At 46.5% G+C, this 69,829-nt stretch overlaps 1 protein-coding gene across 1 annotated transcript; it reads right to left on the bottom strand.

The window, feature by feature from the left end:
* Positions 1 to 9,964: 9,964 nt before the first annotated feature.
* Positions 9,965 to 60,712, bottom strand: LOC135570697 (rho guanine nucleotide exchange factor 40-like). Its single transcript, XM_065016652.1, has 9 exons — positions 60,677 to 60,712; positions 53,935 to 54,132; positions 40,771 to 40,893; positions 35,287 to 35,480; positions 26,762 to 26,874; positions 24,033 to 25,435; positions 22,794 to 23,037; positions 11,566 to 11,689; positions 9,965 to 10,097 (listed from the first exon to the last, which is right to left on the bottom strand). Exons 1-9 carry the CDS (start codon positions 60,710 to 60,712, stop codon positions 9,965 to 9,967), a joined length of 2,568 nt encoding a protein of 855 aa, XP_064872724.1.
* Between the last annotated feature and the right edge of the window lie 9,117 nt (positions 60,713 to 69,829).

Raw genomic sequence — 69,829 nt, 5'->3', positions numbered from 1 at the left:
GTTACTGTTGTTATCTATTACTGACCAGTCAACATAACTAACACTGATCTGGATACTGTTGTTATCTATTACTGACCTGTCAACATAACTAACACTGATCTGGATACTGTTGTTATCTATTACTGACCTGTCAACATAACTAACACTGATCTGGATACTGTTGTTATCTATTACTGACCTGTCAACATAACTAACACTGATCTGGATACTGTTGTTATCTATTACTGACCTGTCAACATAACTAACACTGATCTGGATACTGTTGTTATCTATTACCAACCAGTCAACATAACTAACACTGATCTGGATACTGTTGTTATCTATTACTGACCTGTCAACATAACTAACACTGATCTACTGACCTGTCAACATAACTAACACTGATCTGGATACTGTTGTTATCTATTACTGACCTGTCAACATAACTAACACTGATCTGGATACTGTTGTTATCTATTACTGACCTGTCAACATAACTAACACTGATCTGGATACTGTTGTTATCTATTACCGACCTGTCAACATAACTAACACTGATCTACCGACCTGTCAACATAACTAACACTGATCTGGATACTGTTGTTATCTAGACAGTATTAATAACAAAGACTGACCTAGAATCAGACAAAACAGTGAACTACAGTAGCAGGTCTGGTGTACAATGCTCTTCAGGAGAAAACTGCGTGTGTGTGTGTGTGTGTTTTCTCATGTGACTCATGGGGCTCAGTAAAATATGAGTCAGATTTGATTTATTTATTTAACTAGGCAAGTCAGTTAAGAACAAATTCTTACAATGGCAGCCTACCCCGGCCAAACCCGGCCTACCCCGGCCAAACCCGGACGACACTAAAGGTTAATATATATGTGAAATATACTCTTCTAAAATATAGATGCAACAATTTCAAGTTTTTACTGAGTTACAGTTCATATAAAGAAATAAGTCTAACCTGACCATAATACCCTGTATATAGTCTCCACACTGACTCTGTACCGTAACACCCTGTATATAGCCTCCACACTGACTCTGTACCGTAATACCCTGTATATAGCCTCCACATTGACTCTGTACCGGTACCCCCTGTATATAGCCTCCACATTGACTCTGTACCGTAATACCCTGTATATAGTCTCCACACTGACTCTGTACCGTAATACCCTGTATATAGTCTCCACACTGACTCTGTACCGGTACCCCCTGTATATAGCCTCCACACTGACTCTGTACCGTAATACCCTGTATATAGTCTCCACATTGACTCTGTACCGTAATACCCTGTATATAGCCTCCACATTGACTCTGTACCGTAATACCCTGTATATAGTCTCCACACTGACTCTGTACCGTAACACCCTGTATATAGCCTCCACATTGACTCTGTACCGGTACCCCCTGTATATAGCCTCCACATTGACTCTGTACCGTAATACCCTGTATATAGCCTCCACACTGACTCTGTACCGTAATACCCTGTATATAGCCTCCACATTGACTCTGTACCGTAATACCCTGTATATAGTCTCCACACTGACTCTGTACCGTAACACCCTGTATATAGCCTCCACATTGACTCTGTACCGGTACCCCCTGTATATAGCCTCCACATTGACTCTGTACCGTAATACCCTGTATATAGCCTCCACACTGACTCTGTACCGTAATACCCTGTATATAGCCTCCACATTGACTCTGTACCGTAATACCCTGTATATAGCCTCCACATTGACTCTGTACTGGTACCCCCTGTATATAGCCTCCACATTGACTCTGTACCGTAATACCCTGTATATAGTCTCCACACTGACTCTGTACCGTAATACCCTGTATATAGTCTCCACACTGACTCTGTACCGGTACCCCCTGTATATAGCCTCCACACTGACTCTGTACCGTAATACCCTGTATATAGTCTCCACATTGACTCTGTACCGTAATACCCTGTATATAGCCTCCACATTGACTCTGTACCGTAATACCCTGTATATAGTCTCCACATTGACTCTGTACCGGTACCCCCTGTATATAGCCTCCACATTGACTCTGTACCGTAATACCCTGTATATAGCCTCCACACTGACTCTGTACCGTAATACCCTGTATATAGCCTCCACATTGACTCTGTACCGTAATACCCTGTATATAGCCTCCACATTGACTCTGTACTGGTACCCCCTGTATATAGCCTCCACATTGACTCTGTACTGTAATACCCTGTATATAGTCTCCACATTGACTCTGTACCGTAATACCCTGTATATAGCCTCCACATTGACCCTGTACCGTAATACCCTGTATATAGCCTCCACATTGACTCTGTACCGTAACACCCTGTATATAGCCTCCACATTGACTCTGTACCGTAATACCCTGTATATAGCCTCCACATTGACTCTGTACCGTAACACCCTGTATATAGCCTCCACATTGACTCTGTACCGTAATACCCTGTATATAGCCTCCACATTGACTCTGTACCGTAATACCCTGTATATAGTCTCCACATTGACTCTGTACCGTAATACCTCTGTACCGTAATACCCTGTATATAGCCTCCACATTGACTCTGTACCGTAATACCCTGTATATAGCCTCCACATTGACTCTGTACCGTAACACCCTGTATATAGCCTCCACATTGACTCTGTACCGGTACCCCCTGTATATAGCCTCCACATTGACTCTGTACCGTAACACCCTGTATATAGCCTCCACACTGACTCTGTACCGTAATACCCTGTATATAGTCTCCACATTGACTCTGTACCGTAATACCCTGTATATAGTCTCCACATTGACTCTGTACCGTAATACCCTGTATATAGTCTCCACATTGACTCTGTACTGTAATACCCTGTATATAGTCTCCACATTGACTCTGTACCGGTACCCCCTGTATATAGCCTCCACATTGACTCTGTACCGTAATACCCTGTATATAGCCTCCACTTTGACTCTGTACAGTAATACACTGTATATAGTCTCCACATTGACTCTGTACCGTAATACCCTGTATATAGTCTCCACATTGACTCTGTACCGTAATACCCTGTATATAGTCTCCACATTAACTCTGTACTGTAATACCCTGTATATAGTCTCCACATTGACTCTGTACCGGTACCCCCTGTATATAGCCTCCACATTGACTCTGTACCGTAATACCCTGTATATAGCCTCCACATTGACTCTGTACCGTAATACCCTGTATATAGTCTCCACATTGACTCTGTACCGGTACCCCCTGTATATAGCCTCCACATTGACTCTGTACCGGTACCCCCTGTATATAGCCTCCACATTGACTCTGTACCGTAATACCCTGTATATAGTCTCCACATTGACTCTGTACCGTAATACCCTGTATATAGCCTCCACATTGACTATGTACCGGTACCCCCTGTATATAGCCTCCACATTGACTCTGTACTGTAACACCCTGTATATAGCCTCCACATTGACTCTGTACCGGTACCCCCTGTATATAGCCTCCACATTGACTCTGTACCGTAATACCCTGTATATAGTCTCCACATTGACTCTGTACCGTAATACCCTGTATATAGCCTCCACATTGACTCTGTACCGGTACCCCCTGTATATAGCCTCCACATTGACTCTGTACTGTAACACCCTGTATATAGCCTCCACATTGACTCTGTACCGGTACCCCCTGTATATAGCCTCCACATTGACTCTGTACCGTAATACCCTGTATATAGCCTCCACATTGACTCTGTACCGTAATACCCTGTATATAGCCTCCACATTGACTCTGTACCGTCCGTAACACCCTGTATATAGCCTCCACATTGACTCTGTACCGTCCGTAATACCCTGTATATAGCCTCCACACTGACTCTGTACCGTAATACCCTGTATATAGCCTCCACATTGACTCTGTACCAGGTACCCCCTGTATATAGCCTCCACATTGACTCTGTACCGTAACACCCTGTATATAGCCTCCACATTGACTCTGTACCGTAATACCCTGTATATAGTCTCCACATTGACTCTGTACCGTAATACCCTGTATATAGCCTCCACATTGACTCTGTACCGGTACCCCCTGTATATAGCCTCCACATTGACTCTGTACTGTAACACCCTGTATATAGCCTCCACATTGACTCTGTACCGGTACCCCCTGTATATAGCCTCCACATTGACTCTGTACCGTAATACCCTGTATATAGCCTCCACATTGACTCTGTACCGTAATACCCTGTACATAGCCTCCACATTGACTCTGTACCGTCCGTAACACCCTGTATATAGCCTCCACATTGACTCTGTACCGTCCGTAATACCCTGTATATAGCCTCCACACTGACTCTGTACCGTAATACCCTGTATATAGCCTCCACATTGACTCTGTACCAGGTACCCCCTGTATATAGCCTCCACATTGACTCTGTACCGTAACACCCTGTATATAGCCTCCACATTGACTCTGTACCGGTACCCCCTGTATATAGCCTCCACATTGACTCTGTACCGGTACCCCCTGAATATAGCCTCCACATTGACTCTGTACCGGTACCCCCTGTATATAGCCTCCACAATGACTCTGTACTGGTACCCCCTGTATCTCACTGGGGAGCCAGGGTCCACCCACTGGGGGAGCCAGGGTCCACTCACTGGGGATCCAGGGTCCACCCACTGGGGAGCCAGGGTCCACTCACTGGGGAGCCAGGGCCCACTCACTGGGGAGCCAGGGTCCACCCACTGGGGGAGCCAGGGTTCACTCACTGGGGGAGCCAGGGTCCACCCACTGGGGAGCCAGGGTCCACTCACTGGGGAGCCAGGGCCCACCCACTGGGGAGCCAGGGTCCACTCACTGGGGAGCCAGGGTCCACTCACTGGGGAGCCAGGGTCCACTCACTGGGGAGCCAGGGCCCAACCACTGGGGAGCCAGGGTCCACCCACTGGGGAGCCAGGGCCCAACCACTGGAGAGCCAGTGCCCACTCACTGGGGAGCCAGGGCCCACCCACTGGGGAGCCAGGGTCCACCCACTGGGGGAGCCAGGGTTCACTCACTGGGGAGCCAGGGCCCACTCACTGGGGAGCCAGTGCCCACTCACTGGGGAGCCAGGGCCCACCCACTGGGGAGCCAGGGTCCACCCACTGGGGGAGCCAGGGTTCACTCACTGGGGAGCCAGGGCCCACTCACTGGGGAGCCAGGGCCCACCCACTGGGGAGCCAGGGCCCACTCACTGGGGAGCCAGGGCCCACTCACTGGGGAGCCAGGGCCCACTCACTGGGGAGCCAGGGCCCACTCACTGGGGAGCCAGTGCCCACTCACTGGGGAGCCAGGGCCCACCCACTGGGGAGCCAGGGTCCACCCACTGGGGGAGCCAGGGTTCACCCACTGGGGAGCCAGGGTTCACTCAATGGGGGAGCCAGGGTCCACCCACTGGGGAGCCAGGGTCCACCCACTGGGGGAGCCAGGGTCCACCCACTGGGGGAGCCAGGGCCCACTCACTGGGGAGCCAGGGTCCACTCACTGGGGATCCAGGGTCCACTCACTGGGGAGCCAGGGTCCACTCACTTGGGATCCAGGGTCCACTCACTGGGGAGCCAGGGTCCACTCACTGGGGAGCCAGGGTCCACTCACTGGGGAGCCAGGGTCCACTCACTGGGGAGCCAGGGTCCACCCACTGGGGAGCCAGGGTCCACTCACTGGGGAGCCAGGGCCCACTCACTGGGGAGCCAGGGTCCACTCACTGGGGAGCCAGGGCCCACTCACTGGGGAGCCAGGGTCCACCCACTGGGGATCCAGGGTCCACCCACTGGGGATCCAGGGTCCACTCACTGGGGAGCCAGTGTCCACTCACTGGGGAGCCAGGGTCCACCCACTGGGGAGCCAGGGTCCACCTACTGGGGGAGCCAGGGCCCACTCACTGGGGAGCCAGGGCCCACTCACTGGGGGAGCCAGGGCCCACTCACTGGGGAGCCAGGGTCCACTCACTGGGGAGCCAGGGCCCACTCACTGGGGAGCCAGGGCCCACTCACTGGGGAGCCAGGGCCCACTCACTGGGGAGCCAGGGTCGACTCACTGGGGAGCCAGGGTCCACCCACTGGGGAGCCAGGGTCCACCCACTGGGGAGCCAGGGCCCACTCACTGGGGAGCCAGGGCCCACTCACTGGGGAGCCAGGGCCCACTCACTGGGGAGCCAGTGCCCACTCACCGGGGAGCCAGTGTCCACCCACTGGGGGAGCCAGGGTTCACTCACTAGGGAGCCAGGGCCCACTCACTGGGGAGCCAGGGTCCACCTACTGGGGGAGCCAGGCTCAGCCAATCAGAATGAGTTTTCCCCACAAAAGGGCTTTACTTCAGACAGAAATCCAAATTGACAGGAGACCAAATCATGTCCGCCATCGAACAAACAGGAGAAAACAGGAATCAAATTGTCCACAGTGACCATCAAAGCAGCCATTGTGGTCAAATCAATTAGTGAGCAATGTATCAGAGCCAGAGACTGTGGCCAGGCCAGGATAGGGACAGTACTGGTCTAAAGTAGAGCACTATGAAGGGACACAGTCGAGGTGTCAGGCCCTTAGACCCAGTAATAAGATGATGCTATGTGGAGACATTGTGTGTTGGGGGGGGGCTATTCCCTGTGGGACCAGGAGGTCTGGTGAGGGGCTACATTAAGGGATGGACCTCTGTGGCTGAGGGTGATAACCCTGCTCAACTGTCATTGTTAGCAGTGACCTGGAATGGAGGGAAGGACACATGTGTTCTAGAACCCTCACAACATCAGACAGACGGAGCACTCACCATGTTCTAGAACCCTCACAACATCAGACAGACAGAGCACTCACCATGTTCTAGAACCCTCACAACACCAGACAGACAGACGGAGCACTCACCATGTTCTAGAACCCTCACAACACCAGACAGACAGACGGAGCACTCACCATGTTCTAGAACCCTCCCAACATCATACAGACAGAGCACTCAGTTCTAGAACCCTCACAACACCAAACAGACAGACGGAGCACTCACCATGTTCTAGAACCCTCCCAACATCATACAGACAGAGCACTCAGTTCTAGAACCCTCACAACATCAGACAGACGGAGCACTCAGAGGTTCTCTAAATGACATTGTAGAGAGAATGACTGAAGCTAACGGCGTTGTTGTGTCCCGGTGTCTGACACCACCGTAGCTTCAAGAGACAACTTGAACAGAGCAGAGTGATTATACACAGAACTGCATGGCAGTAATGAAGTCCTCTCACAGTCTATTCCTACTTAAATTGGAGACGGAGTGGAGGCTGCAGAGTGGCCACTAGACAACCACCAAGTGGAACGGTTGGAGGACAAAGGCATCCTGATTACAAACAGACTCCATGACCACAACGAGCTGTTTCTACATTTAACAGACTCTCTGATCCAGAGAGATTTACAGTAGAGAGTCATTTAACAGACTCTCTTATCCAGAGATACTTACAGTAGAGTCATTTAACAGACTCTCTTATCCAGAGACTTACAGTAGAGAGTCATTTAACAGACTCTCTGATCCAGAGAGATTTACAGTAGTGAGTCATTTAACAGACTCTCTTATCCAGAGAGACTTACAGTAGTGAGTCATTTACCAGACTCTCTTATCCAGAGACTTACAGTAGAGAGTCATTTAACAGACTCTCTGATCCAGAGAGATTTACAGTAGTGAGTCATTTAACAGACTCTCTTATCCAGAGAGACTTACAGTAGTGAGTCATTTACCAGACTCTCTGATCCAGAGACTTACAGTAGTGAGTCATTTAACAGACTCTCTGATCCAGAGATACTTACAGTAGAGTCATTTAACAGACTCTCTTATCCAGAGACTTACAGTAGTGAGTCATTTAACAGACTCTCTGATCCAGAGACTTACAGTAGTGAGTCATTTAACAGACTCTCTTATCCAGAGAGACTTACAGTAGTGAGTCATTTACCAGACTCTCTGATCCAGAGAGACTTACAGTAGAGAGTCATTTAACAGACTCTCTGATCCAGAGATTTACAGTAGAGAGTAATTTAACAGACTCTCTTATCCAGAGATACTTACAGTAGAGTAATTTAACAGACTCTCTGATCCAGAGAGATTTACAGTAGTGAGTCTTTTAACAGACTCTCTGATCCAGAGAGATTTACAGTAGTGAGTCATTTAACAGACTCTTATCCAGAGAGATTTACAGTAGTGAGTCATTTAACAGACTCTCTGATCCAGAGAGACTTACAGTAGAGAGTCATTTAACAGACTCTCTGATCCAGAGACACTTACAGTAGAGAGTCATTTAACAGACTCTCTGATCCAGAGACACTTACAGTAGAGAGTCATTTAACAGACTCTCTGATCCAGAGAGACTTACAGTAGAGAGTCATTTAACAGACTCTCTGATCCATAGAGACTTACAGTAGAGAGTCATTTAATAGACTCTCTGGTCCAGAGACACAGTAGTGAGTCATTTAACAGACTCTCTGATCCAGACACTTACAGTAGAGAGTCATTTAATAGACTCTCTGATCCAGACACTTACAGTAGAGAGTCATTTAGAGACACTTACAGTAGTGAGTACATACATGTTTATACTGGTCTCCTGTGGGAATCAAACCCACAACCCTGACGGTGAAAGAGCCATGCTGCACCAACAGAACCACACAGGACCTGAGTTTTTCCTTTCACCAGAACCTGTTCCCTGGTTTCCTGTTTGACCGTGTCAGTAAACACTGTTTCCTGTTTGACCGTGTCAGTAAACACTGTTTCCTGTTTGACCGTGTCAGTAAACACTGATCCCTGGTTTCCTGTTTGACCGTGTCAGTAAACACTCTGGTTTCCTGTTTGACCGTGTCTCTAAACACTGTTTCCTGTTTGACCGTGTCTATAAACACTGTCCCCTGGTTTCCTGTTTGACCGTGTCAGTAAACACTGTTTCCTGTTTGACCGTGTCAGTAAACACTGTTCCCTGGTTTCCTGTTTGACCGTGTCAGTAAACACTGTTCCCTGGTTTCATGTTTGACCGTGTCAGTAAACACTGTCCTCTGGTTTCCTGTTTGACCGTGTCAGTAAACACTGTTCCCTGGTTTCCTGTTTGACCGTGTCAGTAAACACTGTTCCCTGGTTGACCGTGTCAGTAAACACTGTTCCCTGGTTTCCTGTTTGACCGTGTCTGTAAATACTGTTCCCTGGTTTCCTGTTTGACCGTGTCAGTAAACACTGTTCCCTGGTTTCCTGTTTGACCGTGTCTGTAAATACTGTTCCCTGGTTTCCTGTTTGACCGTGTCAGTAAACACTGTTCCCTGGTTTCCTGTTTGACCGTGTCTGTAAATACTGTTCCCTGGTTTCCTGTTTGACTGTGTCTGTAAATACTGTTCCCTGGTTTCCTGTTTGACCGTGTCTGTAAACACTGTCCTCTGGTTTCCTGTTTGACTGTGTCAGTAAACACTGTTCCCTGGTTTCCTGTTTGACCGTGTCAGTAAACACTGTTCCCTGGTTTCCTGTTTGACCGTGTCTGTAAACACTGTTCCCTGGTTTCCTGTTTGACCGTGTCAGTAAACACTGTTCCCTGGTTTCCTGTTTGACCGTGTCTGTAAATACTGTTCCCTGGTTTCCTGTTTGACTGTGTCTGTAAACACTGTTCCCTGGTTTCCTGTTTGACCGTGTCAGTAAACACTGTTCCCTGGTTTCCTGTTTGACCGTGTCTGTAAACACTGTTCCCTGGTTTCCTGTTTGACCGTGTCAGTAAACACTGTTCCCTGGTTTCCTGTTTGACCGTGTCTGTAAACACTGTTCCCTGGTTTCCTGTTTGACCGTGTCTCTAAACACTGTTTCCTGTTTGACCGTGTCTGTAAATACTGTCCCCTGGTTTCCTGTTTGACCGTGTCTGTAAATACTGTTCCCTGGTTTCCTGTTTCCCTGGTTTCCTGTTTGACCGTGTCAGTAAACACTGTTCCCTGGTTTCCTGTTTGCCCGTGTCAGTAAACACTCTGGTTTCCTGTTCGACCGTGTCTTACCTGAAGTATGTTGAAGGCGCTGAACAGAGCAGGGACAGGGGAGCACCGCCGAGAGTCTACTAGGACTGTCAACCCTAGGGAACGCACCTCCTTCCTGTAACACACAGGATATGACATCAGAGACAGAGACTCAGGCCACAACAGTAAGCTCTTCAGCACTGTTCAAGCTATCAGAACCGTAGTGTCAGGAGCTATCAGAACCGTAGTAGTGTCAGAACCGTAGTAGTGTCAGGAGATATCAGAACCGTAGTGTCAGGAGATATCAGAACCGTAGTAGTGTCAGGAGCTATCAGAACCATAGTAGTGTCAGAACCGTAGTGTCAGGAGATATCAGAACCGTAGTAGTGTCAGAACCGTAGTAGTGTCAGGAGCTATCAGAACCATAGTATCAGGAGCTATCAGAACCGTAGTGTCAGGAGATATCAGAACCGTAGTAGTGTCAGGAGATATCAGAACCGTAGTAGTGTCAGGAGCTATCAGAACCGTAGTAGTGTCAGAACCGTAGTAGTGTCAGGAGATATCAGAACCGTAGTAGTGTCAGGAGCTATCAGAACCGTAGTGTCAGAACCGTAGTAGTGTCAGGAGCTATCAGAACCGTAGTGTCAGGAGCTATCAGAACCGTAGTGTCAGGAGCTATCAGAACCGTAGTGTTAGAAGCTATCAGAACCGTAGTGTCAGAACCGTAGTGTCAGAACCGTAGTGTCAGGAGCTATCAGAACCGTAGTGTCAGAACCGTAGTGTCAGGAGCTATCAGAACCGTAGTGTCAGGAGCTATCAGAACCGTAGTGTCAGGAGTTATCAGAACCGTAGTAGTGTCAGGAGCTATCAGAACCGTAGTGTCAGAACCGTAGTGTCAGGAGATATCAGAACCGTAGTGTCAGGAGATATCAGAACTGTAGTGTCAGAACCGTAGTGTCAGAACCGTAGTAGTGTCAGGAGCTATCAGAACCGTAGTGTCAGGAGCTATCAGAACCGTAGTATCAGGAGCTATCAGAACCGTAGTGTCAGAACCGTAGTGTCAGGAGATATCAGAACCGTAGTAGTGTCAGGAGCTATCAGAACCGCAGTGTCAGGAGCTATCAGAACCGTAGTGTCAGGAGCTATCAGAACCGTAGTGTCAGGAGATATCAGAACCGTAGTGTCAGGAGATATCAGAACCGTAGTGTCAGGAGATATCAGAACCGTAGTAGTGTCAGGATATATCAGAACCGTAGTGTCAGAACCGTAGTGTCAGGAGCTATCAGAACCGTAATGTCAGAACCGTAGTATCAGGAGCTATCAGAACCGTAGTATCAGGAGATATCAGAACCGTAGTGTCAGGAGATATCAGAACCGTAGTGTCAGGAGATATCAGAACCGTAGTATCAGGAGATATCAGAACCGTAGTGTCAGGAGATATCAGAACCGTAGTGTCAGGAGCTATCAGAACCGTAGTGTCAGGAGCTATCAGAACCGTAGTGTCAGGAGATATCAGAACCGTAGTGTCAGGTGTGTGTGTGTGTCTGTGTGTGTGTGTGTGTGTGTGTGTGTGTGTGTGTGTGTGTGTGTGTGTGTAACAGTACCTGAGCATTGTGTAGTAGTAGACCAGGATTCTGACCAGTTCTCCACAGTCACAGCTGGGGTTCAACCAGCCGGTGTTCCTCGTGGTCACGGTCACCAGGGCTCGACCTCCCCTATCTCTTGTTCCTGAGACAAACACACAAACAGGATGTCTAGCGCTGAGCACTTCCGGGTTGGAGCGAGCGGTCGCATCTGCACTCGGTCCGCAGGTAGTATTACATTTCATTACATTTCATTATAGTACAACGGTTTGATTTGTCTAATCTTAGCAATTTCTTCTTAGCTAGCTACACAGCCGTCTTTGTATCATAGATAATTGCGTAATTATCGTATTTCGTCGTCCTAACGCAGTCTACACTGCCCTGCAGCTAGCCAGCTAGCTAACGTCCACCGTTAGCTAGTCCACCGTCTACCGATTAGCAGCACAACTATTACACTCAACTGAACGACTTGATTAGTGTAGTGTTAGCTAGCTACATAGTTGTCTTTGCTGTCTTCGTACCCAAGATAATTGTGTAGTTTAGAGTGTGTAGTTTTATGTCGTCCTTAACATAGGAGACTCTGCTAGCTAGCCAACAGCTAGCCAACGCCTACCGAACAGAACTTCTGCACTCAACAATCCGGTCGCATTTCGCTCGCTCCACAGGTAGTATCACATTTTTCATTTCATTTCATTACAGTACAACGGCTTGATTTGTTTGATCGTAGCTAGCTACATAGCTAGCTACATAGCCGTCTTTGTATCAAAGATAATTGTGTAGTCTAGAGCGATTTCCTAGGTTAGCCAGCCAGCTATTGTCGTTCTTTTAACGCAACGTAACGTAATCAACACTGCTAGCTAGCCAGCTAGCCCCGAATAGCAGCACAGTAGAAACTATTACACTCAACGGAACGACTTGATTAGTGTAGTGTCAACAACCCAGCCAATGCCAACTAGCCTACTTAGTCAACAACGCAGCCTCTGCCAGCTAGCCTACTTCAGCAGTACTGTATCATTTTAATCATTTTAGTCAATAAGATTCTTGCTACGTAAGCTTAACTCTCTGAACACTCGTGACGTGTAGTCCACTTGTCATTCCAATCTCCTTTGCATTAGCGTAGCCTCTTGTGTAGCCTGTCAACTATGTGTCTGTCTATCCCTGTTCTCTCCTCTCTGCACAGACCATACAAACGCTCCACACCGCGTGGCCGCGGCCACCCTAATCTGGTGGTCCCAGCGCGCACGACCCACGTGGAGTTCCAGGTCTCCGGTAGCCTCTGGAACTGCCGATCTGCGGCCAACAAGGCAGAGTTCATCTCCGCCTATGTCTCCCTCCAGTCCCTCGACTTCTTGGCACTGACGGAAACATGGATCACCACAGACAACACTGCTACTCCTACTGCTCTCTCTTCGTCTGCCCACGTGTTCTCGCACACCCCGAGAGCTTCTGGTCAGCGGGGTGGTGGCACCACGGGATCCTCATCTCTCCCAAGTGGTCATTCTCTCTTTCTCCCCTTACCCATCTGTCTATCGCCTCCTTTGAATTCCATGCTGTCACAGTTACCAGCCCTTTCAAGCTTAACATCCTTATCATTTATCGCCCTCCAGGTTCCCTCGGAGAGTTCATCAATGAGCTTGATGCCTTGATAAGCTCCTTTCCTGAGGACGGCTCACCTCTCACAGTTCTGGGCGACTTTAACCTCCCCACGCCTACCTTTGACTCATTCCTCTCTGCCTCCTTCTTTCCACTCCTCTCCTCTTTTGACCTCACCCTCTCACCTTCCCCCTACTCACAAGGCAGGAAATACGCTCGACCTCATCTTTACTAGATGCTGTTCTTCCACTAACCTCGTTGCAACTCCCCTCCAAGTCTCCGACCACTACCTTGTATCCTTTTCCCTCTCGCTCTCATCCAACACTTCCCACACTGCCCCTACTCGGATGGTATCGCGCCGTCCCAACCTTCGCTCTCTCTCCCCCGCTACTCTCTCCTCTTCCATCCTATCATCTCTTCCCTCTGCTCAAACCTTCTCCAACCTATCTCCTGATTCTGCCTCCTCAACCCTCCTCTCCTCCCTTTCTGCATCCTTTGACTCTCTATGTCCCCTATCCTCCAGGCCGGCTCGGTCCTCCCCTCCCGCTCCGTGGCTCGACGACTCATTGCGAGCTCACAGAACAGGGCTCCGGGCAGCCGAGCGGAAATGGAGGAAAACTCGCCTCCCTGCGGACCTGACATCCTTTCACTCCCTCCTCTCTACATTTTCCTCTTCTCTCTCTGCTGCTAAAGCCACTTTCTACCACTCTAAATTCCAAGCATCTGCCTCTAACCCTAGGAAGCTCTTTGCAACCTTCTCCTCCCTCCTGAATCCTCCTCCCCCCCCCCCTCCTCCCTCTCTGCAGATGACTTCGTCAACCATTTTGAAAAGAAGGTCGACGACATCCGATCCTCGTTTGCTAAGTCAAACGACACCGCTGGTTCTGCTCACACTGCCCTACCCTGTGCTCTGACCTCTTTCTCCCCTCTCTCTCCAGATGAAATCTCGCGTCTTGTGACGGCCGGCCGCCCTACAACCTGCCCGCTTGACCCTATCCCCTCCTCTCTTCTCCAGACCATTTCCGGAGACCTCCTCCCTTACCTCACCTCGCTCATCAACTCATCCCTGACCGCTGGCTACGTCCCTTCCGTCTTCAAGAGAGCGAGAGTTGCACCCCTTCTGAAAAACCTACACTCGATCCCTCCGATGTCAACAACTACAGACCAGTATCCCTTCTTTCTTTTCTCTCCAAAACTCTTGAACGTGCCGTCCTTGGCCAGCTCTCCCGCTATCTCTCTCAGAATGACCTTCTTGATCCAAATCAGTCAGGTTTCAAGACTAGTCATTCAACTGAGACTGCTCTTCTCTGTATCACGGAGGCGCTCCGCACTGCTAAAGCTAACTCTCTCTCCTCTGCTCTCATCCTTCTAGACCTATCGGCTGCCTTCGATACTGTGAACCATCAGATCCTCCTCTCCACCCTCTCCGAGTTGGGCATCTCCGGCGCGGCCCACGCTTGGATTGCGTCCTACCTGACAGGTCGCTCCTACCAGGTGGCGTGGCGAGAATCCGTCTCCACACCACGTGCTCTCACCACTGGTGTCCCCAGGGCTCTGTTCTAGGCCCTCTCCTATTCTCGCTATACACCAAGTCACTTGGCTCTGTCATAACCTCACATGGTCTCTCCTATCATTGCTATGCAGACGACACACAATTAATCTTCTCCTTTCCCCCTTCTGATGACCAGGTGGCGAATCGCATCTCTGCATGTCTGGCAGACATATCCGTGTGGATGACGGATCACCACCTCAAGCTGAACCTCGGCAAGACGGAGCTGCTCTTCCTCCCGGGAAGGACTGCCCGTTCCATGATCTCGCCATCACGGTTGACAACTCCATTGTGTCCTCCTCCCAGAGCGCTAAGAACCTTGGCGTGATCCTGGACAACACCCTGTCGTTCTCAACTAACATCAAGGCGGTGGCCCGTTCCTGTAGGTTCATGCTCTACAACATCCGCAGAGTACGACCCTGCCTCACACAGGAAGCGGCGCAGGTCCTAATCCAGGCACTTGTCATCTCCCGTCTGGATTACTGCAACTCGCTGTTGGCTGGGCTCCCTGCCTGTGCCATTAAACCCTACAACTCATCCAGAACGCCGCAGCCCGTCTGGTGTTCAACCTTCCCAAGTTCTCTCACGTCACCCCGCTCCTCCGCTCCCTCCACTGGCTTCCAGTTGAAGCTCGCATCCGCTACAAGACCATGGTGCTTGCCTACGGAGCTGTGAGGGGAACGGCACCTCAGTACCTCCAGGCTCTGATCAGGCCCTACACCCAAACAAGGGCACTGCGTTCATCCACCTCTGGCCTGCTCGCCTCCCTACCACTGAGGAAGTACAGTTCCCGCTCAGCCCAGTCAAAACTGTTCGCTGCTCTGGCCCCCCAATGGTGGAACAAACTCCCTCACGACGCCAGGACAGCGGAGTCAATCACCACCTTCCGGAGACACCTGAAACCCCACCTCTTTAAGGAATACCTAGGATAGGATAAAGTAATCCCTCTCACCCCCTCCCCTGAAAAGATTTAGATGCACTACTGTTCCACTGGAGGTCATAAGGTGAATGCACCAATTTGTAAGTCGCTCTGGATAAGAGCGTCTGCTAAATGACTTAAATGTAAATGTAAATGTAGCGCGTGGTAGAAACTGGTCTCAGATCAGATCGTGTTTTTACCAGCTAGTCACATCAAGACAGAATCACCGTGGTAGTAACTGGTCTCAGATCAGATCAGACAGAATCACCGTGGTAGTAACTGGTCTCAGATCCGATCAGACAGAATCACCGTGGTAGTAACTGGTCTCAGATCAGATCAGACAGAATCACCGTGGTAGTAACTGGTCTCAGATCAGACAGAATCACCGTGGTAGTAACTGGTCTCAGATCAGATCAGACAGAATCACCGTGGTAGTAACTGGTCTCAGATCAGACAGAATCACCGTGGTAGTAACTGGTCTCAGATCAGATCAGACAGAATCACCGTGGTAGTAACTGGTCTCAGATCAGATCAGACAGAATCACCGTGGTAGTAACTGGTCTCAGATCAGATCAGACAGAATCACCGTGGTAGTAACTGGTCTCAGATCAGATCAGACAGAATCACTGTGGTAGTAACTGGTCTCAGATCAGATCAGACAGAATCACCGTTACCTCCTCAAACCAGCCTGGTTGGACATGACATATATATATATATATATAACATCTTGTGTGTTTCCAGAGGGCTGTTCTACTCACCAGGCAGACAGAGCACCCCAGAACTCAGGACAGCAGCATTGATGTTGTGGGCCTCTGTCAGTGTCTGGGACTTAGGAAAGACTGAAGACTGGGAGCACTGGCTGGACTGGGAGTAGGACCTGGTTAACTGGGCTGGGGACTGGGTTAACTGGCTGGACTGGGAGTAGGACCTGGTTAACTGGGCTGGGGACTGGGTTAACTGGGCTGGGGACTGGGTTAACTGGCTGGACTGGGTTAACTGGGCTGGGGACTGGGTTAACTGGGCTGGGGACTGGTTTAACTGGCTGGACTGGGAGTAGGACCTGGTTAACTGGGCTGGGGACTGGGTTAACTGAGCTGGGGACTGGGTTAACTGGCTGGACTGGGAGAAGGACCTGGTTAACTGGGCTGGGGACTGGGTTAACTGGGCTGGGGACTGGGTTAACTGGGCTGGGGACTGGGTTAGCTGGGCTGGAAACATCACTGCTGGGGTCTGTTGTAGTTCTGGGTCTCTGTGGTTAGTTTCAGTGGATGGCTTGTCCACGGAACAGGATTTTAACACAGGTTCCTCTGGCTGAATGGGGCCTGGATGGAGAAAGAGACAGATAGTCACTGACTGACAACTAGTCACTGACTGACTGGCATGGAACACAACCTTGATACAAGTCATACACACTTTATAAACATTTCTTAACATATATACATCACTAAAACAGTTCTTCTAAACCTTTATAAATATATATAAATCCTTTCTTACATCCAGGCATCAACACACTAAACCTCTATCGTCTCCTACAGTGAGATCAGATCAGTCTCTCCATTACAACACACTAAACCTCTATCGTCTCCTACAGTGAGATCAGATCAGTCTCTCCATTACAACACACTAAACCTCTATCGTCTCCTACAGTGAGATCAGATCAGTCTCTCCATTACAACACACTAAACCTCTATCGTCTCCTACAGTGAGATCAGATCAGTCTCTCCATTACAACACACTAAACCTCTATCGTCTCCTACAGTCAGATCAGATCAGTCTCTCCATTACAACACACTAAACCTCTATCGTCTCCTACAGTGAGATCAGATCAGTCTCTCCATTACAACACACTAAACCTCTATCGTCTCCTACAGTGAGATCAGATCAGTCTCTCCATTACAACACACTAAACCTCTATCGTCTCCTACAGTGAGATCAGATCAGATCAGTCTCTCCATTACACCACACTAAACCTCTATCGTCTCCTACAGTGAGATCAGATCAGTCTCTCCATTACAACACACTAAACCTCTATCGTCTCCTACAGTCAGATCAGATCAGTCTCTCCATTACAACACACTAAACCTCTATCGTCTCCTACAGTGAGATCAGATCAGATCAGTCTCTCCATTACAACACACTAAACCTCTATCGTCTCCTACAGTCAGATCAGATCAGATCAGTCTCTCCATTACACCACACTAAACCTCTATCGTCTCCTACAGTGAGATCAGATCAGATCAGTCTCTCCATTACACCACACTAAACCTCTATCGTCTCCTACAGTGAGATCAGATCAGTCTCTCCATTACAACACACTAAACCTCTATCGTCTCCTACAGTGAGATCAGATCAGTCTCTCCATTACACCACACTAAACCTCTATCGTCTCCTACAGTGAGATCAGATCAGTCTCTCCATTACAACACACTAAACCTCTATCGTCTCCTACAGTCAGATCAGATCAGTCTCTCCATTACAACACACTAAACCTCTATCGTCTCCTACAGTCAGATCAGATCAGTCTCTCCATTACACCACACTAAACCTCTATCGTCTCCTACAGTGAGATCAGATCAGTCTCTCCATTACAACACACTAAACCTCTATCGTCTCCTACAGTGAGATCAGATCAGTCTCTCCATTACAACACACTAAACCTCTATCGTCTCCTACAGTGAGATCAGATCAGATCAGTCTCTCCATTACAACACACTAAACCTCTATCGTCTCCTACAGTGAGATCAGATCAGATCAGTCTCTCCATTACAACACACTAAACCTCTATCGTCTCCTACAGTCAGATCAGATCAGTCTCTCCATTACAACACACTAAACCTCTATCGTCTCCTACAGTGAGATCAGATCAGACCAGTCTCTCCATTACAACACACTAAACCTCTATCGTCTCCTACAGTGAGATCAGATCAGATCAGTCTCTCCATTACAACACACTAAACCTCTATCGTCTCCTACAGTGAGATCAGATCAGATCAGTGTCTCCATTACAACACACTAAACCTCTATCGTCTCCTACAGTGAGATCAGATCAGTCTCTCCATTACAACACACTAAACCTCTATCGTCTCCTACAGTGAGATCAGATCAGACCAGTCTCTCCATTACAACACACTAAACCTCTATCGTCTCCTACAGTCAGATCAGATCAGACTCTCCATTACAACACACTAAACCTCTATCGTCTCCTACAGTGAGATCAGATCAGATCAGTCTCTCCATTACACCACACTAAACCTCTATCGTCTCCTACAGTGAGATCAGATCAGATCAGTCTCTCCATTACAACACACTAAACCTCTATCGTCTCCTACAGTGAGATCAGATCAGATCAGTCTCTCCATTACAACACACTAAACCTCTATCGTCTCCTACAGTGAGATCAGATCAGATCAGTCTCTCCATTACAACACACTAAACCTCTATCGTCTCCTACAGTGAGATCAGATCAGTCTCTCCATTACAACACACTAAACCTCTATCGTCTCCTACAGTGAGATCAGATCAGTCTCTCCATTACAACACACTAAACCTCTATCGTCTCCTACAGTCAGATCAGATCAGTCTCTCCATTACAACACACTAAACCTCTATCGTCTCCTACAGTGAGATCAGATCAGTCTCTCCATTACAACACACTAAACCTCTATCGTCTCCTACAGTGAGATCAGATCAGATCAGTCTCTCCATTACACCACACTAAACCTCTATCGTCTCCTACAGTGAGATCAGATCAGTCTCTCCATTACAACACACTAAACCTCTATCGTCTCCTACAGTGAGATCAGATCAGTCTCTCCATTACAACACACTAAACCTCTATCGTCTCCTACAGTCAGATCAGATCAGACTCTCCATTACAACACACTAAACCTCTATCGTCTCCTACAGTGAGATCAGATCAGATCAGTCTCTCCATTACAACACACTAAACCTCTATCGTCTCCTACAGTCAGATCAGATCAGTCTCTCCATTACAACACACTAAACCTCTATCGTCTCCTACAGTGAGATCAGATCAGACCAGTCTCTCCATTACAACACACTAAACCTCTATCGTCTCCTACAGTGAGATCAGATCAGACCAGTCTCTCCATTACAACACACTAAACCTCTATCGTCTCCTACAGTCAGATCAGATCAGACTCTCCATTACAACACACTAAACCTCTATCGTCTCCTACAGTGAGATCAGATCAGATCAGTCTCTCCATTACACCACACTAAACCTCTATCGTCTCCTACAGTGAGATCAGATCAGTCTCTCCATTACAACACACTAAACCTCTATCGTCTCCTACAGTCAGATCAGATCAGTCTCTCCATTACAACACACTAAACCTCTATCGTCTCCTACAGTCAGATCAGATCAGTCTCTCCATTACAACACACTAAACCTCTATCGTCTCCTACAGTGAGATCAGATCAGACCAGTCTCTCCATTACAACTCTCTTTCTCTCTCTCTCTCTCTCTCTCTCTCTCTCTCTCTCCCCCCCTCTCTCTCTCTCTCTCCCCCTTTCTCTCTCCTCTCCCTCCTCTCTCTCTCTCTCTCTCTCTCTCTGTCTCCCCCCCTTTCTCTCTCCCCCTCTCCTCTCTCTCTCCCCCCTCCCCCCCTCTCTTTCTCTCTAAGAGGCGAGGCTTATAGAGGAGGGCTAGAACCACTACAAGAAGGACAACAGGTGGAAGGTGGAGATGGAGGAGTTGGAGGAGGAGGTGGAGAGGAGTCACTCAGGCCAACATGTCATTGGTGACTGCTAAACAGGGGTGACTGCTAAACAGGGGTGACTGCTAAACAGGGGTGACTGCTAAACAGGAGTGACTGCTAAACAGGAGTGACTGCTATGCTAAACAGGAGTGACTGCTAAACAGGAGTGACTGCTAAACAGGAGTGACTGCTAAACAGGGGTGACTGCTAAACAGGAGTGACTGCTAAACAGGAGTGACTGCTATGCTAAACAGGAGTGACTGCTAAACAGGAGTGACTGCTATGCTAAACAGGGGTGACTGCTAAACAGGAGTGACTGCTATGCTAAACAGGAGTGACTGCTAAACAGGAGTGACTGCTAAACAGGAGTGACTGCTAAACAGGAGTGACTGCTAAACAGGGGTGACTGCTATGCTAAACAGGGGTGACTGCTAAACAGGAGTGACTGCTATGCTAAACAGGAGTGACTGCTAAACAGGAGTGACTGCTAAACAGGAGTGACTGCTAAACAGGAGTGACTGCTAAACAGGAGTGACTGCTAAACAGGTGTGACTGCTATGCTAAACAGGGGTGACTGCTAAACAGGAGTGACTGCTAAAACAGGAGTGACTGCTATGCTAAACAGGAGTGACTGCTAAACAGGAGTGACTGCTATGCTAAACAGGGGTGACTGCTAAACAGGAGTGACTGCTATGCTAAACAGGAGTGACTGCTATGCTAAACAGGAGTGACTGCTAAACAGGAGTGACTGCTAAACAGGGGTGACTGCTAAAACAGGAGTGATTGCTATGCTAAACAGGAGTGACTGCTATGCTAAACAGGGGTGACTGCTAAACAGGAGTGACTGCTAAACAGGAGTGACTGCTAAACAGGAGTGACTGCTAAACAGGAGTGACTGCTATGCTAAACAGGAGTGACTGCTAAACAGGAGTGACTGCTATGCTAAACAGGAGTGACTGCTAAACAGGAGTGACTGCTAAACAGGAGTGACTGCTATGCTAAACAGGAGTGACTGCTAAACAGGAGTGACTGCTAAACAGGAGTGACTGCTAAACAGGAGTGACTGCTATGCTAAACAGGGGTGACTGCTAAAACAGGAGTGACTGCTATGCTAAACAGGAGTGACTGCTAAACAGGAGTGACTGCTAAACAGGAGTGACTGCTAAACAGGGGTGACTGCTAAAACAGGAGTGATTGCTATGCTAAACAGGAGTGACTGCTATGCTAAACAGGGGTGACTGCTAAAACAGGAGTGACTGCTATGCTAAACAGGAGTGACTGCTAAAACAGGAGTGACTGCTATGCTAAACAGGAGTGACTGCTAAACAGGGGTGACTGCTAAACAGGAGTGACTGCTAAACAGGTGTGACTGCTATGCTAAACAGGGGTGACTGCTAAACAGGAGTGACTGCAAAACAGGAGTGACTGCTAAACAGGAGTGACTGCTAAACAGGAGTGACTGCTAAACAGGAGTGACTGCTAAAACAGGAGTGACTGCTATGCTAAACAGGGGTGACTGCTAAACAGGAGTGACTGCAAAACAGGAGTGACTGCTAAACAGGAGTGACTGCTATGCTAAACAGGGGTGACTGCTAAACAGGAGTGACTGCTAAACAGGAGTGACTGCTATGCTAAACAGGGGTGACTGCTAAACAGGAGTGACTGCTAAAACAGGAGTGACTGCTAAACAGGAGTGACTGCTAAACAGGAGTGACTGCTAAACAGGAGTGACTGCTATGCTAAACAGGAGTGACTGCTAAACAGGAGTGACTGCTATGCTAAACAGGGGTGACTGCTAAACAGGAGTGACTGCTATGCTAAACAGGGGTGACTGCTAAACAGGAGTGACTGCTAAACAGGAGTGACTGCTAAACAGGAGTGACTGCTAAACAGGAGTGACTGCTAAACAGGAGTGACTGCTATGCTAAACAGGAGTGACTGCTAAACAGGGGTGACTGCTAAACAGGAGTGACTGCTAAAACAGGAGTGACTGCTAAACAGGAGTGACTGCTAAACAGGAGTGACTGCTAAACAGGAGTGACTGCTAAACAGGGGTGACTGCTATGCTAAACAGGAGTGACTGCTATGCTAAACAGGAGTGACTGCTATGCTAAACAGGAGTGACTGCTATGCTAAACAGGAGTGACTGCTAAACAGGGGAAGTATTTGCAGGGGGGGTAAGCAGCAGTGCAGAACGGGAGGATGGTGGATGATTTAGGGAGGATGGTGGATGATTTAGGGATGAACGAGGGATGGAGGGAGGATGGTGGATGATTTAGGGATGAACGAGGGATGGAGGGAGGATGGTGGATGATTTAGGGATGAACGAGGGATGGAGGGAGGATGGTGGATGATTTAGGGATGAACGAGGGATGAAGGTGGATGATTTAGGGATGAACGAGGGATGAAGGGAGGATGGTGGATGATTTAGGGATGAACGAGGGATGAAGGAGGGAGAGATATGTACCTGTCTCTTCTTTCTCTTGGGGCTCAGTATCTGAGTGGTTCTCTTCCTCTTCCTCTTGCTCCATCTCCTCCTCCTCCTCCTTGTCCTCCGGTCTCTCAGTCTCTGATTCAGTGGAAGGTGTGTAGTGCGTTGGTGTTTGGTGGTCAGTGGGAGTGGGAGTGGGGGCTAAGTGTATGAGAGTCTCGGTCAGAGTGTTCAGTGTCTGGTCCTCTCCTTGGGGAGTGTCTGATTGGCCGGTGGAGACCTCAGGGTCATCATGGTGAGAGTCTGTCTCACCGGTGTCAACCACCTGTAAGATGCCAACATGGCTACTCCTCTCCTCTGTCTCTGTCTCACTGATGCCAACATGGCTACTCCTCTCCTCTGTCTCTGTCTCACTGATGCCAACATGGCTACTCCTCTCCTCTGTCCTGGTTTCTGATCCCTTATCCCTCCTCTCCTCTGTCTCTGTCCTGGTTTCTGATCCCTTATCCCTCCTCTCCTCTGTCTCTGTCCTGGTTTCTGAACCCCTATCCCTCCTCTCCTCTGTCTCTGTCCTGGTTTCTGAACCACTATCCCTCCTCTCCTCTGTCTCTGTCCTGGTTTCTGAACCCTTATCCCTCCTCTCCTCTGTCTCTGTCCTGGTTTCTGAACCACTATCCCTCCTCTCCTCTGTCCTGGTTTCTGAACCACTATCCCTCCTCTCCTCTGTCTCTGTCCTGGTTTCAGAACCACTATCCCTCCTCTCCTCTGTCTCTGCCCTGGTTTCTGAACCACTATCCCTCCTCTCCTCTGTCTCTGCCCTGGTTTCTGAACCCTTATCCCTCCTCTCCTCTGTCTCTGCCCTGGTTTCTGAACCCTTATCCCTCCTCTCCTCTGTCCTGGTTTCTGAACCCTTATCCCTCCTCTCCTCTGTCCTGGTTTCTGAACCCCTATCCCTCCTCTCCTCTGTCTCTGTCCTGGTTTCTGAACCCCTATCCCTCCTCTCCTCTGTCTCTGTCCTGGTTTCTGAACCCCTATCCCTCCTCTCCTCCACCTCCTCCCCTGTTCCTGTCTCTTCTGGGACTCTGTCTGTCTCCTCACTGTGAACAATGCTGTCAGTCTGAGGGTGACTGAGAGACTCTTCCCTCTCCACTATACTGTGTGACTGGGTTAACACCTCCTCCACTGATAGGGCTGTGCCGTCACACACTGACCAGTGAGACTCAGACACACGCTCAGAGACACGTTGTGTTAGCCTCTGGAGACGAGCAGCGTTACCTTCTGTACGGTCCGACGCTGTCCCCTCACCGCTGACCCCCTCTCTGGTCGTAGGGGAGGTGGGGACCGTAGGGGAGGTGGGGGCCATGGGGGCCGTAGGGGAGGTGGGGGCCATGGGGCCCGTGGGGGCCGTAGGGGAGGTGGGGGCCGTTGGGGAGGTGGGGCCCGTGGGGCCGTAGGGGAGGTGGGGCCATGGGGCCCGTGGGGGCCGTTGGGGAGGTGGGGGCCGTAGGGGAGGTGGGGGCCGTAGGGAGGTGGGGGCCGTGGGGAGGTGGGGGCCGTGGGGCCCGTGGGGGCCATAGGGGAGGTGGGGGCCGTGGGGAGGTGGGGGCCATGGGGCCCGAGGGGGCCGTAAGGGAGGTGGGGGCCGTTGGGGAGGTGGGGGCCATGGGGAGGTGGGGGCCGTTGGGGAGGTGGGGGCCATGGGGGAGGTGGGGGCCGTGGGGGAGGTGGGGGCCGTGGGGGGAGGTGGGGGCCGAGGGGAGGTGGGGGCCGTAGGGAGGTGGGGGCCATGGGGCCCGTGGGGGCCATGGGGCCCGTGGGGGCCGTTGGGGAGGTGGGGGCCGTTGGGGAGGTGGGGGCCGTTGGGGAGGTGGGGGCCGTTGGGGTGAGGATGACAGGGGAAAACACGTCGTTGTTCAGGTATTCCTCGATGAGTCTGGAACACACCATGGACTGGGAGAAAGTGCTGCTTTTCACCGGGGCATGAACGGGCTGGGAGGGGGTTGCTTTGGGGGGGTGTCGGGCTGTAGTCCAGGGTTTATGCAGGTTCCTGTAGTTCAGACTAACAGACTGTGTTAAGGATCCTTTCTGAGGAGAGAAGCGCGGTAGAGAGATCTCTTCCAGTTCAACATACTCTCCCTCAGCGTCTTCTCCTGCTGCTTTCCCATCGTCCCTGGTCTCGATAGGCTGTCTCAACCGTGGGAGGAGCTTCACCTCCGTACTCTCTCCACATTGGGCCTTGGATGTGTCAATCAAAATGCGTCTGGCCCTATCCGAAGGCTTGAAGACGTCCTGTTCCCTCCCCCCGTCCCCTTCTCCCTTGGTAGGGACTCTGATAGGTGCAGCCACCATGGCCGTGGGTCTGTTAATGAACTGAGGGTGTACTACATCCTCCCAGGGTACTCTGAAGATGTCGTTCTCTGCAGAAAGGAGGCAGTAGGACAGTGTCCTCCCCGACCCTGTCCCCGACCCTGTCCCCAACCCTGACCCTGTCCCAGACCCTGTCCCAGACCCTGTCTCAGACCCTGTCCCCGACCCTGTCTCAGACCCTGTCCCAGACCCTGTCCCAGGCCCTGTCCCAGACCCTGTCCCTGACCCTGTCCCTGACCCTGTCCCAGACCCTGTCCCAGACCCTGTCCCAGACCTTGTCTCCGTTCCTGCTCCACTCCGTTCCCTGTTGACTGAGAATAACAATAATGTATTAATCCACACCAGACAGAAACTGACAGCCCCCCAAGTGTTCTGTTGGACATGAAATACTGTAAAAACACCAGCCAATCAACTCCTAGGGATTTTAATGTTGGAAATGTGTTCCAAAGTAATCCCAGGCAGAGAGATACAGGGCCTTCAGAAAGTATTCAGACCCCTAGACTTTTTCCACATTTTACAGATCAATTTAGAGTCTCACAGCAAAGGGTCTGAATACTTATGTAAAAAAAGTATTTTTGTTTTTTTATGGGGTATTGTGATGCATTATGGGGTATTGTGACGTTATTATGGGGTATTGTGACCTCATTATGGGGTATTGCGATGTCATTATGGGGTATTGTGATGTCATTATGGGGTATTGTGATGTCATTATGGGGTATTGTGATGTCATTATGGGTATTGTGATGTCATTATGGGGTATTGTGATGTCATTATAGGGAATTGTGTGTAGATTGCTGAGGATTTCTTTTTTATTTAACCCATTTTAGAATAAGGCTGTAAAGTAACAAAATGTGGAAAAAGTCAAGGGGTCTGAATACTTTCAGAATGTATTGTATATGTGATCCTATACAAAAGTCAAGGGGTCTGAATACTTTCAGAATGTATTGTAGATGTGATCCTATACAAAAGTCAAGGGGTCTGAATACTTTCAGAATGTATTGTAGATGTGATCCTATACAAAAGTCAAGGGGTCTGAATACTTTCTGAATGTATTGTAGATGTGATCCTATACAAAAGTCAAGGGGTCTGAATACTTTCTGAGTGTATTGGTGAAAGCACCAATTTGTAAGTCGCTCTGGATAAGAGCGTCTGCTAAATGACTTAAATGTAATGTAAATGTAGATGTGATCCTATACAAATGTAAGCAATGTTTGAAAATTAAAATGTTTTAGTCAAAAATTATATCTGTTTGAGATTCTTGCGGTCAATTTGCAGTCTACAAATTACTAGTAGTTATGTTCCAGCCCCTCGGCCAGCCGCTCCAGAACAAAATCGTCCCGCGGCTGAAACTAGTTGATGATCCCTGCATTAACCCCGCCCGAATAACCACACACACACACACACACACACACAGACACAGACACACACACAGACACAGACACACACACAGACACAGACACAGACACACACACACACACACACACACAGACACACACAGACACAGACACACACAGACAGACACAGACACACACAGACACACACACACACACACACACACACACACACACACAGACACACACACGCACACACGTTGGAGGAACTGAAGCAGAGGGCAGTGTCCAATCAGAGCAGTTTACCTGAGTGGAGCCAGGCCATGGTGAACAGGGAGGTGTAGGCTAGCTCTGGTAACTTTACCTCCTCTACATGCTGCCCACTGGGGGCCAGACAGCGCAGGATGAGACAGGGTGGGCTGGAGGGGGGGAGAGAGAGAGAGAGAGGTTACCCGGTTACCTTACATTGCTGCCCACTGGGGGCCAGACAACGCAGGATGAGACAGGGTGGGCTGGAGGGGGGGAGAGAGAGAGAGGTTACCCGGTTACCTTACATTGCTGCCCACTGAGGGCCAGACAACGCAGGATGAGACAGGGTGGGCTGGAGGGGGAGAGAGAGACGCAGGATGAGACAGGGTGGGCTGGAGGAGAGAGAGAGAGGTTACCCGGTTACCTTACATTGCTGCCCACTGGGGGCCAGACAACGCAGGATGAGACAGGGTGGGCTGGAGGGAGAGAGAGAGAGAGGTTACCCGGTTACCTTACATTGCTGCCCACTGGGGGCCAGACAACGCAGGATGAGACAGGGTGGGCTGGAGGGGGGGAGAGAGAGAGAGGTTACCCGGTTACCTTACATTGCTGCCCACTGAGGGCCAGACAACGCAGGATGAGACAGGGTGGGCTGGAGGGGGGGAGAGAGAGACGCAGGATGAGACAGGGTGGGCTGGAGGGGGAGAGAGAGAGAGAGGTTACCCGGTTACCTTACATTGCTGCCCACTGAGGGCCAGACAACGCAGGATGAGACAGGGTGGCCTGGAGAGAGAGACACCATGCCCAAACTGCCAAACTGGACACGTGTGTGCGTCTGCCATCGTGCGCAAATTGATGTTGTCCCCCCCACACCAAACGTCATCACGACACGCAGGTTGAAATATCAAAACAAACTGAACCAATTATATTAATTTGGGGACAGGTCGAAAAGCGTTAAACATTTATGGCAATTTAGCTAGCTAGCTTGCTGTTGATAGCTAATGTGTCCTATTTAGTTAGCTAGCTTGCTGTTGATAGCTAATGTGTCCTATTTAGCTAGCTTGCTGTTGCTAGCTAACTTATCCTATTTAGCTAGCTAGCTTGCTGTTGCTAGCTAATTTGTCCTATTTAGCTAGCTAGCTTGCTGTTGATAGCTAATGTGTCCTATTTAGTTAGCTAGCTTGCTGTTGATAGCTAATGTGTCCTATTTAGCTAGCTAGCTTGCTGTTGATAGCTAATGTGTCCTATTTAGCTAGCTAGCTTGCTGTTGCTAGCTAATGTGTCCTATTTAGCTAGCTTGCTGTTGCTAGCTAACTTATCCTATTTAGCTAGCTAGCTTGCTGTTGCTAGCTAATTTGTCCTATTTAGCTAGCTAGCTTGCAGTCGCTAGCTAACTTATCCTATTTAGCTAGCTAGCTTGCTGTTGCTAGCTAATTTGTCCTATTTAGCTAGCTAGCTTGCTGTTGCTAGCTAATTTGTCCTATTAAGCTAGTTAGCTTGCAGTTGATAGCTAATTTGTCCTATTTAGCTAGCTAGCTTGCAGTTGCTAGCTAACTTATCCTATTTAGCTATCTAGCTTGCTGTTGCTAGCTAATTTGTCCTATTTAGCTAGTTAGCTTGCAGTCGCTAGCTAATGTGTCCTATTTAGCTAGCTAGCTTGCAGTCGCTAGCTAACTTATCCTATTTAGCTAGCTAGCTTGCTGTCGCTAGCTAATGTGTCCTATTTAGCTAGCTAGCTTGCTGTTGCTAGCTAATTTGTCCTATTTAGCTAGCTAGCTTGCTGTTGCTAGCTAATTTGTCCTATTTAGCTAGTTAGCTTGCAGTTGATAGCTAATTTGTCCTATTTAGCTAGCTAGCTTGCAGTTGCTAGCTAACATATCCTATTTAGCTAGCTAGCTTGCTGTTGCTAGCTAATTTGTCCTATTTAGCTAGTTAGCTTGCTGTTGCTAGCTAATTTGTCCTATTTAGCTAGTTAGCTTGCAGTTGCTAGCTAATTTGTCCTAGGATATAAATACTGAGTTGTTATTTTACCTGAAAATGCACAAGGTCCTCTACTCCGACAATTAATCCACACATAAAACGGTCAACCGAATCGTTTCTAGTCATCTCTCCTCCTTCCAGGATTATTTTTCTTCTTTGGATTTTATATGACAATTGGCAACAAACCTTCATAATAAGGTGCATCACCGACCTCCGTTCATCTTTCAATCACCCACGTGGGTTCAGTATATGCTTCTAAAAGCCAATGAGGAGACGGGAGAGGCGGGACTTGCATCGCGTCCGGCGTCACAAATAGAAGCAACTTCTATTTTTAGCTGCCTGGCAACACAGACTGTTCGTTGGCGATGCGCGAGCGACGTGGGTGCAATGATTGAAGAACATGTATGTGGACATTTATTTTGCAACGCGGTTACCACGTCCGGTTTGGGTAGTGAGAGAAAGAGGTTACCTGGTTACCTTACTAGGGCTGAGCGGTGTACCGTATTTTACAATATACCGGTAATTGATGCAAGGACCGGTTTGGGTTTTTACTTTACCTTCTATAACGGTATGTTTGGTTTGTAAAATGTGATACGTCATTTCGTTTGTATGGTTTACTCGCTACTTGAGTCGACTCTCTCGTCAAGCCCCGCCCCCTTGTCACACAAGGAGCGCCATTGGTCAATGCAGCAGATGCAACAATATGTTGATGACAACAATGGGTGCTTTCCACTTTGCCTCTTAATATCAATCCACAAGCGTTCTATAATTATTTAGTTTGTGTATCTTATTGTCTGTGTATCTGGTATATGGACATTCCTGCAGTCAACATGCCAATTGTACGCTCCCTCAAAACTTCAGACATCTGTGGCATTGTGTGACAAAACTGCACATTTTAATAAAGTGGCCTTTTAATTGTACAAAGCACAAGGTGCACCTGTGGAATAATCATGCTGTTTAATCAGCTTCTTGATATACCACACCTGTCAGGTGGATGGATTATCTTGGCCAAGTAGAAATGTTCACTAAACAGGGATGGAAACAAAATTGTGCACAAAATTGAAGAGAAATAAGCTTTTTGTGCCGTATGGAACATTTCTGGGATCTTTTATTTCAGCTCATGAAACACGGGACAAAAACTTTATATGTCGCGTTTATATTTTAGTTCTGTCACGCCCTGATCTGTTTCACCTGTCCCTGTGATTGTCTCCACCCCCTCCAGGTGTTGCTTATTTTCCCTGGTGTATTTATCCCTGTGTTTCCTGTCTCTTTACCAGTGTATTTATCCCTGTGTTTCCTGTCTCTCTGTACCAGTGTATTTATCCCTGTGTTTCCTGTCTCTTTACCAGTGTATTTATCCCTGTGTTTCCTGTCTCTCTGTACCAGTGTATTTATTCCTGCGTTTCCTGTCTCTCTGTACCAGTGTATTTATCCCTGTGTTTCCTGTCTCTCTGTACCAGTGTATTTATCCCTGTGTTTCCTGTCTCTCTGTGCCAGTGTATTTATCCCTGTGTTTCCTGTCTCTCTGTGTATTTATCCCTGTGTTTCCTGTCTCTCTGTCCCAGTGTATTTATCGCTGTGTTTCCCGTCTCTCTGTACCAGTGTATTTATCCCTGTGTTTCCTGTCTCTCTGTTCCAGTGTATTTATCCCTGTGTTTCCTGTCTCTCTGTACCAGTGTATTTATCCCTGTGTTTCCTGTCTCTCTGTACCAGTGTATTTATCCCTGTGTTTCCTGTCTCTCTGTACCAGTGTATTTATCCCTGTGTTTCCTGTCTCTCTGTACCAGTGTATTTATCCCTGTGTTTCCTGTCTCTCTGTACCAGTGTATTTATCCCTGTGTTTCCTGTCTCTCTGTCCCAGTGTATTAATCCCTGTGTTTCCTGTCTCTCTGTACCAGTGTATTTATCCCTGTGTTTCCTGTCTCTCTGTACCAGTGTATTTATTCCTGTCTCTCTGTGCCAGTGTATTTATCCCTGTGTTTCCTGTCTCTCTGTACCAGTGTATTTATCCCTGTGTTTCCTGTCTCTCTGTGCCAGTGTATTTATCCCTGTGTTTCCTGTCTCTCTGTGCCAGTGTATTTATCCCTGTGTTTCCTGTCTCTCTGTACCAGTGTATTTATCCCTGTGTTTCCTGTCTCTCTGTACCAGTGTATTTATCCCTGAATTCCTGTCTCTCTGTACCAGTGTATTTATCCCAGTGTTTCCTGTCTCTCTGCCCCAGTGTATTTATCCCTGTGTTTCCTGTCTCTCTGTACCAGTGTATTTATCCCTGTGTTTCCTGTCTCTCTGTACCAGTGTATTTATCCCTGTGTTTCCTGTCTCTCTGTACCAGTGTATTTATCCCTGTGTTTCCTGTCTCTCTGTGCCAGTGTATTTATCCCTGTGTTTCCTGTCTCTCTGTGCCAGTGTATTTATCCCTGTGTTTCCTGTCTCTCTGTACCAGTGTATTTATCCCTGAATTCCTGTCTCTCTGTACCAATGTATTTATCCCAGTGTTTCCTGTCTCTCTGTACCAGTGTATTTATCCCTGTGTTTCCTGTCTCTCTGCCCCAGTGTATTTATCCCTGTGTTTCCTGTCTCTCTGTACCAGTGTATGTCTCCCTGTGTTTCCTGTCTCTCTGTACCAGTGTATTTATCCCTGTGTTTCCTGTCTCTCTGTACCAGTGTATTTATCCCTGTGTTTCCTGTCTCTCTGTCCCAGTGTATTTATCCCTGTGTTTCCTGTCTCTCTGTACCAGTGTATTTATCCCTGTGTTTCCTGTCTCTCTGTGCCAGTGTATTTATCCCTGTGTTTCCTGTCTCTCTGTACCAGTGTATTTATCCCTGTGTTTCCTGTCTCTCTGTACCAGTGTATTTATCCCTGTGTTTCCTGTCTCTCTGTACCAGTGTATTTATCCCTGTGTTTCCTGTCTCTCTGTACCAGTGTATTTATCCCTGTGTTTCCTGTCTCTCTGTACCAGTGTATGAATCCCTGTGTTTCCTGTCTCTCTGTACCAGTGTATTTATCCCTGTGTTTCCTGTCTCTCTGCCCCAGTGTATTTATCACTGTGTTTCCTGTCTCTCTGTCCCAGTGTATTTATCCCTGTGTTTCCTGTCTCTCTGTACCAGTGTATTTATCCCTGTGTTTCCTGTCTCTCTGTACCAGTGTATTTATCCCTGTGTTTCCTGTCTCTCTGTCCCATTGTATTTATCCCTGTGTTTCCTGTCTCTCTGTACCAGTGTATTTATCCCTGTGTTTCCTGTCTCTCTGTGCCAGTGTATTTATCCCTGTGTTTCCTGTCTCTCTGTGCCAGTGTATTTATCCCTGTGTTTCCTGTCTCTCTGTACCAGTGTATTTATCCCTGTGTTTCCTGTCTCTCTGTACCAGTGTATTTATCCCTGTGTTTCCTGTCTCTCTGTGCCAGTGTATTTATCCCTGTGTTTCCTGTCTCTCTGTACCAGTGTATTTATCCCTGTGTTTCCTGTCTCTCTGTACCAGTGTATTTATCCCTGTGTTTCCTGTCTCTCTGTACCAGTGTATTTATCCCTGTGTTTCCTGTCTCTCTGTACCAGTGTATTTATCCCTGTGTTTCCTGTCTCTCTGTACCAGTGTATTTATCCCTGTGTTTCCTGTCTCTCTGTGCCAGTGTATTTATCCCTGTGTTTCCTGTCTCTCTGTGCCAGTGTATTTATCCCTGTGTTTCCTGTCTCTCTGTACCAGTGTATTTATCCCTGTGTTTCCTGTCTCTCTGTACCAGTGTATTTATCTCTGTGTTTCCTGTCTCTCTGCCCCAGTGTATTTATCCCTGTGTTTCCTGTCTCTCTGTACCAGTGTATTTATCCCTGTGTTTCCTGTCTCTGTACCAGTGTATTTATCCCTGTGTTTCCTGTCTCTCTGTGCCAGTGTATTTATCCCTGTGTTTCCTGTCTCTCTGTACCAGTGTATTTATCCCTGTGTTTCCAGTCTCTCTGTACCAGTGTATTTATCCCTGTGTTTCCAGTCTCTCTGTACCAGTGTATTTATCCCTGTGTTTCCTGTCTCTCTGTACCAGTGTATTTATCCCTGTGTTTCCAGTCTCTCTGTACCAGTGTATTTATCCCTGTGTTTCCTGTCTCTCTGTACCAGTGTATTTATCCCTGTGTTTCCTGTCTCTCTGTCCCAGTGTATTAATCCCTGTGTTTCCAGTCTCTCTGTACCAGTGTATTTATCCCTGTGTTTCCTGTCTCTCTGTACCAGTGTATTTATCCCTGTTTCCTGTCTCTCTGTACCAGTGTATTTATCCCTGTTTCCTGTCTCTCTGTACCAGTGTATTTATCCCTGTGTTTCCTGTCTCTCTGTACCAGTGTATTTATCCCTGTGTTTCCTGTCTCTCTGCCCCAGTGTATTTATCCCTGTTTCCTGTCTCTCTGTTCCAGTGTATTTATCCCTGTGTTTCCTGTCTCTCTGTACCAGTGTATTTATCCCTGTGTTTCCTGTCTCTCTGTACCAGTGTATTTATCCCTGTGTTTCCTGTCTCTCTGTACCAGTGTATTCATCCCTGTGTTTCCTGTCTCTCTGTACCAGTGTATTTATCCCTGTGTTTCCTGTCTCTCTGTGCCAGTGTATTTATCCCTGTGTTTCCTGTCTCTCTGTACCAGTGTATTTATCCCTGTGTTTCCTGTCTCTCTGTACCAGTGTATTTATCCCTGTGTTTCCTGTCTCTCTGTGCCAGTGTATTTATCCCTGTGTTTCCTGTCTCTCTGTGCCAGTGTATTTATCCCTGTGTTTCCTGTCTCTCTGTACCAGTGTATTTATCCCTGTGTTTCCTGTCTCTCTGTACCAGTGTATTTATCCCTGTGTTTCCTGTCTCTCTGTGCCAGTGTATTTATCCCTGTGTTTCCTGTCTCTCTGTACCAGTGTATTTATCCCTGTGTTTCCTGTCTCTCTGTACCAGTGTATTTATCCCTGTGTTTCCTGTCTCTCTGTACCAGTGTATTTATCCCTGTGTTTCCTGTCTCTCTGTACCAGTGTATTTATCCCTGTGTTTCCTGTCTCTCTGTACCAGTGTATTTATCCCTGTGTTTCCTGTCTCTCTGTGCCAGTGTATTTATCCCTGTGTTTCCTGTCTCTCTGTGCCAGTGTATTTATCCCTGTGTTTCCTGTCTCTCTGTACCAGTGTATTTATCCCTGTGTTTCCTGTCTCTCTGTACCAGTGTATTTATCTCTGTGTTTCCTGTCTCTCTGCCCCAGTGTATTTATCCCTGTGTTTCCTGTCTCTCTGTACCAGTGTATTTATCCCTGTGTTTCCTGTCTCTGTACCAGTGTATTTATCCCTGTGTTTCCTGTCTCTCTGTGCCAGTGTATTTATCCCTGTGTTTCCTGTCTCTCTGTACCAGTGTATTTATCCCTGTGTTTCCAGTCTCTCTGTACCAGTGTATTTATCCCTGTGTTTCCAGTCTCTCTGTACCAGTGTATTTATCCCTGTGTTTCCTGTCTCTCTGTACCAGTGTATTTATCCCTGTGTTTCCAGTCTCTCTGTACCAGTGTATTTATCCCTGTGTTTCCTGTCTCTCTGTACCAGTGTATTTATCCCTGTGTTTCCTGTCTCTCTGTACCAGTGTATTTATCCCTGTGTTTCCTGTCTCTCTGTACCAGTGTATTTATCCCTGTGTTTCCTGTCTCTCTGTACCAGTGTATTTATCCCTGTTTCCTGTCTCTCTGTACCAGTGTATTTATCCCTGTTTCCTGTCTCTCTGTACCAGTGTATTTATCCCTGTGTTTCCTGTCTCTCTGTACCAGTGTATTTATCCCTGTGTTTCCTGTCTCTCTGCCCCAGTGTATTTATCCCTGTGTTTCCTGTCTCTCTGTTCCAGTGTATTTATCCCTGTGTTTCCTGTCTCTCTGTACCAGTGTATTTATCCCTGTGTTTCCTGTCTCTCTGTACCAGTGTATTTATCCCTGTGTTTCCTGTCTCTCTGTACCAGTGTATTCATCCCTGTGTTTCCTGTCTCTCTGTACCAGTGTATTTATCCCTGTGTTTCCTGTCTCTCTGTGCCAGTGTATTTATCCCTGTGTTTCCTGTCTCTCTGTACCAGTGTATTTATCCCTGTGTTTCCTGTCTCTCTGTACCAGTGTATTTATCCCTGTGTTTCCTGTCTCTCTGTTCCAGTGTATTTATCCCTGTGTTTCCTGTCTCTCTGTACCAGTGTATTTATCCCTGTGTTTCCTGTCTCTCTGTACCAGTGTATTTATCCCTGTGTTTCCTGTCTCTCTGTGCCAGTGTATGTATCCCTGTGTTTCCTGTCTCTCTGTACCAGTTCGTCTTGTACGTTTAGTCAAGTCAACCAGTGTGTTTTTCCCCATTACTCCTTTTGCTAGTCTTCCCGGTTTTGACCACTGCCCTGATCTTGAATCTGCCTGCCCTGAACTTGAGTCTGCCTGCCCTTCGGTACCTATAGGACTCTGAACTGGTTGTGACCTTTTGCCTGTCCACACCCATTCTCTTGATGAAATAAACATTGTAAGACTCCAACCATCTGCCTCCTGTGTCTCCAGCTGGGTCTCGCCTTGTGCCTTGATAAGTTCAGTGTAGAAAGAGAGAGCTGAGAGACGGAGAGCCAAAGAATGAGAGGGGATGTCTCACCTGGGGGTGTTGGTGGAGGAGGAGCCGGGGGTGTTGGTGGAGGAGGAGCTGGGGGTGTTGGTGGAGGAGGAGCTGGGGGTGTTGGTGGAGGAGGAGCTGGGGGTGTTGGTGGAGGAGGAGCCGGGGGTGTTGGTGGAGGAGGAGTTGGGGGTGTTGGTGGAGGAAGAGCTGGGGGAGACAGAGGGCGATGCCACCTGAATGAAAACATGGATTTTAGTAGACTTATTCTACATACAATATAAAAGGAGCCATTTGAAAACAACAACAGACACATTAAAAAACGACTGAGGATTTAACATGAAATAAAAATCTACAGGTTTATTTCTCATGTTGGTCTGCTGTGGTTATAATCAGGAGGGGATGAACAGCTCAGACAAGACTGGCTGTGGTTATAATCAGGAGGGAATGAACAGCTCAGACAAGACTGGCTGTGGTTATAATCAGGAGGGAATGAACAGCTCAGACAAGACTGGCTGTGGTTATAATCAGGAGGGGATGAACAGCTCAGACAAGACTGGCTGTGGTTATAATCAGGAGGGGAATGAACAGCTCAGACAAGACTGGCTGTGGTTATAATCAGGAGGGGATGAACAGCTCAGACAAGACTGGCTGTGGTTATAATCAGGAGGGGATGAACAGCTCAGACAAGACTGGCTGTGGTTATAATCAGGAGGGGAATGAACAGCTCAGACAAGACTGGCTGTGGTTATAATCAGGAGGGGATGAACAGCTCAGACAAGACTGGCTGTGGTTATAATCAGGAGGGGATGAACAGCTCAGACAAGACTGGCTGTGGTTATAATCAGGAGGGGATGAACAGCTCAGACAAGACTGGCTGTGGTTATAATCAGGGGGAGGGGATGAACAGCTCAGACAAGACTGGCTGTGGTTATAATCAGGAGGGGATGAACAGCTCAGACAAGACTGGCTGTGGTTATAATCAGGAGGGGATGAACAGCTCAGACAAGACTGGCTGTGGTTATAATCAGGAGGGAATGAACAGCTCAGACAAGACTGGCTGTGGTTATAATCAGGAGGGAATGAACAGCTCAGACAAGACTGGCTGTGGTTATAATCAGGGGAGGGGATGAACAGCTCAGACAAGACTGGCTGTGGTTATAATCAGGGGAGGGGATGAACAGCTCAGACAAGACTGGCTGTGGTTATAATCAGGAGGGAATGAACAGCTCAGACAAGACTGGCTGTGGTTATTATGAAATCAAGAGGTTATAATCAGGGAATGAACAGCTCAGACAAGACTGGCTGTGGTTATAATCAGGAGGGAATGAACAGCTCAGACAAGACTGGCTGTGGTTATAATCAGGAGGGAATGAACAGCTCAGACAAGACTGGCTGTGTTATAATCAGGAGGGGATAATCAGACAAGACTGGCTGTGGAGGGGGGATGAACAGCTCAGACAAGACTGGCTGTGGTTATAATCAGGAGGGGATGAACAGCTCAGACAAGACTGGCTGTGGTTATAATCAGGGGGAGGGGATGAACAGCTCAGACAAGACTGGCTGTGGTTATAATCAGGAGGGGATGAACAGCTCAGACAAGACTGGCTGTGGTTATAATCAGGAGGAGGGAATGAACAGCTCAGACAAGACTGGCTGTGGTTATAATCAGGGGGAGGGGATGAACAGCTCAGACAAGACTGGCTGTGGTTATAATCAGGAGGGAATGAACAGCTCAGACAAGACTGGCTGTGGTTATAATCAGGAGGGGATGAACAGCTCAGACAAGACTGGCTGTGGTTATAATCAGGGGGAGGGGATGAACAGCTCAGACAAGACTGGCTGTGGTTATAATCAGGAGGGAATGAACAGCTCAGACAAGACTGGCTGTGGTTATAATCAGGAGGGAATGAACAGCTCAGACAAGACTGGCTGTGGTTATAATCAGGAGGGGATGAACAGCTCAGACAAGACTGGCTGTGGTTATAATCAGGGGAGGGGATGAACAGCTCAGACAAGACTGGCTGTGGTTATAATCAGGAGGAATGAACAGCTCAGACAAGACTGGCTGTGGTTATAATCAGGAGGGAATGAACAGCTCAGACAAGACTGGCTGTGGTTATAATCAGGAGGGGGATGAACAGCTCAGACAAGACTGGCTGTGGTTATAATCAGGAGGGGAATGAACAGCTCAGACAAGACTGGCTGTGGTTATAATCAGGAGGGGATGAACAGCTCAGACAAGACTGGCTGTGGTTATAATCAGGAGGGGATGAACAGCTCAGACAAGACTGGCTGTGGTTATAATCAGGAGGGGAATGAACAGCTCAGACAAGACTGGCTGTGGTTATAATCAGGAGGGGATGAACAGCTCAGACAAGACTGGCTGTGGTTATAATCAGGAGGGGATGAACAGCTCAGACAAGACTGGCTGTGGTTATAATCAGGAGGGGATGAACAGCTCAGACAAGACTGGCTGTGGTTATAATCAGGGGGAGGGGATGAACAGCTCAGACAAGACTGGCTGTGGTTATAATCAGGAGGGGATGAACAGCTCAGACAAGACTGGCTGTGGTTATAATCAGGAGGGGATGAACAGCTCAGACAAGACTGGCTGTGGTTATAATCAGGAGGGAATGAACAGCTCAGACAAGACTGGCTGTGGTTATAATCAGGAGGGAATGAACAGCTCAGACAAGACTGGCTGTGGTTATAATCAGGGGGAGGGGATGAACAGCTCAGACAAGACTGGCTGTGGTTATAATCAGGGGGAGGGGATGAACAGCTCAGACAAGACTGGCTGTGGTTATAATCAGGAGGGAATGAACAGCTCAGACAAGACTGGCTGTGGTTATAATCAGGAGGGAATGAACAGCTCAGACAAGACTGGCTGTGGTTATAATCAGGAGGGAATGAACAGCTCAGACAAGACTGGCTGTGGTTATAATCAGGAGGGAATGAACAGCTCAGACAAGACTGGCTGTGGTTATAATCAGGAGGGGATGAACAGCTCAGACAAGACTGGCTGTGGTTATAATCAGGGGGAGGGGATGAACAGCTCAGACAAGACTGGCTGTGGTTATAATCAGGAGGGGATGAACAGCTCAGACAAGACTGGCTGTGGTTATAATCAGGGGAGGGGATGAACAGCTCAGACAAGACTGGCTGTGGTTATAATCAGGAGGGATGAACAGCTCAGACAAGACTGGCTGTGGTTATAATCAGGAGGGAATGAACAGCTCAGACAAGACTGGCTGTGGTTATAATCAGGAGGGGATGAACAGCTCAGACAAGACTGGCTGTGGTTATAATCAGGGGGAGGGGATGAACAGCTCAGACAAGACTGGCTGTGGTTATAATCAGGAGGGGATGAACAGCTCAGACAAGACTGGCTGTGGTTATAATCAGGGGGAGGGGATGAACAGCTCAGACAAGACTGGCTGTGGTTATAATCAGGAGGGAATGAACAGCTCAGACAAGACTGGCTGTGGTTATAATCAGGAGGAATGAACAGCTCAGACAAGACTGGCTGTGGTTATAATCAGGAGGGGATGAACAGCTCAGACAAGACTGGCTGTGGTTATAATCAGGGGAGGGGGATGAACAGCTCAGACAAGACTGGCTGTGGTTATAATCAGGAGGGGAATGAACAGCTCAGACAAGACTGGCTGTGGTTATAATCAGGAGGGAATGAACAGCTCAGACAAGACTGGCTGTGGTTATAATCAGGAGGGAATGAACAGCTCAGACAAGACTGGCTGTGGTTATAATCAGGAGGGAATGAACAGCTCAGACAAGACTGGCTGTGGTTATAATCAGGAGGGGAATGAACAGCTCAGACAAGACTGGCTGTGGTTATAATCAGGAGGGGGATGAACAGCTCAGACAAGACTGGCTGTGGTTATAATCAGGGGGAGGGGATGAACAGCTCAGACAAGACTGGCTGTGGTTATAATCAGGAGGGGATGAACAGCTCAGACAAGACTGGCTGTGGTTATAATCAGGGGGAGGGGATGAACAGCTCAGACAAGACTGGCTGTGGTTATAATCAGGAGGGGATGAACAGCTCAGACAAGACTGGCTGTGGTTATAATCAGGGGGGGGATGAACAGCTCAGACAAGACTGGCTGTGGTTATAATCAGGAGGGGATGAACAGCTCAGACAAGACTGGCTGTGGTTATAATCAGGAGGAGGGAATGAACAGCTCAGACAAGACTGGCTGTGGTTATAATCAGGAGGGGATGAACAGCTCAGACAAGACTGGCTGTGGTTATAATCAGGAGGGGATGAACAGCTCAGACAAGACTGGCTGTGGTTATAATCAGGAGGGAATGAACAGCTCAGACAAGACTGGCTGTGGTTATAATCAGGAGGAGGGGATGAACAGCTCAGACAAGACTGGCTGTGGTTATAATCAGGAGGGGATGAACAGCTCAGACAAGACTGGCTGTGGTTATAATCAGGAGGAGGGGAATGAACAGCTCAGACAAGACTGGCTGTGGTTATAATCAGGAGGGGATGAACAGCTCAGACAAGACTGGCTGTGGTTATAATCAGGAGGGGATGAACAGCTCAGACAAGACTGGCTGTGGTTATAATCAGGAGGGAATGAACAGCTCAGACAAGACTGGCTGTGGTTATAATCAGGAGGGAATGAACAGCTCAGACAAGACTGGCTGTGGTTATAATCAGGAGGGGATGAACAGCTCAGACAAGACTGGCTGTGGTTATAATCAGGGGAGGGGATGAACAGCTCAGACAAGACTGGCTGTGGTTATAATCAGGAGGGAATGAACAGCTCAGACAAGACTGGCTGTGGTTATAATCAGGAGGGAATGAACAGCTCAGACAAGACTGGCTGTGGTTATAATCAGGAGGGGATGAACAGCTCAGACAAGACTGGCTGTGGTTATAATCAGGGGGAGGGGATGAACAGCTCAGACAAGACTGGCTGTGGTTATAATCAGGAGGGGATGAACAGCTCAGCTCCTCTCTCTCTGTTCAATAAAGTCAGAACAGATCCCCACTGTCTTCCTCTCTCTCTGTTCAATAAAGTCAGAACAGATCCCCACTGCCATCCTCCCGCTCTCTGTTCAATAAAGTCAGAACAGATCCCCACTGTCTTCCTCTCTCTCTGTTCAATAAAGTCAGAACAGATCCCCACTGTCTTCCTCTCTCTCTGTTCAATAAAGTCAGAACAGATCCCCACTGTCTTCCTCTCTCTGTTCAATAAAGTCAGAACAGATCCCCACTGTCTTCCTCTCTCTGTTCAATAAAGTCAGAACAGATCCCCACTGTCTTCCTCTCTCTGTTCAATAAAGTCAGAACAGATCCCCACTGTCTTCCTCTCTCTGTTCAGTAATGAAAACAGGTATGTTTGATACCTGTAGGTAGAATAAAGTCAGACCATGAAAACAGGTATGTTTGATACCTGTAGGTAGAATAAAGTCAGACCATGAAAACAGGTATGTTTGATACCTGTAGGTAGAATAAAGTCAGACCATGAAAACAGGTATGTTTGATACCTGTAGGTAGAAGTCCCCGGGGCGGAGGACACGTGGGTCCAGAGGAGAGAGCTGGATGATCACCTTGTCCTGGAGACACAGAGGCCAGCCCTGGTGCCGGAATAACAGGCCGCAGTACGGGAACTACAGGAGAGATGGAGATGGAGAGGGAGACTGAGTAAATAAATCAACTACAGGAGAGATGGAGAAGGAGAAGGAGACTGAGTAAATAAATCAACTACAGGAGAGATGGAGAAGGAGAAGGAGACTGAGTAAATAAATCAACTACAGGAGAGATGGAGAAGGAGAAGGAGACTGAGTAAATAAATCAACTACAGGAGAGATGGAGAAGGAGACTGAGTAAATAAATCAACTACAGGAGAGATGGAGAAGGAGAGGGAGACTGAGTAAATAAATCAACTACAGGAGAGAAGGAGAAGGAGAAGGAGACTGAGTAAATAAATCAACTACAGGAGAGATGGAGAAGGAGACTGAGTAAATAAATCAACTACAGGAGAGATGGAGAAGGAGAGGGAGACTGAGTAAATAAATCAACTACAGGAGGGAAGGAGAAGGAGAGGGAGACTGAGTAAATAAATCAACTACAGGAGAGATGGAGAAGGAGAGGGAGACTGAGTAAATAAATCAACTACAGGAGAGATGGAGAAGGAGACTGAGTAAATAAATCAACTACAGGAGAGATGGAGAAGGAGAGGGAGACTGAGTAAATAAATCAACTACAGGAGAGATGGAGAAGGAGAAGGAGAAGGAGACTGAGTAAATAAATCAACTACAGGAGAGATGGAGAAGGAGAAGGAGACTGAGTAAATAAATCAACTACAGGAGAGATGGAGAAGGAGAAGGAGACTGAGTAAATAAATCAACTACAGGAGAGATGGAGATGGAGAAGGAGAAGGAGACTGAGTAAATAAATCAACTACAGGAGAGCTGGAGAAGGAGAGGGAGACTGAGTAAATAAATCAACTACAGGAGAGAAGGAGAAGGAGAAGGAGACTGAGTAAATAAATCAACTACAGGAGAGATGGAGAAGGAGAAGGAGACTGAGTAAATAAATCAACTACAGGAGAGATGGAGAAGGAGAAGGAGAAGGAGACTGAGTAAATAAATCAACTACAGGAGAGATGGAGAAGGAGAGGGAGAGGGAGACTGAGTAAATAAATCAACTACAGGAGAGAAGGAGAAGGAGACTGAGTAAATAAATCAACTACAGGAGAGAAGGAGAAGGAGACTGAGTAAATAAATCAACTACAGGAGAGAAGGAGAAGGAGACTGAGTAAATAAATCAACTACAGGAGAGATGGAGAAGGAGACTGAGTAAATAAATCAACTACAGGAGAGAAGGAGAAGGAGAAGGAGACTGAGTAAATAAATCAACTACAGGAGAGAAGGAGAAGGAGACTGAGTAAATAAATCAACTACAGGAGAGAAGGAGAAGGAGACTGAGTAAATAAATCAACTACAGGAGAGAAGGAGAAGGAGAAGGAGACTGAGTAAATAAATAAACTACAGGAGAGATGGAGAAGGAGAAGGAGACTGAGTAAATAAATCAACTACAGGAGAGATGGAGAAGGAGAAGGAGAGGAAGACTGAGTAAATAAATCAACTACAGGAGAGAAGGAGAAGGAGAAGGAGAGGGAGACTGAGTAAATAAATCAACTACAGGAGAGAAGGAGAAGGAGAAGGAGACTGAGTAAATAAATCAACTACAGGAGAGAAGGAGAAGGAGAAGGAGAGGGAGACTGAGTAAATAAATCAACTACAGGAGAGAAGGAGAAGGAGAAGGAGACTGAGTAAATAAATCAACTACAGGAGAGAAGGAGAAGGAGAAGGAGACTGAGTAAATAAATCAACTACAGGAGAGAAGGAGAAGGAGAAGAGAGGAGACTGAGTAAATAAATCAACTACAGGAGAGATGGAGAAGGAGAAGGAGAGGAGACTGAGTAAATAAATCAACTACAGGAGAGAAGGAGAAGGAGAGGGAGACTGAGTAAATAAATCAACTACAGGAGAGATGGAGAAGGAGACTGAGTAAATAAATCAACTACAGGAGAGAAGGAGAAGGAGAGGGAGACTGAGTAAATAAATCAACTACAGGAGAGAAGGAGAAGGAGACTGAGTAAATAAATCAACTACAGGAGAGAAGGAGAAGGAGAAGGAGACTGAGTAAATAAATCAACTACAGGAGAGAAGGAGAAGGAGAGGGAGACTGAGTAAATAAATCAACTACAGGAGAGATGGAGAAGGAGAAGGAGACTGAGTAAATAAATCAACTACAGGAGAGATGGAGAAGGAGAGGAGACTGAGTAAATAAATCAACTACAGGAGAGATGGAGATGGAGAAGAGACTGAGTAAATAAATCAACTACAGGAGAGATGGAGAAGGAGAAGGAGACTGAGTAAATAAATCAACTACAGGAGAGATGGAGAAGGAGAAGGAGACTGAGTAAATAAATCAACTACAGGAGAGATGGAGAAGAGAGGGAGACTGAGTAAATAAATCAACTACAGGAGAGATGGAGAAGGAGACTGAGTAAATAAATCAACTACAGGAGAGATGGAGAAGGAGAAGGAGACTGAGTAAATAAATCAACTACAGGAGAGAGGAGATGGAGAAGGAGAGGGAGACTGAGTAAATAAATCAACTACAGGAGAGATGGAGAAGGAGAGGGAGACTGAGTAAATAAATCAACTACAGGAGAGATGGAGAAGGAGACTGAGTAAATAAATCAACTACAGGAGAGATGGAGAAGGAGAAGGAGACTGAGTAAATAAATCAACTACAGGAGAGAGGGAGATGGAGAAGGAGAGGGAGACTGAGTAAATAAATCAACTACAGGAGAGATGGAGAAGGAGAAGGAGACTGAGTAAATAAATCAACTACAGGAGAGAGGGAGATGGAGAAGGAGAGGGAGACTGAGTAAATAAATCAACTACAGGAGAGATGGAGATGGAGAAGGAGACTGAGTAAATAAATCAACTACAGGAGAGATGGAGAGGAGAAGGAGAGGAGACTGAGTAAATAAATCAACTACAGGAGAGATGGAGAAGGAGAGGGAGACTGAGTAAATAAATCAACTACAGGAGAGATGGAGAGGAGAGGAGACTGAGTAAATACATCAACTACAGGAGAGATGGAGAAGGAGAAGGAGAGGGAGACTGAGTAAATAAATCAACTACAGGAGAGATGGAGAAGGAGAAGGAGAGGAGACTGAGTAAATAAATCAACTACAGGAGAGAAGGAGAAGGAGAAGGAGAGGGAGACTGAGTAAATAAATCAACTACAGGAGAGATGGAGAAGGAGACTGAGTAAATAAATCAACTACAGGAGAGAAGGAGAAGGAGAAGGAGAGGGAGACTGAGTAAATAAATCAACTACAGGAGAGAAGGAGAAGGAGACTGAGTAAATAAATCAACTACAGGAGAGAAGGAGAAGGAGAAGGAGACTGAGTAAATAAATCAACTACAGGAGAGAAGGAGAAGGAGAAGGAGACTGAGTAAATAAATCAACTACAGGAGAGAAGGAGAAGGAGAAGGAGAGGGAGACTGAGTAAATAAATCAACTACAGGAGAGATGGAGAAGGAGAAGGAGAGGGAGACTGAGTAAATAAATCAACTACAGGAGAGAAGGAGAAGGAGACTGAGTAAATAAATCAACTACAGGAGAGATGGAGAAGGAGACTGAGTAAATAAATCAACTACAGGAGAGAAGGAGAAGGAGAAGGAGAGGGAGACTGAGTAAATAAATCAACTACAGGAGAGAAGGAGAAGGAGACTGAGTAAATAAATCAACTACAGGAGAGAAGGAGAAGGAGAAGGAGACTGAGTAAATAAATCAACTACAGGAGAGATGGAGAAGGAGACTGAGTAAATAAATCAACTACAGGAGAGAGGGAGATGGAGAAGGAGAGGGAGACTGAGTAAATAAATCAACTACAGGAGAGATGGAGAAGGAGAGGGAGACTGAGTAAATAAATCAACTACAGGAGAGATGGAGAAGGAGACTGAGTAAATAAATCAACTACAGGAGAGATGGAGAAGGAGAAGGAGACTGAGTAAATAAATCAACTACAGGAGAGATGGAGAAGGAGAAGGAGACTGAGTAAATAAATCAACTACAGGAGAGATGGAGAAGGAGAAGGAGACTGAGTAAATAAATCAACTACAGGAGAGATGGAGAAGGAGAGGGAGACTGAGTAAATAAATCAACTACAGGAGAGATGGAGAAGGAGACTGAGTAAATAAATCAACTACAGGAGAGATGGAGAAGGAGAAGGAGTCTGAGTAAATAAATCAACTACAGGAGAGAGGGAGATGGAGAAGGAGAGGGAGACTGAGTAAATAAATCAACTACAGGAGAGATGGAGAAGGAGAGGGAGACTGAGTAAATAAATCAACTACAGGAGAGATGGAGAAGGAGACTGAGTAAATAAATCAACTACAGGAGAGATGGAGAAGGAGAAGGAGACTGAGTAAATAAATCAACTACAGGAGAGAGGGAGATGGAGAAGGAGAGGGAGACTGAGTAAATAAATCAACTACAGGAGAGATGGAGAAGGAGAAGGAGACTGAGTAAATAAATCAACTACAGGAGAGAGGGAGATGGAGAAGGAGAGGGAGACTGAGTAAATAAATCAACTACAGGAGAGATGGAGATGGAGAAGGAGACTGAGTAAATAAATCAACTACAGGAGAGATGGAGAAGGAGAAGGAGAGGGAGACTGAGTAAATAAATCAACTACAGGAGAGATGGAGAAGGAGAGGGAGACTGAGTAAATAAATCAACTACAGGAGAGATGGAGAAGGAGAGGGAGACTGAGTAAATACATCAACTACAGGAGAGATGGAGAAGGAGAAGGAGAGGGAGACTGAGTAAATAAATCAACTACAGGAGAGATGGAGAAGGAGAAGGAGAGGGAGACTGAGTAAATAAATCAACTACAGGAGAGAAGGAGAAGGAGAAGGAGAGGGAGACTGAGTAAATAAATCAACTACAGGAGAGATGGAGAAGGAGACTGAGTAAATAAATCAACTACAGGAGAGAAGGAGAAGGAGAAGGAGAGGGAGACTGAGTAAATAAATCAACTACAGGAGAGAAGGAGAAGGAGACTGAGTAAATAAATCAACTACAGGAGAGAAGGAGAAGGAGAAGGAGACTGAGTAAATAAATCAACTACAGGAGAGAAGGAGAAGGAGAGGGAGACTGAGTAAATAAATCAACTACAGGAGAGATGGAGAAGGAGAAGGAGACTGAGTAAATAAATCAACTACAGGAGAGATGGAGAAGGAGAGGGAGACTGAGTAAATAAATCAACTACAGGAGAGATGGAGATGGAGAAGGAGACTGAGTAAATAAATCAACTACAGGAGAGATGGAGAAGGAGAAGGAGACTGAGTAAATAAATCAACTACAGGAGAGATGGAGAAGGAGAAGGAGACTGAGTAAATAAATCAACTACAGGAGAGATGGAGAAGGAGAGGGAGACTGAGTAAATAAATCAACTACAGGAGAGATGGAGAAGGAGACTGAGTAAATAAATCAACTACAGGAGAGATGGAGAAGGAGAAGGAGACTGAGTAAATAAATCAACTACAGGAGAGAGGAGATGGAGAAGGAGAGGAGACTGAGTAAATAAATCAACTACAGGAGAGATGGAGAAGGAGACTGAGTAAATAAATCAACTACAGGAGAGATGGAGAAGGAGAAGGAGACTGAGTAAATAAATCAACTACAGGAGAGAGGGAGATGGAGAAGGAGAGGGAGACTGAGTAAATAAATCAACTACAGGAGAGATGGAGATGGAGAAGGAGACTGAGTAAATAAATCAACTACAGGAGAGATGGAGAAGGAGAAGGAGAGGGAGACTGAGTAAATAAATCAACTACAGGAGAGATGGAGAAGGAGAGGGAGACTGAGTAAATAAATCAACTACAGGAGAGATGGAGAAGGAGAGGGAGACTGAGTAAATACATCAACTACAGGAGAGATGGAGAAGGAGACTGAGTAAATAAATCAACTACAGGAGAGATGGAGAAGGAGACTGAGTAAATAAATCAACTACAGGAGAGATGGAGAAGGAGACTGAGTAAATAAATCAACTACAGGAGAGATGGAGAAGGAGAGGGAGACTGAGTAAATAAATCATTCTAAAACATGAACTATGTCAACAAGTAGAGTTTGATGAGTGACACCTAAAGAGAGAAGGTGGGGGAGACATTGAAGTAAATCATTTTACTGATAAAACGTAAAGTGATTTCCGCTCAGAGGTCGTCTTTCAGCCCGGGCAGTCACACCGGAAAACAAATCATCCGATCCCTCCTCTCATCCCCTTTCCCATTTCAGAGCCCCCAATCCTCTCCACTCTAAACAAGGGTTTCTGTGATGCTCTCTGATAACGCTGAGAAACACAGACCCCTGCTCTGTCTGTCTTCCTCCACCTCTCTTCCCTCCACCTCCTCTCCCTCCCCCTCCTCTTTCTTCCCTCCTTCCCTTCATTCTTCCTTCACTCCCCTCCTCCCATCCTCTCTTCCTCCCTGAGTGAGAGACAGAACAGGAGAGGACTGAGCTCCTCTATCCATCTCTCTCTCTCTCTCTCATTTGATCACTCTCTCTTTTCCTTGTCAGAAGTTGTCTCCTCCTGAGTCACTAATAGAGGTGCTCTCCCTGTCTCTATTGCTCTGAGTCACCTAAACCAGGTGTCTCCTCCTGAGTCACTAATAGAGGTGCTCTCCCTGTCTCTATTGCTCTGAGTCACCTAAACCAGGTGTCTCCTCCTGAGTCACTAATAGAGGTGCTCTCCCTGTCTCTATTGCTCTGAGTCACCTAAACCAGGTGTCTCCTCCTGAGTCACTAATAGAGGTGCTCTCCCTGTCTCTATTGCTCTGAGTCACCTAAACCAGGTGTCTCCTCCTGAGTCACTAATAGAGGTGCTCTCCCTGTCTCTATTGCTCTGAGTCACCTAAACCAGGTGTCTCCTCCTGAGTCACTAATAGAGGTGCTCTCCCTGTCTCTATTGCTCTGAGTCACCTAAACCAGGTGTCTCCTCCTGAGTCACTAATAGAGGTGCTCTCCCTGTCTCTATTGCTCTGAGTCACCTAAACCAGGTGTTTCCTCCTGAGTCACTAATAGAGGTGCTCTCCCTGTCTCTATTGCTCTGAGTCACCTAAACCAGTTGTCTCCCCCTGAGTCACTAATAGAGGTGCTCTCCCTGTCTCTATTGCTCTGAGTCACCTAAACCAGGTGTCTCCTCCTGAGTCACTAATAGAGGTGCTCTCCCTGTCTCTATTGCTCTGAGTTACCTAAACGAGGTGTTTTCTCCCATGTCTTACTACTCATCCAGGTGGTGAGCCATTCCCTCTCATTACGCCGCTCTCGGCCTGGTCTTGTCCGGTCATGCCTGTGATTTTTTTATTTAAAAAAAATGTTACCTTCATTTAACCAGGCAAGTCAGTTAAGAACAAATTCTTATTTTCAATGACGGCCTGGGAACAGTGGGCTAACTGCCTGTTCAGGGGCAGAACGACAGATTTGTACCTTGTCAGCTCGGGGGTTTGACCTTGCAACCTTCCGGCTACTAGTCCAATGCTCTAACCACTAGGCTACTCCTGGTGTGTTGTCAGAATGGAACACCAATACAGAACTCCTGGTGTGTTGTCAGAATGGAACACCAATACAGAACTCCTGGTGTGTTGTCAGAATGGAACACCAATACAGAACTCCTGGTGTGTTGTCAGAATGGAACACCAATACAGAACTCCCGGTGTGTTGTCAGAATGGAACACTACACCAATACAGAACTCCTGGTGTGTTGTCAGAATGGAACACAACACCAATACAGAACTCCTGGTGTGTTGTCAGAATGGAACACAACACCAATACAGAACTCCTGGTGTGTTGTCAGAATGGAACACCAATACAGAACTCCTGGTGTGTTGTCAGAATGGAACACCAATACAGAACTCCCGGTGTGTTGTCAGAATGGAACACTACACCAATACAGAACTCCTGGTGTGTTGTCAGAATGGAACACAACACCAATACAGAACTCCTGGTGTGTTGTCAGAATGGAACACAACACCAATACAGAACTCCTGGTGTGTTGTCAGAATGGAACACCAATACAGAACTCCTGGTGTGTTGTCAGAATGGAACACCAATACAGAACTCCTGGTGTGTTGTCAGAATGGAACACAACACCAATACAGAACTCCTGGTGTGTTGTCAGAATGGAACACAACACCAATACAGAACTCCTGGTGTGTTGTCAGAATGGAACACTACACCAATACAGAACTCCTGGTGTGTTGTCAGAATGGAACACAACACCAATACAGAACTCCTGGTGTGTTGTCAGAATGGAACACAACATCAGTACAGAACTCCTGGTGTGTTGTCAGAATGGAACACCAATACAGAACTCCTGGTGTGTTGTCAGAATGGAACACTACACCAATACAGAACTCCTGGTGTGTTGTCAGAATGGAACACAACACCAATACAGAACTCCTGGTGTGTTGTCAGAATGGAACACAACACCAATACAGAACTCCTGGTGTGTTGTCAGAATGGAACACAACACCAATACAGAACTCCTGGTGTGTTGTCAGAATGGAACACCACACCAATACAGAACTCCTGGTGTGTTGTCAGAATGGAACACAACACCAGTACAGAACTCCTGGTGTGTTGTCAGAATGGAACACAACACCAATACAGAACTCCTGGTATGTTGTCAGAATGGAACACAACACCAATACAGAACTCCTGGTGTGTTGTCAGAATGGACACAACACCAATACAGAACTCCTGGTGTGTTGTCAGAATGGAACACAACACCAATACAGAACTCCTGGTGTGTTGTCAGAATGGAACACAACACCAATACAGAACTCCTGGTGTGTTGTCAGAATGGAACACCAATACAGAACTCCTGGTGTGTTGTCAGAATGGAACACAACACCAATACAGAACTCCTGGTGTGTTGTCAGAATGGAACAACACCAATACAGAACTCCTGGTGTGTTGTCAGAATGGAACACCACACCAATACAGAACTCCTGGTGTGTTGTCAGAATGGAACACAACACCAGTACAGAACTCCTGGTGTGTTGTCAGAATGGAACACAACACCAATACAGAACTCCTGGTATGTTGTCAGAATGGAACACAACACCAATACAGAACTCCTGGTGTGTTGTCAGAATGGACACAACACCAATACAGAACTCCTGGTGTGTTGTCAGAATGGAACACAACACCAATACAGAACTCCTGGTGTGTTGTCAGAATGGAACACAACACCAATACAGAACTCCTGGTGTGTTGTCAGAATGGAACACCAATACAGAACTCCTGGTGTGTTGTCAGAATGGAACACAACACCAATACAGAACTCCTGGTGTGTTGTCAGAATGGAACACCAATACAGAACTCCTGGTGTGTTGTCAGAATGGAACACAACACCAATACAGAACTCCTGGTGTGTTGTCAGAATGGAACACCAATACAGAACTCCTGGTGTGTTGTCAGAATGGAACACCAATACAGAACTCCTGGTGTGTTGTCAGAATGGAACACAACACCAATACAGAACTCCTGGTGTGTTGTCAGAATGGAACACCAATACAGAACTCCTGGTGTGTTGTCAGAATGGAACACAACACCAATACAGAACTCCTGGTGTGTTGTCAGAATGGAACACAACACCAATACAGAACTCCTGGTGTGTTGTCAGAATGGAACACTACACCAATACAGAACTCCTGGTGTGTTGTCAGAATGGAACACAACACCAATACAGAACTCCTGGTGTGTTGTCAGAATGGAACACAACACCAATACAGAACTCCTGGTGTGTTGTCAGAATGGAACACAACACCACACCAATACAGAACTCCTGGAGTGTTGTCAGAATGGAACACCAATACAGAACTCCTGGTGTGTTGTCAGAATGGAACACAACACCAATACAGAACTCCTGGTGTGTTGTCAGAATGGAACACCAATACAGAACTCCTGGTGTGTTGTCAGAATGGAACACTACACCAATACAGAACTCCTGGTGTGTTGTCAGAATGGAACACAACACCAATACAGAACTCCTGGTGTGTTGTCAGAATGGAACACCAATACAGAACTCCTGGTGTGTTGTCATTTGCAAACATTTCTAAAAACCTGTTTTTGATTTGTCATTATGGAGTATTGTGTATAAACAGATGACGGGAAAAAAAGTATTTAATCAATTTTAGAATAAGGCTGTACCCTAACACTGTACCCTAACACAATGTGGAAGAGGTCAAAGGGTCTGAATACTTTCCCAATGCACTACTGTTGACCAGGGCACTGAACAGGGTGGCATTGGAGGCACAGCCTATTCTCTCTGGGGAGGAAGGTGTCATATTATATGACCTGGGAAGACTGGAGGCCTGAATAGACTAGGTGTGTTCATTTAAAGAGAGAAAGAAAACCAACCTCCACATTCCTCTCTTTACCTTCCCCCCCTCCCTCCCCTCTTCTCGCCCTCCCTCCCTCCCCCTCCCCCTCCCCCTCCCTCCCTGACCCAACTCAACAGCAGCAGCAGGACCACAACAACACCAGGAGTTAGAGCTGGGTTTCATCAGCCGCCCCCCCTCCCTCCTATATAGTATAGTAGCAGTGTAGTAGTAGTAGTAGTAGTAGTAGTACTAGTAATACCAGTAGTAGTAGTAGTAGTAGTAGTAGTAGTAGTAGTACCAGTAGTAGTAGTACCAGTAGTAGTAGTAGTAGTAGTAGTACCAGTAGTAGTAGTAGTAGTAGTACCAGTAGTAGTAGTAGTAGTAGTAGTAGTAGTAGTAGTACCAGTAGTAGTAGTAGTAGTAGTAGTACCAGTAGTAGTACCAGTAGTAGTAGTAGTAGTAGTAGTAGTAGTAGTAATGGTATTAGGAGTAGCAGTACTAGTAATACCAGTAGTAGTATAGTAGTAGTAGTAGTAGTAGTAGTAGTAGTAGTAACAGTAGTAGCAGCAGTATCAGTAGTAGTATAGTAGTAGTATCAGTAGTAGTATAGCAGTAGTGGTAGTAACTATAGTATAACGTAGTAGTAGTAGTAGTTTAAGGTAACTATAGTATAATGTAGTAGTAGTAGTATAAGGTATCTATAGTATAACGTAGTAGTAGTAGTATAAGGTATCTACAGTATAACGTAGTAGTAGTAGTAGTATAAGGTAACTATAGTATAACGTAGTAGCTACTCACACAGGCATGTTGCTGGATGGTCAGTAGTAGTATAAGGTATCTATAGTATAACGTAGTAGTAGCAGTAGTAGTATAAGGTATCTATAGTATAACGTAGTAGTAGTAGTATCAGTATAAGGTATCTATAGTATAACGTAGTAGTAGCAGTAGTAGTATAAGGTATCTATAGTATAACGTAGTAGTAGTAGTATCAGTATAAGGTATCTATAGTATAACGTAGTAGTAGTAGTATAAGGTATCTATAGTATAACGTAGTAGTAGCAGTAGTAGTATAAGGTATCTATAGTATAACGTAGTAGTAGTAGTATAAGGTAACTATAGTATAACATAGTCGTAGTAGCAGTAGTAGTATAAGGTATCTATAGTATAACGTAGTAGTAGTAGTATAAGGTAACTATAGTATAACGTAGTAGTAGTAGCAGTAGTAGTATAAGGTATCTATAGTATAACGTAGTAGCTACTCACACAGGCATGTTGCTGGATGGTCAGTAGTAGTATAAGGTAACTATAGTATAACGTAGTAGTAGTAGTATAAGGTAACTATAGTATAACATAGTCGTAGTAGCAGTAGTAGTATAAGGTATCTATAGTATAACGTAGTAGTAGTAGTATAAGGTAACTATAGTATAACGTAGTAGTAGTAGCAGTAGTAGTATAAGGTATCTATAGTATAGCGTAGTAGTAGTAGTATAAGGTATCTATAGTATAACGTAGTAGTAGCAGTAGTAGTATAAGGTATCTATAGTATAACGTAGTAGTAGTAGTAGTAGTATAAGGTATCTATAGTATAACGTAGTAGTAGCAGTAGTAGTATAAGGTATCTATAGTATAACGTAGTAGCTACTCACACAGGCATGTTGCTGGATGGTCAGTAGTAGTATAAGGTAACTATAGTATAACGTAGTAGTAGTAGTAGTAGTATAAGGTAACTATAGTATAATGTAGTAGTAGTAGTAGTAGTATAAGGTAACTATATATAGTATAACGTAGTCGTAGTAGTAGTGGTATAAGGTTACTATAGTATAGCGTAGTAGTAGTAGTATAAGGTAACTATATATAGTATAACATAGTCGTAGTAGTAGTAGTATAAGGTATCTATAGTATAACGTAGTAGTAGTAGTATAAGGTAACTATAGTATAACGTAGTAGCTACTCACACAGGCATGTTGCTGGATGGTCAGTAGTATCAGTATAAGGTATCTATAGTATAACGTAGTAGTAGTAGCAGTAGTAGTAGTATAAGGTAACTATAGTATAACGTAGTAGTAGTAGTATAAGGTAACTATAGTATAACGTAGTAGTAGTAGTAGTATAAGGTAACTATAGTATAACGTAGTAGTAGTAGTATAAGGTAACTATAGTATAACGTAGTAGTAGTAGTATAAGGTATCTATAGTATAACGTAGTAGTAGTAGTAGTATAAGGTATCTATAGTATAACGTAGTAGTAGTAGCAGTAGTATAAGGTAACTATAGTATAACGTAGTAGTAGTAGTATAAGGTATCTATAGTATAACGTAGTAGTAGTAGCAGTAGTAGTAGTATAAGGTAACTATAGTATAACGTAGTAGTAGTAGTAGTAGTATAAGGTAACTATAGTATAACGTAGTAGTAGTAGTATAAGGTATCTATAGTATAACGTAGTAGTAGTAGTATAAGGTATCTATAGTATAACGTAGTAGTAGCAGTAGTAGTATGAGGTATCTATAGTATAACGTAGTAGTAGTAGTAGTAGTATAAGGTATCTATAGTATAACGTAGTAGTAGTAGTATAAGGTAACTATAGTATAACGTAGTAGTAGTAGCAGTAGTAGTAGTATAAGGTATCTATAGTATAACGTAGTAGTAGTAGCAGTAGTAGTAGTATAAGGTATCTATAGTATAACGTAGTAGTAGTAGTATAAGGTATCTATAGTATAACGTAGTAGCTACTCACACAGGCATGTTGCTGGATGGTCTGCAGGATGTGTTTGGCAGGGACCAGGAAGTCAATAAGGTATCTTAATCCGTCTCCTCTGTAGCTGGTCTCCACCACATCAAATACCTGACACAGCACCGTGGAGGCTGTGGCATCAAAGGGAGGGTAGAGGGCTGAGAGGGTGTTCTGGATACAACTGTCCAGAGATTCAGAGTCCTGAGGAGAGAGGAGAGGAGGAGAGGATGAGAGGGTGTTCTGGATAAAACTGTCCAGAGATTCAGAGTCCTGAGGAGAGAGGAGAGGAGGAGAGGATGAGAGGAGAGGAGGAGAGGATGAGAGGGTGTTCTGGATACAACTGTCCAGAGATTCAGAGTCCTGAGGAGAGAGGGGAGGAGAGAGGAGAGGAGAGGAGGAGAGGAGAGGAGGAGAGGAGGAGATGAGAGGAGGAGAGAGGAGAGGATGAGAGGGTGTTCTGGATACAACTGTCCAGAGATTCAGAGTCCTGAGGAGAGAGGAGAGGAGGAGAGGATGAGAGGAGAGGAGAGGAGGAGAGGATGAGAGGGTGTTCTGGATACAACTGTCCAGAGATTCAGAGTCCTGAGGAGAGAGGAGAGAGGAGAGGAGGAGAGGAGAGGAGGAGAGGAGGAGAGGATGAGAGGAGAGGAGGAGAGAGGAGAGGAGGAGAGGATGAGAGGATGAGAGGAGAGGAGGAGAGGATGAGAGGGTGCTCTGGATACAACTGTCCAGAGATTCAGAGTCCTGAGGAGAGGAGGAGAGGATGAGAGGAGAGGAGGGAGGAGAGAGGAGGAGAGGATGAGAGGAGGAGAGGAGGAGAGGATGAGAGGGTGTTCTGGATACAACTGTCCAGAGATTCAGAGTCCTGAGGAGAGAGGAGAGGAGGAGAGGATGAGAGGAGAGGAGGAGAGGAGAGGAGGAGAGGAGAGGAGGAGAGGATGAGAGGAGAGGAGGAGAGAGGAGAGGATGAGAGGAGAGAGGAGGAGAGAGGGGAGGAGGAGAGGATGAGAGGGTGTTCTGGATACAACTGTCCAGAGATTCAGAGTCCTGAGGAGAGAGGAGAGGAGGAGAGGATGAGAGGAGAGGAGGAGAGGAGAGGGGAGGGCAGGAGAGGAGAGGAGGAGAGAGGAGAGGATGAGAGAGGAGAGGGAGAGGGAGGGCAGGAGAGGAGAGGAGGAGAGAGGAGAGGAGAGGGGAGGGCAGGAGAGGAGAGGAGGAGAGAGGAGAGGAGAGGAGAGGGGAGGGCAGGAGAGGAGAGGAGGAGAGGGGAGGAGGAGAAGAGAGGATGAGAGGAGAGAGGATGAGAGGAGAAGAGAGGAGAGGATGAGAGAGGATAGGATGAGAGAGGAGATGATAGGAGAGAGGAGAGGATGAGAGAGGAGAGGATGAGAGAGGAGAGGATGAGAGAGAAGAGAAGAGAGGAGAGGAGAGGAGAGGATGAGAGAGGAGAGGATGAGAGAGGAGAGGATGAGAGAGAAGAGAAGAGAGGAGAAGAGAGGAGAAGAGAAGAGAGGATGAGAGAGGAGAGGATGAGAGAAGAGAAGAGAGGATAGGAGAAAGGAGAGGAGAGGATGAGAGAGGAGAGGATGAGAGAGGAGAGGATGAGAGAAGAGAGGAGAGGAGAGGAGAGAGGAGAGGAGAGGATGAGAGAGGAGAGGATGAGAGAGGAGAGGATGAGAGAGAAGAGAAGAGAGGAGAGGAGAGGAGAGGATGAGAGAGGAGAGGATGAGAGAGGAGAGGATGAGAGAGAAGAGAAGAGAGGAGAAGAGAGGAGAAGAGAAGAGAGGATGAGAGAGGAGAGGATGAGAGAAGAGAAGAGAGGATAGGAGAAAGGAGAGGAGAGGATGAGAGAGGAGAGGATGAGAGAGGAGAGGATGAGAGAAGAGAGGAGAGGAGAGGAGAGGAGGAGAGGATGAGAGGAGAGGAGAGGAGGAGAGGATGAGAGGGTGTTCTGGATACAACTGTCCAGAGATTCAGAGTCCTGAGGAGAGAGGAGAGAGGAGAGGAGGAGAGGAGAGGAGGAGAGGAGGAGAGGATGAGAGGAGAGGAGGAGAGAGGAGAGGAGGAGAGGATGAGAGGATGAGAGGAGAGGAGGAGAGGATGAGAGGGTGCTCTGGATACAACTGTCCAGAGATTCAGAGTCCTGAGGAGAGGAGGAGAGGATGAGAGGAGAGGAGGGAGGAGAGAGGAGGAGAGGATGAGAGGAGGGAGAGGAGGAGAGGATGAGAGGGTGTTCTGGATACAACTGTCCAGAGATTCAGAGTCCTGAGGAGAGAGGAGAGGAGGAGAGGATGAGAGGAGAGGAGGAGAGGAGAGGAGGAGAGGAGAGGAGGAGAGGATGAGAGGAGAGGAGGAGAGAGGAGAGGATGAGAGGAGAGAGGAGGAGAGAGGGGAGGAGGAGAGGATGAGAGGGTGTTCTGGATACAACTGTCCAGAGATTCAGAGTCCTGAGGAGAGAGGAGAGGAGGAGAGGATGAGAGGAGAGGAGGAGAGGAGAGGGAGGGCAGGAGAGGAGAGGAGGAGAGAGGGAGAGGAGGAGGAGAGAGGAGAGGAGAGGGGAGGGCAGGAGAGGAGGAGAGAGGAGAGGAGAGGGGAGGCAGGAGAGGAGAGGAGGAGAGAGGAGAGGAGAGGAGAGGGGAGGGAGGAGAGGAGAGGAGGAGAGAGGGAGGAGGAGAAGAGAGGATGAGAGGAGAGAGGATGAGAGGAGAAGAGAGAGGAGAGGATGAGAGAGGAGAGGATGAGAGAGGAGAGGATGAGAGAGAAGAGAAGAGAGGAGAGGAGAGGAGAGGATGAGAGAGGAGAGGATGAGAGAGGAGAGGATGAGAGAGAAGAGAAGAGAGGAGAAGAGAGGAGAAGAGAAGAGAGGATGAGAGAGGAGAGGATGAGAGAAGAGAAGAGAGGATAGGAGAAAGGAGAGGAGAGGATGAGAGAGGAGAGGATGAGAGAGGAGAGGATGAGAGAAGAGAGGAGAGGAGAGGAGAGAGGAGAGGAGAGGATGAGAGAGGAGAGGATGAGAGAGGAGAGGATGAGAGAGGAGAGGGTTACATACACAAAGGTTGGTTCCAACACAAGACCATAACCTTCAACAGTGTTTTCATCATTAGGTAGAAAGACTCCACATTTCCCTCTAAGACAACAGAAAGCAGAACACTAGTTCTGAGGGACAGTCAGCGAAACAGATGTTTAAAAGGACTCAGGTGGCAGAACAGGGTGCCATTGGGCTCTGGTCTAAAGTAGTGCACTATATATAGGGAAGAGGGTGTCATTGGGCTCTGGTCTAAAGTAGTGCACTATATATAGGGAAGAGGGTGTCATTGGGCTCTGGTCTAAAGTAGTGCACTATATATAGGCAATAGGGTGCCATTGGGCTCTGGTCTAAAGTAGTGCACTATATATAGGGAAGAGGGTGCCATAGGGCTCTGGTCTAAAGTAGTGCACTATATATAGGGAAGAGGGTGTCATTGGGCTCTGGTCTAAAGTAGTGCACTATGTAGGGAATAGGGTGCCATTTGAAGCACAGCCCTTGGCCCACTCTGCTCTGCTATCAGATTACTCCTCTACTTGTCCTGTCTCCCCAGGTTAACCTTAGTTCAATTAATAACCAATCAGATCCTCTCCTGAGGGAATGTGTTTCACAACAGCTTTACTGATTTAAACCAGCCAAGAGGTGGGGGGTCTCTCTCTAATGGGGGGGGTCTCTCTCTCTAATGGGGGGGTCTCTCTCTAATGGGGGGGGGTCTCTCTCTAATGGGGGGTCTCTCTAATGGGGGGGGTCTCTCTCTAATGGGGGTCTCTCTCTCTAATGGGGGGGTCTCTCTCTCTAATGGGGAGGGTCTCTCTCTCTAATGGGGGGTCTCTCTCTAATGGGGTCTCTCTCTCTAATGGGGGTCTCTCTCTAATGGGGGGGTCTCTCTAATGGGGGTCTCTCTCTCTCTAATGGGGGGGGTCTCTCTCTAATGGGGGGGTCTCTCTAATGGGGGGGGTCTCTCTCTAATGGTGGGGGTCTCTCTCTCCAATGGGGGTCTCTCTCTAATGGGGGGTCTCTCTCTAATGGGGGGTCTCTCTAATGGGGGGTCTCTCTCTCTAATGGGGGTCTCTCTCTAATGGGGGTCTCTCTCTAATGGTGGGGGGTCTCTCTCTAATGGGGGGTCTCTCTCTAATGGGGGTCTCTCTCTAATGGGGGGTCTCTCTCTAATGGTGGGGTCTCTCTCTAATGGTGGGGGGGTCTCTCTAATGGGGGGTCTCTCTCTAATGGGGGGTCTCTCTCTCTAATGGGGGGGTATCTCTCTCTAATGGGGGGTCTCTCTCTAATGGGGGGTCTCTCTAATGGGGGGTCTCTCTCTAATGGGGGGGGTCTCTCTCTAATGGGGGGGGGGGTCTCTCTAATGGGGGGGTCTCTCTCTAATGGGGGTCTCTCTCTAATGGGGGCGTCTCTCTCTAATGGGGGTCTCTCTCTAATGGGGGGGTCTCTCTAATGGGGGGTCTCTCTCTAATGGGGGGGGTCTCTCTCTAATGGGGGGTCTCTCTCTAATGGGGGGGGGTCTCTCTCTCTAATGGGGGGTCTCTCTCTAATGGGGGGGTCTCTCTAATGGGGGGGTCTCTCTAATGGGGAGGGGTCTCTCTCTAATGGGGGGTCTCTCTCTCTAATGGGGGGTCTCTCTCTAATGGGGGGTCTCTCTCTCTAATGGGGGTCTCTCTCTAATGGGGGGGGGTCTCTCTCTCTAATGGGGGGGGTCTCTCTCTAATGGGGGGTCTCTCTCTAATGGGTCTCTCTCTCTAATGGGGGTCTCTCTCTAATGGGGGGTCTCTCTCTAATGGGGAGGGGGGTCTCTCTCTAATGGGGGGGTCTCTCTCTCTAATGGGAGGGGGTCTCTCTCTATAATCTTTATTGGGAAATACATGTTAACTATGGCAAAGAAAGTGAAATAAACATTAAAAATGAACAGTAAACAAACCAAAAGAATAAAGACATTATAAATGTCATATTATATATATATATATATACACAGTGTTGTAACGATGTGCAAAAGGGATGTATTTTGTTTGTTCTTCACTGGTTGCCCTTTTCTTGTGGCAACAGGTCACATTGGGTTTGTTTTCTAATTCTTTGTGGATCTGTGTAATCTGAGGGAAATATGTCTCTCTAATATGGTCATACATTGGGCAGGAGGTTAGGAAGTGCAGCTCAGTTTCCACCTCATTTTGTGGGCAGTGAGCACATAGCCTGTCTTCTCTTGAGAGCCATGTCTGCCTACGGCGGCCTTTCTCAATAGCAAGGCTATGCTCACTGAGTCTGTACATAGTCAAAGCTTGAGTTTGGGTCAGTCACAGTGGTCAGGTATTCTGTCACGGGGTTCTCCCCCCCCCCCCCTCCCTCTCTCCGCCCTCCTCCCGGTGACAGGCAGGTGACCCCTCCCCCCCCTCTCCCTACCTCCCCCCTCCCTCTCTGAAGCGTGTGCAGTAGCAGAGCACACAGAGCAGCCAGACGGGCGCTAGGCGGTCGAGAGGAGGCAGGCCGGTGACTGTTGTGCCTAAATAAAGCCTTGGTTCCTGGAGGACAGTCTACTCTAGTAACCCAATGACAAGACCAGCTGTCTGTCTGTCTGTCTGTCTGTCTGTGTCTGTGTGTGTGTGTCTGTGTGTGTGTGTGTCTGTGTCTGTGTGTCTGTCTGTGTGTGTGTGCGTGTGTGTGTGTGTGTCTGTGTGTGCGTCTGTGTGTGTGTGTCTGTGTGTGTGTGTGTCTGTGTGTGTGTGTGTCTGTGTGTCTGTCTGTGTGTGTGTGTGTGTGTGTCTGTGTGTCTGTCTGTGTGTGTGTGTGTGTGTGTCTGTGTGTCTGTGTGTGTGTGTGTGTGTGTGTGTGTGTCTGTGTCTGTCTGTGTGCGTGTGTGCGTGTGTGTGTGTGTGTGTGTGTGTGTGTGTGTGTGTGTGTGTGTCTGTGTGTCTGTCTGTGTGTGTGTGCGTGTGTGTGTGTGTGTCTGTGTGTGCGTCTGTGTGTGTGTGTGTGTGTGTGTGTGTGTGTGCAGTGATATGTTCCCAGGCTGACTGAGTTTCAACAGGCTAGAGAACAACACTCCGCTCTGCTCGTGTCGCCTTCCTCCCAGGTGTTCCTGCACCCCTGGTTACCCCTGGTTACCCTGGTTACCCCTGGTTACCCTCTGTCACAGGAAGAGGGGGAGAACAGGGGGGGGCTCTCTTTATCTGTCTCTAATCTCACTTTGATGCTGTCTAGGGATTTCAGCACAATTTAATTAGGTTGTTATTCAGGCAGGAGATTGCTCTGCCTCCAGTGTCGGCCGTTAGAGTTCGGAGAAAGTACAGGCCCTCTGTTAACGTCTATGAAAAGGGTATAGAGAGACAGAGGGTGAGGTCATTACCGTATAGGGTATAGAGAGACAGAGGGTGAGGTCATTACCGTATAGGGTATAGAGAGACAGAGGGTGAGGGTGAGGTCATTACCGTATAGGGTTTAGAGAGGCAGAGAGTGAGGGTGAGGTCATTACCGTATAGGGTTTAGAGAGACAGAGGGTGAGGTCATTACCGTATAGGGTATAGAGAGACAGAGGGTGAGGTCATTACCATATAGGGTTTAGAGAGACAGAGGGTGAGGTCATTACCGTATAGGGTTTAGAGAGACAGAGGGTGAGGGTGAGGTCATTACCGTATAGGGTATAGAGAGACAGAGGGTGAGGTCATTACCGTATAGGGTATAGAGAGACAGAGGGTGAGGGTGAGGTCATTACCGTACAGGGTTTAGAGAGGCAGGGGGTGAGGGTGAGGTCATTACCGTATAGGGTATAGAGAGACAGAGGGTGAGGTCATTACCGTATAGGGTATAGAGAGACAGAGGGTGAGGGTGAGGTCATTACCGTATAGGGTTTAGAGAGGCAGAGAGTGAGGGTGAGGTCATTACCGTATAGGGTTTAGAGAGACAGAGGGTGAGGTCATTACCGTATAGGGTATAGAGAGACAGAGGGTGAGGTCATTACCATATAGGGTTTAGAGAGACAGAGGGTGAGGTCATTACCGTATAGGGTTTAGAGAGACAGAGGGTGAGGTCATTACCGTATAGGGTATAGAGAGACAGAGGGTGAGGTCATTACCGTATAGGGTATAGAGAGACAGAGGGTGAGGTCATTACCGTATAGAGTTCAGAGAAACAGAGGGTGAGGTCATTACCGTATAGGGTATAGAGAGACAGAGACAGAGGGTGAGGTCATTACCGTATAGGGTATAGAGAGACAGAGACAGAGGGTGAGGTCATTACCGTATAGGGTTTAGAGAGACAGAGACAGAGGGTGAGGTCATTACCGTATAGGGTTTAGAGAGACAGAGAGTGAGGTCATTACCGTATAGGGTTTAGAGAGACAGAGACAGAGGGTGAGGTCATTACCGTATAGGGTATAGAGAGACAGAGGGTGAGGTCATTACCGTATAGGGTATAGAGAGACAGAGGGTGAGGTCATTACCGTATAGAGTTCAGAGAGACAGAGGGTGAGGTCATTACCGTATAGGGTATAGAGAGACAGAGACAGAGGGTGAGGTCATTACCATATAGGGTTTAGAGAGACAGAGGGTGAGGTCATTACCGTATAGGGTTTAGAGAGACAGAGGGTGAGTTCATTACCGTATAGAGTATAGAGAGACAGAGGGTGAGGTCATTACCGTATAGGGTTTAGAGAGACAGAGGGTGAGGTCATTACCGTATAGGGTTTAGAGAGACAGAGGGTGAGGTCATTACCGTATAGGGTATAGAGAGACAGAGGGTGAGGTCATTACCGTATAGGGTATAGAGAGACAGAGGGTGAGGGTGAGGTCATTACCGTATAGGGTTTAGAGAGACAGAGGGTGAGGTCATTACCGTATAGGGTTTAGAGAGACAGAGGGTGAGGTCATTACCGTATAGGGTATAGAGAGACAGAGGGTGAGGTCATTACCGTATAGGGTTTAGAGAGACAGAGGGTGAGGTCATTACCGTATAGGGTATAGAGAGACAGAGGGTGAGGTCATTACCGTATAGGGTATAGAGAGACAGAGGGTGAGGTCATTACCGTATAGAGTTCAGAGAGACAGAGGGTGAGGTCATTACCGTATAGGGTATAGAGAGACAGAGACAGAGGGTGAGGTCATTACCGTATAGGGTATAGAGAGACAGAGACAGAGGGTGAGGTCATTACCGTATAGGGTTTAGAGAGAGAGACAGAGGGTGAGGTCATTACCGTATAGGGTTTAGAGAGACAGAGAGTGAGGTCATTACCGTATAGGGTTTAGAGAGACAGAGACAGAGGGTGAGGTCATTACCGTATAGGGTATAGAGAGACAGAGGGTGAGGTCATTACCGTATAGGGTATAGAGAGACAGAGGGTGAGGTGTCATTAGAGTTCAGAGAGACAGAGGGTGAGGTCATTACCGTATAGGGTATAGAGAGACAGAGACAGAGGGTGAGGTCATTACCATATAGGGTTTAGAGAGACAGAGGGTGAGGTCATTACCGTATAGGGTTTAGAGAGACAGAGGGTGAGTTCATTAGATAGAGAGACAGAGGGTGAGGTCATTACCGTATAGGGTTTAGAGAGACAGAGGGTGAGGTCATTACCGTATAGGGTTTAGAGAGACAGAGGGTGAGGTCATTACCGTATAGGGTATAGAGAGACAGAGGGTGAGGTCATTACCGTATAGGGTATAGAGAGACAGAGGGTGAGGGTGAGGTCATTACCGTATAGGGTTTAGAGAGGCAGAGAGTGAGGGTGAGGTCATTACCGTATAGGGTTTAGAGAGACAGAGGGTGAGGTCATTACCGTATAGGGTATAGAGAGACAGAGGGTGAGGTCATTACCATATAGGGTTTAGAGAGACAGAGGGTGAGGTCATTACCGTATAGGGTTTAGAGAGACAGAGGGTGAGGTCATTACCGTATAGGGTATAGAGAGACAGAGGGTGAGGTCATTACCGTATAGGGTATAGAGAGACAGAGGGTGAGGTCATTACCGTATAGAGTTCAGAGAAACAGAGGGTGAGGTCATTACCGTATAGGGTATAGAGAGACAGAGACAGAGGGTGAGGTCATTACCGTATAGGGTATAGAGAGACAGAGACAGAGGGTGAGGTCATTACCGTATAGGGTTTAGAGAGACAGAGACAGAGGGTGAGGTCATTACCGTATAGGGTTTAGAGAGACAGAGAGTGAGGTCATTACCGTATAGGGTTTAGAGAGACAGAGACAGAGGGTGAGGTCATTACCGTATAGGGTATAGAGAGACAGAGGGTGAGGTCATTACCGTATAGAGTTCAGAGAGACAGAGGGTGAGGTCATTACCGTATAGGGTATAGAGAGACAGAGACAGAGGGTGAGGTCATTACCATATAGGGTTTAGAGAGATAAAGGGTCAGGTCATTACCGTATAGGGTTTAGAGAGACAGAGGGTGAGTTCATTACCGTATAGAGTATAGAGAGACAGAGGGTGAGGTCATTACCGTATAGGGTTTAGAGAGACAGAGGGTGAGGTCATTACCGTATAGGGTTTAGAGAGACAGAGGGTGAGGTCATTACCTGTCATAGGGTTTGGAATAGACAGAGGGTGAGGTCATTACCGTATAGGGTTTAGAGAGACAGAGGGTGAGGTAAACCGTATAGGGTTTAGAGAGACAGAGGGTGAGGTCATTACCGTATAGGGTTTAGAGAGACAGAGGGTGAGGTCATTACCGTATAGGGTATAGAGAGACAGAGGGTGAGGTCATCACCGTATAGGGTTTAGAGAGACAGAGGGTGAGGTCATTACCGTATAGAGTATAGAGAGACAGAGGGTGAGGTCATAAACCTGTATAGGGTAAAGAGACAGAGGGTGAGGTCATTACCGTATAGGGTATAGAGAGACAGAGGGTGAGGTCATTACCGTATAGGGTTTAGAGAGACAGAGGGTGAGGTCATTACCGTATAGAGTTCAGAGAGGCAGAGGGTGAGGTCATTACCGTATAGAGTTCAGAGAGGCAGAGGGTGAGGTCATTACCGTATAGAGTTCAGAGAGGCAGAGGGTGAGGTCATCACCGTATAGGGTATAGAGAGACAGAGGGTGAGGTCATAAACCTGTATAGGGTTTGAGAGACAGAACCTGTCATTACCATATAGGGTATAGAGAGACAGAGGGTGAGGTCATTACCGTATAGGGTTTAGAGAGACAGAGGGTGAGGTCATTACCATATAGGGTATAGAGAGACAGAGGGTGAGGTCATTACCGTATAGGGTATAGAGAGACAGAGGGTGAGGTCATTACCGTATAGGGTTTAGAGAGGCAGGGGGTGAGGGTGAGGTCATTACCGTATAGGGTATAGAGAGACAGAGGGTGAGGTCATTACCGTATAGGGTTTATGTTGGAATAAACCTGTCATGTTGGAATAAACCTGTTATGTTGGAATAAACCTGTTATGGTGGAATAAACCTGTCATGGTGGAATAAACCTGTCATGTCATGGTGGAATAAACCTGTCATGTTGGAATAAACCTGTCATGTTGGAATAAACCTGTCATGTCATGTTGGAATAAACCTGTCATGTTGGAATAAACCTGTCATGTTGGAATAAACCTGTCATGTCATGTTGGAATAAACCTGTCATGTTGGAATAAACCTGTCATGTTGGAATAAACCTGTCATGTCATGGTGGAATAAACCTGTCATGGAATAAACCTGTTATGTTGGAATAAACCTGTCATGGTGGAATAAACCTGTCATGGAATAAACCTGTTATGTTGGAATAAACCTGTCATGGTGGAATAAACCTGTCATGGTGGAATAAGCCTGTCATGTCATGGTGGAATAAACCTGTCATGGTGGAATAAACCTGTCATGGTGGAATAAACCTGTCATGGAATAAACCTGTCATGGAATAAACCTGTCATGTTGGAATAAACCTGTCATGTCATGTTGGAATAAACCTGTCATGAATAAGCCTGTCATGTTGGAATAAACCTGTCATGTTGGCATAAACCTGTCATGTTGGAATAAACCTGTCATGTCATGTTGGAATAAACCTGTCATGTTGGAATAACCCTGTCATGTTGGAATAAACCTGTCATGTCATGTTGGAATAAACCTGTCATGAATAAGCCTGTAATGTTGGAATAAACCTGTTATGGTGGAATAAACCTGTCATGTTGGAATAAACCTGTCATGTTGGAATAAACCTGTCATGTTGGAATAAACCTGTCTGGAATAAACCTGTCATGTTGGAATAAACCTGTCATGTCATGTTGGAATAAACCTGTCATGTTGGAATAAACCTGTCATGTTGGAATAAACCTGTTAAGTCATGTTGGAATAAACCTGTCATGTTGGAATAAACCTGTCATGTTGGAATAAACCTGTCATGTTGGAATAAACCTGTTATGGTGGAATAAACCTGTCATGTTGGAATAAACCTGTCATGTTGGAATAAACCTGTCATGTCATATTGGAATAAACCTGTCATATTGGAATAAACCTGTCATGTTGGAATAAACCTGTCATGTTGGAATAAACCTGTCATGGAATAAACCTGTTATGGAATAAACCTGTCATGTTGGAATAAACCTGTCATGTTGGAATAAACCTGTTATGTTGGAATAAACCTGTCATGTTATGAATAAACCTGTTATGGTGGAATAAACCTGTCATGTTGGAATAAACCTGTCATGTTGGAATAAACCTGTCATGTTGGAATAAACCTGTCATGGTGGAATAAACCTGTCATGGAATAAACCTGTTATGGAATAAACCTGTCATGTTGGAATAAACCTGTCATGTTGGAATAAACCTGTTATGTTGGAATAAACCTGTCATGTTGGAATAAACCTGTCAAATTGGAATAAACCTGTTATGTTGGAATAAGCCTGTCATGTTGGAATAAACCTGTCATGTTGGAATAAACCTGTCATGTTGGAATAAACCTGTTATGTTGGAATAAGCCTGTCATGTTGGAATAAACCTGTCATGGTGGAATAAACCTGTCATGTCATATTGGAATAAACCTGTCATGTTGGAATAAACCTGTCATATTGGAATAAACCTGTCATGTTGGAATAAACCTGTCATATTGGAATAAACCTGTCATATTGGAATAAACCTGTCCATATTGGAATAAACCTGTCATGTTGGAATAAACCTGTCATGTTGGAATAAACATGTCATGTTGTAATAAACCTGTCATGGAATAAACCTGTTATGATGGAATAAACCTGTCATGTCATATTGGAATAAACCTGTCATATTGGAATAAACCTGTCATGTTGGAATAAACCTGTCATGTTGGAATAAACCTGTCATGTTGGAATAAACCTGTCATGTTGGAATAAACCTGTCATGTCATGTTGGAATAAACCTGTCATGTCATATTGGAATAAACCTGTCATGTCATGTTGGAATAAACCTGTCATGTTGGAATAAACCTGTCATGTTGGAATAAACCTGTCATGTTGGAATAAACCTGTCATGTCATGTTGGAATAAACCTGTCATGTCATGTTGGAATAAACCTGTCATGTCATATTGGAATAAACCTGTCATGTCATGTTGGAATAAACCTGTTATGGTGGAATAAACCTGTCATGTTGGAATAAACCTGTCATGTTGGAATAAACCTGTCATGTCATGTTGGAATAAACCTGTCATATTGGAATAAACCTGTCATGTCATGTTGGAATAAACCTGTCATGTTGGAATAAACCTGTCATGTCATGTTGGAATAAACCTGTCATGTCATATTGGAATAAACCTGTCATGTTGGAATAAACCTGTCATGTTGGAATAAACCTGTCATGTTGGAATAAACCTGTCATGTCATGTTGGAATAAACCTGTCATGTTGGAATAAACCTGTCATGTCATGTTGGAATAAACCTGTCATGTTGGAATAAACCTGTCATGTTGGCATAAACCTGTCATGTTGGAATAAACCTGTCATGTCATGTTGGAATAAACCTGTCATGTTGGAATAAACCTGTCATGTTGGAATAAACCTGTCATGTTGGAATAAGCCTGTTATGTCATATTGGAATAAACCTGTCATATTGGAATAAACATGTCATGTTGGAATAAACCTGTCATGTCATGTTGGAATAAGCCTGTCATGTCATATTGGAATAAACCTGTCATATTGGAATAAACCTGTCATGTTGGCATAAACCTGTCATGTTGGAATAAACCTGTCATGTTGGAATAAACCAGTCATGTTGGAATAAACCTGTCATGTTGGAATAAACCTGTCATGTTGGAATAAACCTGTCATGTTGGAATAAACCTGTCATGTCATATTGGAATAAACCTGTCATGTCATATTGGAATAAACCTGTCATGTTGGAATAAACCTGTCATGTTGGCATAAACCTGTCATGTTGGAATAAACCTGTCATGTCATGTTGGAATAAACCTGTCATGTTGGAATAGCCCTGTCATGTTGGAATAAACCTGTCATGTTGGAATAAACCTGTTATGATGGAATAAACCTGTCATGTTGGAATAAACCTGTCATGTCATGTTGGAATAAACCAGTCATGTTGGAATAAACTTGTCATGTTGGAATAAACCTGTCATGTTGGAATAAACCTGTCATGTTGGAATAACCCTGTCATGTTGGAATAAACCTGTCATGTTGGAATAAACCTGTTATGATGGAATAAACCTGTCATGTTGGCATAAACCTGTCATGTTGGAATAAACCTGTCATGTCATGTTGGAATAAACCAGTCATGTTGGAATAAACCTGTCATGTTGGAATAAACCTGTTATGATGGAATAAACCTGTCATGTTGGCATAAACCTGTCATGTTGGAATAAACCTGTCATGTCATGTTGGAATAAACCAGTCATGTTGGAATAAACCTGTCATGTTGGAATAAACCAGTCATGTTGGAATAAACATGTCATGTTGGAATAAACCTGTCATGTTGGAATAAACCTGTTATGGTGGAATAAACCAGTCATGTTGGAATAAACCTGTCATGTTGGAATAAAGCTGTCATGTTGGAATAAACCTGTCATGTTGGAATAACCCTGTCATGTTGGAATAAACCTGTCATGTTGGAATAAACCTGTTATGTTGGAATAAACCTGTCATGTTGGAATAAACCTGTTATGATGGAATAAACCTGTCATGTTGGCATAAACCTGTCATGTTGGAATAAACCTGTCATGTCATGTTGGAATAAACCAGTCATGTTGGAATAAACCTGTCATGTTGGAATAAACCAGTCATGTTGGAATAAACCAGTCATGTTGGAATAAACCAGTCATGTTGGAATAAACATGTCATGTTGGAATAAACCTGTCATGTTGGAATAAACCTGTTATGGTGGAATAAACCAGTCATGTTGGAATAAACCTGTCATGTTGGAATAAACCTGTCATGTCGGAATAAACTTGTCATGTCGGAATAAACCTGTCATGTCATGTTGGAATAAACCTGTCATGTTGGAATAAACCTGTCATGTTGGAATAAACCTGTTATGTTGGAATAAACCTGTTATGTTGGAATAAACCTGTTATGTTGGAATAAACCTGTCATGTTGGAATAAACCTGTCATGTCATGTTGGAATAAACCTGTCATGTTGGAATAAACCTGTCATGTTGGAATAAACCTGTCATGTTGGAATAATCTCGTCAAGAAATAGGAAACATAGATTTAGGTTAGCATGCATTTCTTAATTTAAGGACCTTTGGTAAGGACTCATCCTTTAGTCAACCATTTAAGGACTCATCCTTTAGTCAACCATTTAAGGACCTTTGGTAAGGCCTCATCCTTTAGTCAACCATTTAAGGACCTTTGGTAAGGACTCATCCTTTAGTCAACCATTTAAGGACTCATCCTTTAGTCAACCATTTAAGGACCTTTGGTAAGGACTCATCCTTTAGTCAACCATTTAAGGACCTTTGGGAAGGACTCATCCTTTAGTCAACCATTTAAGGACCTTTGGTAAGGACTCATCCTTTAGTCAAACATTTAAGGACCATTGGTAAGGACTCATCCTTTAGTCAACCATTTACGGACCTTTGGTAAGGACTCATCCTTTAGTCAACCATTTAAGGACCTTTGGTAAGGACTCATCCTTTAGTCAACCATTTAAGGACCTTTGGTAAGGACTCATCCTTTAGTCAACCATTTAAGGACCTTTGGTAAGGACTCATCCTTTAGTCAACCATTTAAGGACCTTTGGTAAGGACTCATCCTTTAGTCAACCATTTAAGGACCTTTGGTAAGGACTCATCCTTTAGTCAAACATTTAAGGACCATTGGTAAGGACTCATCCTTTAGTCAACCATTTAAGGACCTTTGGTAAGGACTCATCCTTTAGTCAACCATTTAAGGACCTTTGGTAAGGACTCATCCTTTAGTCAACCATTTAAGGACCTTTGGTAAGGACTCATCCTTTAGTCAACCATTTAAGGACCTTTGGTAAGGACTCATCCTTTAGTCAACCATTTAAGGACCTTTGGTAAGGACTCATCCTTTAGTCAACCACTTAAGGACCTTTGGTAAGGACTCATCCTTTAGTCAACCATTTAAGGACCTTTGGTAAGGACTCATCCTTTAGTCAACCATTTAAGGACTCATCCTTTAGTCAACCATTTAAGGACCTTTGGTAAGGACTCATCCTTTAGTCAACCATTTAAGGACCTTTGGTAAGGACTCATCCTTTAGTCAACCATTTAAGGACCATTGGTAAGGACTCATCCTTTAGTCAACCATTTAAGGACTCATCCTTTAGTCAACCATTTAAGGACCTTTGGTAAGGACTCATCCTTTAGTCAACCATTTAAGGACCATTGGTAAGGACTCATCCTTTAGTCAACCATTTAAGGACCTTTGGTAAGGACTCATCCTTTAGTCAACCATTTAAGGACCTTTGGTAAGGACTCATCCTTTAGTCAACCATTT

The sequence above is a fragment of the Oncorhynchus nerka genome, unplaced genomic scaffold (genome assembly GCF_034236695.1).
Source record: "Oncorhynchus nerka isolate Pitt River unplaced genomic scaffold, Oner_Uvic_2.0 unplaced_scaffold_922, whole genome shotgun sequence".
Taxonomy (NCBI): Eukaryota; Metazoa; Chordata; class Actinopteri; order Salmoniformes; family Salmonidae; genus Oncorhynchus; species Oncorhynchus nerka.
Note: the sequence above shows the minus strand (reverse complement) of the source record. Positions and strands in the feature narration are given on the sequence as shown.

What these genes read in the sequence shown, in the direction of transcription:
- LOC135570697 (XM_065016652.1), bottom strand. Translation starts at nt 60,712, where the DNA reads ATGACCTCACCCTCACCCCCTGCCTCTCTAAACCCT. An exon ending in CCAAGAGAAAGAAGAGACAG is followed by an intron (nt 11,690 to 22,793) that starts GTACATATCTCT and finishes TGTTTGTCTCAG; the next exon opens with GAACAAGAGATAGGGGAGGT. An exon ending in TACTACTACACAATGCTCAG is followed by an intron (nt 10,098 to 11,565) that starts GTACTGTTACAC and finishes TGTGTGTTACAG; the next exon opens with GAAGGAGGTGCGTTCCCTAG.